The sequence below is a fragment of the Salmo trutta genome, chromosome 29 (genome assembly GCF_901001165.1).
Source record: "Salmo trutta chromosome 29, fSalTru1.1, whole genome shotgun sequence".
Taxonomy (NCBI): domain Eukaryota; kingdom Metazoa; phylum Chordata; class Actinopteri; order Salmoniformes; family Salmonidae; genus Salmo; species Salmo trutta.
Genome location: NC_042985.1, coordinates 35,971,322 through 36,022,155, shown reverse-complemented (window position 1 = coordinate 36,022,155; position 50,834 = coordinate 35,971,322). Strand labels below are relative to the sequence as shown.

General features: G+C 41.9%; 3 protein-coding genes across 4 annotated transcripts; all 3 read left to right on the top strand.

Annotated features, from left to right (window-relative positions):
* Positions 1-5,912: 5,912 nt before the first annotated feature.
* On the top strand, positions 5,913-10,427 carry LOC115167508 (low choriolytic enzyme-like). Its single transcript, XM_029721964.1, has 9 exons — positions 5,913-6,003; positions 6,114-6,153; positions 7,805-7,882; positions 7,971-8,123; positions 8,249-8,366; positions 8,532-8,710; positions 9,085-9,166; positions 9,323-9,447; positions 9,725-10,427. The coding sequence occupies exons 1-9, from the start codon at positions 5,935-5,937 to the stop codon at positions 9,739-9,741; spliced, it is 861 nt and encodes a 286-aa protein (XP_029577824.1). The 5' UTR covers positions 5,913-5,934; the 3' UTR covers positions 9,742-10,427.
* A 14,185-nt stretch (positions 10,428-24,612) lies between these two features.
* LOC115167507 (low choriolytic enzyme-like) lies at positions 24,613-28,663 on the top strand. 2 transcript variants are annotated; one of them, XM_029721963.1, is made up of 9 exons: positions 24,613-24,700; positions 24,811-24,850; positions 26,483-26,560; positions 26,649-26,801; positions 26,927-27,044; positions 27,209-27,387; positions 27,762-27,843; positions 28,000-28,124; positions 28,389-28,663. In XM_029721963.1, coding segments are annotated over exons 1-9 (846 nt in total). In that variant the 5' UTR covers positions 24,613-24,631; the 3' UTR covers positions 28,391-28,663. The 2 variants fall into 2 exon arrangements, with proteins under 2 accessions (XP_029577823.1, XP_029577822.1); XM_029721962.1 differs by lacking the exon at positions 28,389-28,663 and having other exon boundaries at positions 28,000-28,132.
* A 15,815-nt stretch (positions 28,664-44,478) lies between these two features.
* LOC115167505 (low choriolytic enzyme-like) lies at positions 44,479-48,637 on the top strand. The gene is made up of 9 exons (XM_029721959.1): positions 44,479-44,599; positions 44,710-44,749; positions 46,455-46,532; positions 46,621-46,773; positions 46,900-47,017; positions 47,183-47,361; positions 47,736-47,817; positions 47,974-48,098; positions 48,376-48,637. The coding sequence occupies exons 1-9, from the start codon at positions 44,531-44,533 to the stop codon at positions 48,390-48,392; spliced, it is 861 nt and encodes a 286-aa protein (XP_029577819.1). The 5' UTR covers positions 44,479-44,530; the 3' UTR covers positions 48,393-48,637.
* The last annotated feature ends 2,197 nt before the right edge of the window (positions 48,638-50,834 follow it).

The following is a 50,834-nucleotide window of genomic DNA, read 5'->3' as shown; positions in this document are numbered from 1 at the left end:
CCCCCTCCCTAATCCTCCTACTGTGGAGGTGGCTCAGGCCTTAGTCCACCACCTAACCTGTCCAGCCCCGCAGAATACCTCTGGCTGAGGCACGTCGCTGTAGACCTCAGGCAGAAGGACGATTCTGGGAGCTCCGGACGGTAGGGCGACTCTGGGAGCTCCGGACTGTAGGCCGACTCTGGGAGCTCCGGACTGTAGGCCGACTCTGGGAGCTCCGGACTGTAGGCCGACTCTGGGAGCTCCGGACTGTAGGCCGACTCTGGGAGCTCCGGACTGTAGGCCGACTCTGGGAGCTCCGGACTGTAGGCCGACTCTGGGAGCTCCGGACTGTAGGCCGACTCTGGGAGCTCCGGACTGTAGGCCGACTCTGGGAGCTCCGGACTGTAGGCCGACTCTGGGAGCTCCGGACTGTAGGCCGACTCTGGGAGCTCCGGACTGTAGGCCGACTCTGGGAGCGCCGGACTGTAGGGCGACTCTGGGAGCGCCGGACTGTAGGCCGACTCTGGGAGCGCCGGACTGTAGGGCGACTCTGGGAGCGCCGGACTGTAGGGCGACTCTGGGAGCGCCGGACTGTAGGGCGACTCTGGGAGCGCCGGACTGTAGGGCGACTCTGGGAGCGCCGGACTGTAGGCCGTCTCACTCGGTTCCGGACTGTGGGCCGTCTCACTCGGTTCCGGACTGTGGGCCGTCTCACTCGGTTCCGGACTGTGGGCCGGCTCACTCGGTTCCGGACTGTGGGCCGTCTCTAGACGGGGCACTGTCGTCGGACACTCTGGACGGGGCACTGTTTCCAGACACTCTGGACGGGGTACTGTTGCCGGAAGCTCTGGACGAGGCACTATTGCCGGAAGCTCTGGACGGGGTACTGTCGTCGGAAACTCTGGACGGGGACAGCGCACTGAAAGCCTGATGCGCGGGGTTGGTAGTGGAGGTACCAGACTGGGGACACGCACCCCAAGGCTAGTGCGAGGAGCAGGAACAGGACAAGTTGGACTGGACTGACGCACTGGAGGCCTGGTGCGTGGGGCTGGTACTGGAGATGCCAGACTGGATACATGCACCCCAAGGCTAGTGCGGGGAGCAGGAACAGGACGAGTTGGACTGGGCTGACGCACTGGAGGCCTGGTGCGTGGTGCTGGCTTTGGATGTGCGAGACTGGAATCACGCACCTCAGGGCTAGTGCGAGGAGCAGGAACAGGACGAGTTTGACTGAGCTGACGCACTGGAGGCCTGATGCGTGGTGCTGGCTTAGGAGACGCCAGAATGGATACACGCACCTCAGGGCTAGTGCGAGGAGCGGGAACAGGATACACTGGGTCGTGAAGGCGCGCTGGCGGTTTTGAGCGCAGTACTGGCACCAGCCTTACTGGCTGGATGCCCGCTTCCCCCTGGCAAATGCGGGGCGCTGGCACGGCGCACACCGGCCTGTGAATGCTCGGCCTCGACGCCGTGCACATCACCCCATAGCACGGGGCCTGACCAGTAACAAGTTGCCTCCGATAAGCACGGGGAGTTGGTTTGGGGCTTAACCCTGGCCCAGCCAAACTACCCGTGTGCCCCCCAAAAAAATATTATTGGGGCTGCCTCTCATGCATCATACGTTGGGCCCGCTCTTTGTTCCACATTCGCCGTTCCTCCCTCACTGTCTCCACCTGTTTCCATGGCAGGGTCTTGTCCCCTGCCATTACCTCCTCCCATGTTCAAAATGTCCTCCACTCCCTTCTCTCCCTGGCCCAGGATCCTTCCTCTTCCTGGGCCTGCTGCTTGGTCCGTTGGTGGTGGGAAGTTCTGTAACGGCTGTCGTAGGAAGTGGAACAAAATGCAGCGGGTACGTGAATGCTCATATTTACTTTATTACGAACACCACACAAAAACAACAAAATGAAACCACGAATGACAGCCAACAGCTCTGCAGGCTAAACATAGCAGTGCACGAATACAACTTCCCACAAAGGGACAGGTGAAACAGGGCTACCTAAGTATGACTCTCAATCAGCAACAACGATGTACAGCTGTTCCTGATTGAGAGCCATACCAGGCCAACACAAAGAAATACACAACATAGAAAACCATAGAAATACAAAACAAGAACATTACCCAAAAACCCCGGAACACATAAATCAAACACCCCTCTTACATAAATACATATCCAATTAAACCCCGAACCACATAAAACAAATACCCCCTACCACATCCTGACCAAACTACAATAACCAATAACCCCTTATACCGGTCAGGACGTGACAATTAGATTGATGTTTTAGTTCCTTTGTGGAATTATTGTTAGCATCAAATAGGATAGTTGCCATTCCTAATGTGTGTAGATGGGCAGATACATTTCCAACACAAATACAAGCAAGTAATGAAGATAGAAAAATAGCTTAAAGTATGCATTTTTTTATGACTATTACTTCATGTACAGTTCTGTTTAGTTTTTACATTGTATTTTCAACACTTTAGGTTTCACCTTTATTTTACTAATTAAACTAAACTTAACTGTGTCACGCCCTGATCTGTTTCACCTGTCCCTTTGATTGTCTCCACCCCCTCCAGGTGTCGCTTATTTTCCCCGAGAGTGCCTGGAATCGGGGTCTCTTCGATACTTTTCTTCACGGATTATCTGAGGAGGTAAAGGATGAGGTAGCTGCTCGGGAATTGCCGGTGGACCTCGACTCCCTTATCGCCCTAACGAGCCAACAAGACCTGGAAACCACCTTGAGATGCCTGGTCTCAACCAACCCCACTACCTGGAGCCGTCAACTGTTCTGGGTGGAGTATGCCCAGAACACCCTTCCCTTTTCTGCCACGGGACTCTCCCCTTTCGAGTGCTCCATGGGGTATCCGTCTCCACTCTTCCCAGAAAAAGAGCAGGAGGTCAGCGGACCCTCGGCCCAGATGTTTGTCCGCCGCTGTCGACGTACCTGGAGAAGAGACAGGGCGGTTATTCTCAAGACCAACTCCAGGTATCGTCGACAAGCGGACCGTTGCCGGACCCCAGCTCCCCGCCACCGCATTGGGCAGAGGGTATGGCTTTCCACTCGGGACCTGCCCCTGCGGGTAGAATCCTGCAAACTGTCTCCCCATTTCATTGGTCCTTTTCTCATCTCTAGAGTCCTTAGTTCCACTGGTGTCTTGTGTTACCCCATACCCTCCGTATCCATGCTACTTTCAATGTGTCCAGAATTATGCCCGTGTCTCACTGTCCTTTGTCTTCTGTTTACAGGCCCATCCCTCCCCCAGGGTAATCGATGGCCTGCCAGCGTATACGGTGAGACGCCTCCTGAGGGTTCGACCACGGGGCAGGGGTTTCCAGTACCTGGTTGACTGAGAGGGTTATGGCCCGGAGTAGAGGTGCTGGGTTCCTGCTAAAGACATCTTGGACCCGGCACTCATCGCCAATTTCCTCCGCCGTCAGCCAGGTATGCACCCAGGTAGGACACCAAGTGGCATCCCTGGGGGGGGGGGGGGGCACTACTGTCACGCCCTGATCTGTTTCACCTGTCCCTGTGATTTTCTCCACCCCCTCCAGGTATCGCTGATTTTCCCCAGTGTATTTATCCCTGTTTCCTTTCTCTCTGTGCCAGTTCGTCTTGTATGTTTAGTCAACATTTACATTTATGTAATTTAGCAGACACTCTTATCCAGAGCGACTTACAAATTGGTGCATTCACCTTATGATATCAAGTGGAACAACCACTTTACAATAGTACATCTATATCTTTTTTTTTTTGGGGGGGGGGAGGTTAGAAGGATTACTATATCCTATCCCAGGTATTCCTTAAAGAGGTGGGGTTTCAGGTGTCTACGGAAGGTGGTGATTGACTCCGCTGTCCTGGCGTCGTGAGGGAGCTTGTTCCACCATTGGGGTGCCAGAGCAGCGAACAGTTTTGACTGGGCTGAGCGGGAACCGTGCTTCCTCAGAGGTAGGGGGGCCAGCAGGCCAGAGGTGGATGAACGCAGTGCCCTTGTTTGGGTGTAGGGCCTGATCAGAGCCTGAAGATACGGAGGTGCCGTTCCCCTCACAGCTCCGTAGGCAAGCACCATGGTCTTGTATCAGATGCGAGCTTCAACTGGAAGCCAGTGGAGTGTGCGGAGGAGCGGGGTGACGTGAGAGAACTTGGGAAGGTTGAACACCAGACGGGCTGCGGCGTTCTGGATGAGTTGTAGGGGTTTAATGGCACAGGCAGGGAGTCAAGTCAACCAGCGTGTTTCCCCCCGTACTCCGTTTCTATTTTCTTTTGCTAGTCTTTCTGGTTTTGACCACTGCCTGACCATCCTGCCTGCCCTTCGGTATCTATTGGACTCTGAACGGGTTTTGACCTTTCGCCTGTACACAACCATTCTCTTGCCTACCCCTTTTTGGATTAATAAACATTGTAAGACTCCAACCATCTGCATCTGGGTCTCGCCTTGACAAACTGTTTTAATTTAGATTTCATGTGATCTTTAATGCATCTTCTATATTTTATTTGATCTTTGATGTACCTTTGTACAAGATCAAGAGCATCTCGGGACAGTTACTGTCTGTGTTTTGTCTGGAAGAGTTTCTTCATGTGAGTGTGCAAAGACACCAACGTTGTGCAAATAACTGAAGACATTCACTTACATTTTGTAAAAAAAAAATGTTTGTCTCTCACATGGTAGAGGTTTGATATGATGACAACATAATGTGCTATCTTTTTCAGTCTGTGTTAACAAACTCCCATGGTCAGATAACATGCCTTATCAAGCGTAAAACATAACCTCCTAACATTATGCAACAGTTTCCATGAAAACAATACAGGAACAAAGCAAAAAGGTATTTCAACATTGATTTCATAACATAAACCACCTTTTGGGAGTTTGCTTAAGTCTCAACCTGCCAAAGGCCATCTGTCATGTCTGCTTAACGTTCACTGATACTGTCACGGGTGTCGTATGAATTGGACCAAAATGCAGCGGGTACGTGAATGCTCATAATACTTTTATTAGAACATTTACACAAAACAAGAAAACGAACGACAGATAAACAGTATTGCAGGCTAACCCTAGCAGTGCAAAAACAACTTCCCTCAAAAGACAGGTGAAAAAAGGCTACCTAAGTATGACTCCAAATCAGCAACAACGATGTACAGCTGTTCCTGATTGAGAGCCATACCAGGCCAACACAAAGAAATACACAACGTAGAAAAAAACATAGAACAATACCCAAAAACCCCGACAACCCAAAACAAACACACCCCTGCCACACCCTGACCAAACTACAATAACAAACAGCCCCTTTACTGGTCAGGACGTGACAGATACCTACGTAACCTGCAAACTAGACTGCAATAGAGTTTGTATATGTTAATGACCAAGTCCTTAAGTGACTATATAATGAAAACGTATATAGCTGCCAGTAAAACAGGATCAACATATTTAATCACGTACAATGGCCAACTTCACTGCATCAAAACTACATCCCCATCAGCATCCTCAGGAACTCTGGTTCTTCTGTCCAAATATCAGACATGGGGCATATGGAATGTCCACCTGAGAAATCGGGTAGGTTACTATTCTGTCCTCTTACAAGTGAAAATAAAATGACACATCTCATTACTGTGTGACCTGAGTGCACTTATTCCTTTACACATGCACTTTAGTTTTCAATATTTGAGTTCAGTGGCATCTGTACGTTATTGTACAGTTGTATAGTATTTCACTTATTAATTACCAATGACATGTAGGCGTATGCAATATTATCACACTCACTGTACATCACAAAACCACACTCCCCCATGTTTGAGAAATTTTTCTGAAGCAAGACTTTGGTTGACTTGGTTGACATCTGATGCTTTTTTGAAATGTACCAATATTCTGAGGAACGACCGCATCTGTCTGCCTACAGTATAAAAAGTGCACGTCTATCATGTTCACAACAGACTGATCCTGGGCATCCTGCAGTCATTCACCATGGCACCTGTCTTTGTGCTGACCATTTTCATCGCCGTTCTCTGCTCAGTTCAGGGACGATCTACAGGGGTAAGTGTCTATCTGAGACTACTGGGAAAACCCTGTGCATGATGAATTATTTGAGTTTTAAACATTTTAACCTATTTTGTTGCATATTTCCTTCTGCTGTTGGCATACAGAAAGCTTCACTTGAAAGGAGTGAAGAGGACATGGAAATTGGTATGTTCATCCTGTCTTTATAAACATTTAGTTGCTGACATTGTATTATGTATCTAAATATCATGTTCCATAAATTAAACCTGGTTTTATTAATCATTCATTGTTAGAATGTATATGACGTACAGCACCAGTCAAAAGTTTGGACACACCTACTCTTTCAAGGCTTTTTCTTCATTTGCACAATTTTCTATTTTGTAGAATAATAGTGAAGACATCAAAACTATTAAATAACACATGGAATCATGTAGTAACCAAAAAAGTGTTAAACAAATCAAAATATATTTGAGATTCTTGAAAGTAGCCACCCTTTTTCTTGATGACAGCTTTGCATACTCTTGGCATTCTCTCAACCAGCTTCATGAGGTCGTCACATGGAATGCATTTCGAAAAACTGGTGTGCCTTGTTAAATACATTTGTGGAATTTCTTTCTTAATGCGTTAGAGCCAATCAGTTGTGTTGTGACAAGGTAGGGGTGATATACAGAAGATAGCCCTATTTGGTAAAAGACCAATTCCAAATAATGGCAAGAACAGCTGAAATAAGAAAAGAGAAATGACGAAGTTTCTTCAAGTGCAGTCGCAAACACCATCAAGCGCTATGATGAAACGGGCTCTCGTGAAGACCCCCACAGGAAAGGAAAACTCAGAGTTACCTATGCTGCAGTTAATTAGAGTTACCAGCCTGAGAAATTGCAGCCCAAATAAATGCTTCAGAGGTCAAGTAACAGAGGAGACTGCATGAAACAGGCCTTCATGGTTGAATTGCAGCAAAGAAACAACTACTAAGAGACCCCAATAAGAAGAGCCTTGCTTGGACCAAAAAGATGAGCAATGGACAATAGACCGGTGGAAATCTGTCCTTTGGTCTGAGTCCAAATTTGAGAATTTTGGTTCGAACCACCTTGTCTTTGTGAGATGCAGAGATGGTGACCGGATGATGTCCGCATGTGTGGTTCCCACCGTGAAGCATGGAGTAGGAGGTGTGATGGTGTGGGGGTGCTTTGCTGGTGACACTGTCAGTTATTTATTTAGAATTCAAGGCACACTTAACCAGCATGGCTACCACAGCATTCTGCAGCAATACGCCATCCCATCTGGTTTGTGCTTAGTGGGACTCATTTGTTTTTCAACAGGACAATGACCCAACACACCTCCAGGCTGTGTAAGGGCTATTTGACTAAGAAGGAAAGTGATGGAGTGCTGCATCAGATGACCTGGCCTCCACAATCCCCCGACCTCAACCCATTTGAGATGGTTGGGATGAGTTGGACCGCAGAGTGAAGGATAACCAACAAGTGCTTAGCGTTTGTGGGAACTCCTTCAAGACTGTTGCAAAAGCATTCCAGGTGAAGCTGGTTGAGAGAATGCCAAGCGTGTGCAAAGCTGTCAAGACAAAGTGTGGCTACTTTGAAGAATCTCAAGTATAAATTATGTTGAACAATCTTTTTGGTTACTACATGATCCCATATGTGTTATTTAATAGTTTTGATGTCATCACTATTATTTTACAATGTAGAAAAGAGAAAAATAAAAACACTTGAATGAGTGGCTGTGTCTAAACGTTTGACTGGTACAACATATTATGTTATTGTAATATTACTTATTAGGGACACAGTTGCATTTAAGCAAATTTTTTTATTCCATTCCGCAGACAGCACCCGCACCAATAGCATTGAGGAGGAGGATTTTTCTGCTTCAACGCTCATTGAGAAGGCCAACAGAAATCTTGGTAAGGCAGCCTGTATATTCCTACCCTGCATTTAATGACACCGAGAATGAAACACAGATAATAACCTTCACTTGGTGTTGTTTTCTAGGGAAAAGACTTGACGAGCCACTAGTCATGTTTGGGGACATTGCAGTAAATACTGGGTTCATGAACGCTGACCCCTGCACAGCTCACACCTGCAAATGGCCGAAGTCCTCTGATGGGAACGTTTACGTGCCCTATGTGATCTCTAATCAATACTGTAAATATTTTCTTCTCTGAAATTATTTTCTTCTGAGTTTAATGGTTTGGTTTTACTGTACTATATGAGTCTGTGTGTGCGTGTGTGTATTGAGTTTCTGACTTTCTTGTTGCTCCATTGAGCAGCGCCCTGGGAGAGGTCTGTTATTGAAGGTGGGCTGCAAACCTTTGCTGCATCAACCTGCGTCCGATTCTTTCCCCGAACCAATCAGAGGGACTTTGTGGACATCCAGTCTCTGTCAGGGTATGACCGCTGCACATTACGAGACCTGTTATACTTGTCTTCTGCCACTCTTATTTACTTAGTGTTTACATGACAATTTACTTTACTGTTATTGCTACAAAAAAAAAATACTTTATTACTTTTAGAAATAACCTTTATGTCTTCCGTATACACTCTTGTTTGTAGCTGTTACTCGTATGTTGGACGCCAGCAAAATGGCCAGGTGCTGTCTCTGAATAGGAACGGATGTGTCCATCTGTCTGTGGTGCAGCATGAACTGCTGCACGCCTTGGGCTTCAACCACGAGCATTCGCGCAGTGACCGTGACAGCCATGTTCAAATCCTGACTCAGAACATTTTGCCTGGTTAGTGCTTTCTACATCCACAGATGCTGAATTTATAATATATATTTTTAAATAACTTCGTAGGTAAATAATAAATACTATTGTTTACAAGATATGTAAATATTATTCCTTCCCATTTTGAGTAATACATATTAGTAAAACTTTAAGAACTTGAATGTAAACTTTAGTGTACTACTATCTGATTATAATAATACATTAGTATTTCATTATTTGTAAACATATAGAAACACTGACATGGATTTATAAGCTTTTCAATTAATAAGCATTTATAACATTCATAATAATCTGTAAAGCAATTCTTTATAAGCGTGACTTATTCATGAAAGTTATTATACTGTGTAAGAAAATGATTTATCATGCATTTTCCATCATAGGAAAGGAATCCAATTTCAACAAGATCAAAACGATAAACCTGGGGACTCCATATGACTATAATTCTGTCATGCAATACTCAAGGTAAGTTGAGGACATAATGGAAAGGTTTTCTTTACTGCAATAACAGCTGTAATGTTGTATGGCTAAAATAATTGGACCTTTCATAGTCTACTCATGTCATCCTTTAATTGCAATTGATGGTGTGCGAGCTTTCTGCCCAATGTTGTCTGGTTCCAGGTTTGCCTTCTCCAAGAACAATCAGCCCACCATTCTTCCAATCCCTGACAATAATGCAGTTATTGGCCAGGCAACTCAGATGAGCCCTATTGACATTCTGCGGATCAATCGTCTCTACAACTGCAGTAAGTGCCATTTTAAGAAGATCTGTTTATCATAACTGCAAAGAATAAGAGTTGTGATTATTATACCTGCCTGTAAACTTCACGATACTGTTGCTCAATCAATTTGAGATATTTGGGAATATAGTATTTGAATTGAATTGAGTGATATTCTGTATTTATACTGTTATAAATTGGTGTACAGATTATTTTTTAAAGCCTTGAGCACCATCAACTCAAAAGGCAGAAATACAGCATGTCAATTCTAATAATATTTTATTTTTCCCTTCTCTTTTATTAGGAAAGCAGGTGGACTGATTTGAAAAGTGCGACGGTAGAGCGTCTGCTGAGGATTGTAACTGCAGTTATAGCTTGCTTTTCAACTTTGAACATGAATATAAGAAACAAATGATATTTTATGCTGATAAAATGAATTGAGATGCAGATCTGTATCCGTATATCAGATCTGTTATGGCTTATCATAGATAGAACATTGGTATGGCAAAGCAAAGTACTGTGGTCTACTGAAACAGTATCACAATAAACATGTGTAGCAATGTGTATTTGATAGCCCGTTCTACATTTGTTATGGTTTATGTTTATTTTTCTGATTGCAAAGGGTACATTGATGGTGATTATCATATAACGTGCACAGGTGTGCAAGTGGATTAGTGGGTAAAACTAAAACCTTCTGTATATTTTTAGGGCCGTTAACAAGCTATCTCACCAAAGACTACAGTAATATCACATGTCCCAACTCCCACACGCACAGAATATCCTGTATTATACAGCAAATTTAACATTCTGTTACTTTTGCATTTTCGAAGTCTGAAACAACGACATGAGCTTAAAATCGTTGTAGAGTGAGTGTCCAGTAATACTTTACAACATGGTTCCATTTGTAAAAGGTTTATAAAGGGCGTATAATTAGGTTATTAATGATTATTTCATCATTTGTAAATGCATTTTTTGCATTATAAACCATTAATTAAGATGAACCTTTATATATTGTCATACAACTTTATTTCTCACTTTTGGGTGTGATGCATTGGTGTTCTGTTCCATGAACAGAGGAGGATGGTTTTAATGATGTGTCTTGACCCACTTTTGATGCCCTGGTCAAATGTACATTATTCAATCATTCCTAATATATTACCTCTTACCAGATGATATAAACACAGGTAATACCTTTGATTGGTGAAACAGTGGAGGAGGTATCCTCTCACAACGTTGAATGTTATTGTTATCACACCCACCACGCACTGACTGAATATGTTTAACAAAGTGTTGAATCTTCTCTCATGTGTGTCGCGATGATTACCCAATACTGCCTATAAGTACAGTATATCTGAGCTCTGAGTGAACTCTAAAATCATCTATAAATGACTTACTCACATGTACCCAATAAGGTATATCTTGTTTTAAAGTGACATACCTATGAATATTTATAATTGATTCATCAACATTTATAACTGCTAAAAGTATACCTTGTTTTAAAGTGGCAATCCACTGACCAGGAACAAATGAGTTACCAACATTTATAACTGCTGAAAATATATATTTAAAGAAAGTATAAACCAAATGACAATTTATTAAAGAGTTAGGTGGACCAATATTTATACCTTCTAAAAACATACTTTAAAAGCCAGTGGAAACCTTCTTCCAATTTGTGAATGAGTTGCAAATATTTATAACAGCATTTAATCTCCTCAAACAAGCAATACATAGTAAGAACAAAATGTAATTTAATAGAATGACATATTGGGAAAACAATTTTAGCCTATCATTGGTATAGTGAGTAGCCTAGCTAATTCAGATAAACAGGGGGTTTGTTTTACTCCCCTTTTTAACATTACAAGTCAGAATATAAATTGGAAACAGATGAACTATTTAAAAATACAACATTAACATAGATGGTCCTCTTCTGTGTCTTTCTTGTCAAGCATTTTCCCATCCTGGAGTTTGAGACCTTATGGGAATTTAGCAATTTAGCAGACACTCTTGCTACACATAACTGTACTATCATCATTATCATGATTTATTCAATTTATGCTTAGCTAGTTATGTTATCCACTGCTAGCTAATAATAATAATAGCTAGCTAGTGTTTAACATTACTTGCTAACACTAATAGCTAGTTACCACAGATTAAAGGGGTTAGCTAATTATCACAATTTTTGCTAATACACTAGCTACTAATTAAGAGTCTGAGCGAAGAAAGCAGGCGATCATAAACAGTGCCTCTGGAAAGTATTCAGACCCCTTGACTTTTTCCACATTTTGTTATGTTACAGCCTTATTCTAAAATTGATTACATCGTTTTTTTCTCATCAATATACACAAAATACCCCATAATGACATCGCAAAAACAGGTTTTTAGTAATTTGAGCTAATTTATAAAAAAATGAAAACTGAAATAGCACATCTACATAAGTATTCAGACCCTCTGCTGAGTAATTTGTTAAAGCAGATCTTCTCAAGCTTTGTCAGGTTAGATGGGGGAGCATTGCTGCACATCTATTTTCAGGACTCTCCAGAGATGTTCGATTTGGTTTAAGTCCGAGCTTTGGCTTGGCTGCTCAAGGACATTCAGAGACTTGTACCGATGCCACTCCTGCGTTGTCTTGGCTGTGTGCTTAGGGTCGTTGTCAGGTTGGAAGGTGAACCTTCACCCCAGTCGGAAGGCCTGAGCGCTCTGGAGCAGGTTTTTCTCTCTGTACTTTGCTCCGTTCATCTTTGCCTTAGTCCTGACTAGTCTCGCAGTCCTGCAAAATGGTTCTGGAAGGTTCTCCCATCTCCACAGAGGAACTCTGGAGCTCTGTCAGAGTGACCATCAGGTTCTTGGTCACCTCCCTGAGCTAGGCCCTTGTCCCCTGATTTCTCTGTTTGGCCCGGACAGCCAGCTGTAGGAAGAGTCTTGGTGGTTCCAAACTTCTTCCATTTAAAAATGATGGAGGCCACTGTGTTCTTGGATACTTTCAATGCTGCAGAAATGTTTTGGTACCCTTCTGTGCCTCGGCACAATCCTGTCTCGGAGCTCTACGGACAATTCCTTCAACCTCATGGCTTTGTTTTTGCTCTGATATGCACTGTCAACTGTGGGACCTTATATACTGTAGACAGGTGTATGCCTTTCCAAATAATGTCCAATCAATTGAATTTACCACAGGTGGACTCCAATCAAGTTGTAGAAACAACTCAAGGATGATCAATGGAAACAGACTGCACCTGTGCTCAATTTCGAGTCTCATAGCAAATGGTCTGAATACTTATGTAAATAAGGTATTTCTGTTTTTAACCAGTTTTTGCTTTGTCATTATGAGTTATTGTGTGTAGATTTCTAAGATAAAAAAAAAATGCATTTTAGAATAAGGCTGTAACGTAACAAAATGTGGAAAATGTCAAGGGGTCTGAATACCTTCCGCAGACACTGTAAGTATGATTTATTTACTTTGAAGAACTGCTAAAATAGTGATTTTGTCAGACAGCACATGACCTTGCTGGAAACCTTCACAATCTTCTCCAGTCTGTTCTTGTTGCACACGTTCAAATGACTAAACCAGGCCACCATAGAGAAAGACTGAGTATATAAACACAACAGTAAGGAGAGATTGCTACTTTTTTTTAAACTTTTTTACTTTTCTGCACAACATTTGACTCTTTCATTACGCTATGTGTTCAGGTAAATGTAATATCTATGTTGAATGAGAGAACCCACTGACACGTGATTGAGTGTTTGGGTTGACATCAAAGAGTTCACAGCAGCCGATATTACATCAGAAGAATTCACAAGGTGTTATTGTGGTCCCTTGCGGCTCAATTGGTGTAGCTTGCACTTGAAATGCAAAGGTTGAGGGGTTTAATTCCCACGGGGGACGAGTGCGAACTAATAAGTTTGCACTCACTTCTGTAAGTCGCTCTGGATAAGAGCTTCTGCTAAATTACTAAATGTCACACCCTGATATATTTCACCTGTCTTGTGCTTGTCTCCACCCCGTTCCAGGTGTTGCACATTTTCCCCATTATCCACTGTACCTTTATACATGTGTTTTCTGTTTGTCTGTTGCCAATTCGTCTTGTCTCGTCTGGCCTACCAGCGTGTTTTTTCCCGTAATCCTGTTCTCTCCAGTCCCTGTTTTCTAGGTTCTTCTGGTTTTGACCATTCTGCCTGCCCTGACCCTGAGCCTGCCTACTGTTCTGTACCTTACTGACTCTGCTCTGGATTACTGACCTCTGCCTGCCCTTGACCTGTTGTTTGACTGCCCCCTGTTTTGTCAATAAACACCTGCAATTCGAACTGTCTGCATCTGGGTCTTATCCTAAGTAGTGATACTAAAATGTTATTTGAGGGGACTTTTGGAGACTGCCAACATGTGATTTTGATTTAAAAAAATCAATTGTTCAATAAGAAAATTACAAAATAATCCATCAGTACATTTGTACACTTATAACACAACTGTCACACCTCAATGTATAGCTAATATTTCTGAATGTGAATAAATAGAATGAATAAAACCAGAAGAAAAATCTAACATTAAATATGAGGCTTCATTAATTGAATTACTTATATGCATCCTGAAAAGGAAGAATGACACACAGAGAAGGGGACACCTGTTTGGAAATTCTCAAGGTCATACATATTTAGCCATGATATGATGTCATGGTACAAAATGTTTACATGCACAACTCACACGTCATGTTTCACACACGTTTCAAGGATTTCCTACAGATCTCCCACCTGATTTGCAGCAACCTCGACTCAAGCCAAAATGTCCTGACCTGTCAGCATATTTTTGTGCCCGTATTCACTTATTTGGGGGTCCGTTATCTACTTGTATATGCCTGATGAAAGAGTATAAAAAACAAGCCTAGCTACTGCTATTTCACCCATTCCTTGTCAGAGCTCTGAGGTAAGCGCTGTGCTCAGTATTCGTACTGTATGTGTGTGAGCTGCAATGACTAACACTATAGCTGGTTTTAACGGTTTTCCCTTTGTGTTTGCATGTATCCTACAGTCCTTTTATCCTACAGCCAGGGTCTCCTGGCTCTGATGCTGGTGTCCTCTGCCTGGGTTGAGAAACTGACTGAGGTGAGTGACACAGGATACGGAGCAACCATGCCATAAGATCACTGATTTGCTAAACTCAATCGAACAGTGAACGCATATTCAAAGCAACACTGACCTACTGGGACCCCAGTAACATTGGGACCTTAAAAATACTTCAAACAATAAATAGTGATGTGCAGTTTCTTTAGAGATAAATCAGATGAAGCCTGAACTGTGCGATGTAGTAGGGAGTTGTAGTTTCCAACAGGCCAGAATTCTACATATTTTAGCACAGGAAATGTGGTAATTAACTACAATGACCATAATCCATTGCGTGCCCGCTTAAACTTGTTTGGTCTTTGAGGAGCAGACTCGGAGACTGAGAGAAGAAAGAACAATAGATGGAGAGGCTTAGAAAGCAGTTGCTTCCTGAGCCTGAAAATGCCTGATCCATGTGATTGATAGTTGGTATTCCGCAGTCATATGAGTATGCTTATTTACTTTGAAGAACTACTGAAATTGTGATTTTGTCAGAAAGCATAGGCACTAGTTGTGTAGAGATGAGATGACTTGGAATTAAATAATAAAGTCAACTAATGTGAATAAATTATGTTTAATAAGTGATAAATCAAATCAAATCAAATTGTATTGGTCACATACACATATTTAACAGATGTTATTGTGGTTGTAGCAAAATGCTTGTGTTCCTAGCTCCAAGAGTGCATTACTATCTAACAATTCACAACAATACACACAAATAAGATGGCGCCAACAGATGTGGCAGCTCTGCTTCTAGCTCCTAAGCAACTTTGCAGTATTTTGTTTCTTATATTAGTGTATAGGAGATGTTGTATCCACTGTGACTATTAAAACCTACCCAATGCATGTGCAGACCAGCTGGCTGCACACTGCCCTATCCAATCTGGATTTGTGTTCCATTATTAAAGTGAGCAGTGATTCCTTGTCTATGTATATAGAGCAGTAGTCTCTAATGTGCAGGGTTGAGTAGGGTGGGAGCTGGCAAGTGATGGCTATTTAACAGTCTGATGGCCTTGAGATAGAAGCTGTTTTTCAGTCTCTCGGTCCCACCTTTGATGCAGCTGTACTGACCTTGCCTTCTGGACGATATCGGGGTGAACAGGCTGTGGCTCGGGTGGTTGATGTCCTTGATTATCTTTTTGGCCTTCCTGTGACATCGGGGCTGTAGGTGTCCTGGAGGGCAGACAGTGTGCCCCATGTGATGCGTTGGGAGAGCCCTTCCCTCTGGAGAGCCCTTCGGTTGCGGGCGGTGCAGTTGCCATACCAGGCGGTGATACAGCCCGACAGGATGCTCTCAATTGTGCATCTATAAAAGTTTGTGAGGGTCTTCTTCACCACACTGTCTGTGTGGGTGGACCATTTCAGATTGTCAGTAATGTGTACGCAGAGGAACTTGAAGTTTTCCACCTTCTCCACTGCGGTCCCGTCAATGTGGATAGGGGTTTGCTCCCTCTGCTTTTTCCTGAAGTCCACCATCAGCTCCTTCGTTTTTTTTTTTACGTTTGACGTTGTTTTCTCTGCTACAGCACTGGTACAGGTGCATCAATTTCTACACCAACAGGCTCTTGAGCGGCTTCTATCCCCAAGCAATACGACTAATAAATAGATAACAAAATTGCAACACGGGTAGCATCTTTATTGATATTTTATTTAAATATTTGCACTGTCTTTATGCAAACTCACAGGGCTCTACAGTACATACTCACACACACTGTCACTCGAACACATACACAAACACCCACTCCATCACTTGCTCACTCACACATAATATGCACATACAATTTATACTGACTCTACAGACCCGCACACCCATTCACAGGCAAGCTGCTTCTACTCTGTTTATCTTAAATCTTGTTGCCTAGTCCTCTAACCCCCATACATACTGTATCTACCTCCATCACTCCAGTATCCATACACATGTAAATTTGGTATTGGAATTGACTTTTTAAATACTTCCTGTGTATAGTATATTTGCTTACTTACTTTATTGTGTATTTCATATTTCCTTGTGTGTTTTTTTCCAAATAATACAGTGTTATTGACTGCGTTATTGGGTTTTAAGTTTGCAAGAAAATCATTTCCCTGTACTTGTACATGTGACATTAAAACCTATCCAGCAACTTCACACAGCCATTGAAGATGAGTGGGACAATATTCCACAGGCCACAATCAACAGGCCACAATCAACAACAATCAACTCTATGCAAAGGAGATGTGTCGCTCTGCATGAGGCAAATGTTGGTTACACCAGATACTGACTGGTTTTCTGATCCACGCCCCTACTTTTTTTTAAAAGGCTACTTCCTGAAAAGTGAAGCGCCACTTTCATACAGTATAGTGCCTCATATGGTTACCAGCTATGGGGCCCAATGTGGAAGAAAATGTAACTTTGTGATGTCTGAGATTAGTGTGGGAAACACTGGGCTAATGTTATTTGAGGGCCATCTCCGCAGATGAGAATAAAGTACAAAATCAATACAGTTATTTTGAGTTGCCTACTGCAGAATATTGCTTTGTTATTGGACAAATTCAGTATCCCCCCGTTTCACACAGTTTCAAACCGTTTTGTCAATACTGAACACAACTCTGTTCTCAATTGGTGCAGAAGGTGGTAGTGTTGGACCTAACAGATAACAATGTTTGATCATTAGTCTACAGGTGGGATACCCAGTTGGGAGACAGGATTTTCTCTATGGGGATTTTTTCTTAATCTTCAATAGTTATTATTATACTGTGCTCTATTCTAGATGTTCTGCTACTACACTGTAGGCTACATTTAATTTGTAGGCTACAATGACTCCACACATCATATGTCCCATAATCCAATCCGGACAGCAAGCACCGTAAACACTTAATTAACAGAAAAAGTAAAGGAGACTGAATTACTTGGTGTTACCTTAGATTATAGACTGTCACGGTGAAAACATTGATTCAATGGTTGTAAAGATAGAGAGTCTGTCCGTGATAAAGAGATGCTCTATTTTTTGACACCACACAATGCAAGTTCTGCTGGCTCTAGTTTTATCTTATCTTGGTTATTGTCCAGTCATAAGGTCAAGTGCTGCAAAGAAATACCTAGTTAAGCTACAGCCTGCCCAGAACAGAGCAGCACATCTGATTGTAGTCAGAGGGCTAATATTTATACTATTCATGCCAGTCTCTCTTGACTAAGAGTTGAGGAAAGACTGACCGGGTCACTTCTTGTTTTTTTATAAGAAACATGAATGTGTTGGAAATCCCAAATTGTTTGCATAGTCAACTTACACACAGCACTGACACAAAGCACTGACACGTACACCATACATGCCACCAGGGGTCTTTTCACAGCCCCCAGGTCCAGAACAAATGAAAGGAAACGTATAATACTATACAGAGTCATGAGTGCATGGAACTCCCTTCCTTCTTATATAGCGCAGGTGAACCGCAAACTTGTTTTAAAAAATATATATATAAATCAACACCTCACGGCACAACGCCTCTCCCCCATGTGACCTACTTGTGTGTATTTACTGACATGAATGTGTAACTGATAGATGCCCACACACTGCATGTTCATGTGTTTAAATGTATGTAAATTGTAAAGTCTTTTGTCTGTAATGTATTTTTGTTACATGTCGGACCCCAGTAAGACTAGCTGTTGCCATTGGCGTCGGCTAATGGGGATGCTAATTAATCAAATAAAAAATTAATAAGAAGGGCATTCTAATTGTGGCTTTGATGGGCTTGTGGTTATAAATAAAACATTAATAAATGTCTCAGAAACACAAGACAATGGAGAAGACACATGGACTGTTAGTTAGACATCAACAAGCAGGAAGGTAACACGTTTCAATTTGTTTTGCTCAGACACTCGAAACGAACTGATCACAATTAAATGTTTTTTTTTGTGTGTGTTTGGGAATGTAGGTTGGAGTTGGGGCGGGATTTTGTGAAGGGGTCAAATGTACAACTATTTACTTCCAGTGGATGATTGATTGAAAACAATGAATAAAAGCCCTGTGATTTGATTAGTGTAACGGCCGTCGTAGGAAGTGGACCAAAATGCAGCGGGTACGTGAATGCTCATATTTACTTTATTACAAACACCACACAAAAACAACTAAACGAAAACACGATTGACAGCCAACAGTTCTGCAGGCTAAACATAGCAGTGCACGAATACAACTTCCCACAAAGGGACAGGTGGAAACAGGGCTACCTAAGTATGACTCTCAATCAGCAACAATGATGTACAGCTGTTCCTGATTGAGAGCCATACCAGGCCAACACAAAGAAATACACAACATAGAAAACCATAGAAATACAAAACAAGAACATTATTCAAAAACCCTGGAACACAAATCAAACACCCCTCTTACATAAATACATATCCCATTAAACCCCGAACCACATAAAACCAATACCCCCTGCCACGTCCTGACCAAAATACAATAACCAATAACCCCTTATACTGGTCAGGACGTGACAGTACCCCCCCCCCCCTCCCCCAAAGGTGCAGACCCCGGATGCACTTCACACAAAATAAACCCCCCAAACTAAAGGGAGGGAAGGTGGCTGCCGTCACCGACGGTTCCCGTGCTACACCCCCCCTCCCTAATCCTCCTACTGTGGAGGTGGCTCAGGCCTTAGTCCACCACCTAACCTGTCCAGCCCCGCAGAATACCTCTGGCTGAGGCACGTCGCTGTAGACCTCAGGCAGAAGGACGATTCTGGGAGCTCCGGACGGTAGGGCGACTCTGGGAGCTCCGGACTGTAGGCCGACTCTGGGAGCTCCGGACTGTAGGCCGACTCTGGGAGCTCCGGACTGTAGGCCGACTCTGGGAGCTCCGGACTGTAGGCCGACTCTGGGAGCTCCGGACTGTAGGCCGACTCTGGGAGCGCCGGACTGTAGGCCGACTCTGGGAGCGCCGGACTGTAGGCCGACTCTGGGAGCGCCGGACTGTAGGCCGTCTCACTCGGTTCCGGACTGTGGGCCGTCTCACTCGGTTCCGGACTGTGGGCCGTCTCTAGACGGGGCACTGTCGTCGGACACTCTGGACGGGGCACTGTTTCCAGACACTCTGGACGGGGTACTGTTGCCGGAAGCTCTGGACGAGGCACTATTGCCGGAAGCTCTGGACGGGGTACTGTCGTCGGAAACTCTGGACGGGGACAGCGCACTGAAAGCCTGATGCGTGGGGTTGGTAGTGGAGGTACCAGACTGGAGACACGCACCCCAAGGCTAGTGCGAGGAGCAGGAACAGGACAAGTTGGACTGGACTGACGCACTGGAGGCCTGGTGCGTGGGGCTGGTACTGGAGATGCCAGACTGGATACATGCACCCCAAGGCTAGTGCGGGGAGCAGGAACAGGACGAGTTGGACTGGGCTGACGCACTGGAGGCCTGGTGCGTGGTGCTGGCTTTGGATGTGCGAGACTGGAATCACGCACCTCAGGGCTAGTGCGAGGAGCAGGAACAGGACGAGTTTGACTGAGCTGACGCACTGGAGGCCTGATGCGTGGTGCTGGCTTAGGAGACGCCAGAATGGATACACGCACCTCAGGGCTAGTGCGAGGAGCGGGAACAGGAAACACTGGGTCGTGAAGGCGCGCTGGCGGTTTTGAGCGCAGTACTGGCACCAGCCTTACTGGCTGGATGCCCGCTTCCCCCTGGCAAATGCGGGGCGCTGGCACGGCGCACACCGGCCTGTGAATGCTCGGCCTCGACGCCATGCACATCACCCCATAGCACGGGGCCTGACCAGTAACAAGTTGCCTCCGATAAGCACGGGGAGTTGGTTTGGGGCTTAACCCTGGCCCAGCCAAACTACCCATGTGCCCCCCCCAAAAATATTATTGGGGCTGCCTCTCATGCATCATACGTTGGGCCCGCTCTTTGTTCCACATTCGCCGTTCCTCCCTCACTGTCTCCACCTGTTTCCATGGCAGGGTCTTGTCCCCTGCCATTACCTCCTCCCATGTTCAAAATGTCCTCCACTCCCTTCTCTCCCTGGCCCAGGATCCTTCCTCTTCCTGGGCCCGCTGCTTGGTCCGTTGGTGGTGGGAAGTTCTGTAACGGCTGTCGTAGGAAGTGGACCAAAATGCAGCGGGTACGTGAATGCTCATATTTACTTTATTACAAACACCACACAAAAACAACAAAATGAAACCACGAATGACAGCCAACAGTTCTGCAGGCTTAACATAGCAGTGCACAAATACAACTTCCCACAAAGGGACAGGTGAAACAGGGCTACCTAAGTATGACTCTCAATCAGCAACAACGATGTACAGCTGTTCCTGATTGAGAGCCATACCAGGCCAACACAAAGAAATACACAACATAGAAAACCATAGAAATACAAAACAAGAACATTACCCAAAAACCCCGGAACACATAAATCAAACACCCCTCTTACATAAATACATATCCAATTAAACCTCGAACCACATAAAACAAATACCCCCTACCACATCCTGACCAAACTACAATAACCAATAACCCCTTATACCAGTCAGGACGTGACAATTAGATTGATGTTTTAGTTCCTTTGTGGAATTATTTTTAGCATCAAATAGGAGAGTTGCCATTCCTAATGTGTGTAGATGGGCAGATACATTTCCAACACAAATACAAGCAAGTAATTAAGATAGAAAAATAGCTTAAAGTATGCATTTTTTTATGACTATTACTTCATGTACAGTTCTGTTTAGTTTTTACATTGTATTTTCAACACTTTAGGTTTCACCTTTATTTTACTAATTAAACTAAACTTAACTGTGTCACGCCCTGATCTGTTTCACCTGTCCCTTTGATTGTCTCCACCCCCTCCAGGTGTCGCTTATTTTCCCCGAGAGTGCCTGGAATCAGGGTCTCTTCGATACTTTTCTTCACGGATTATCTGAGGAGGTAAAGGATGAGGTAGCTGCTCGGGAATTGCCGGTGGACCTCGACTCCCTTATCGCCCTAACGAGCCAACAAGACCTGGAAACCACCTTGAGATGCCTGGTCTCAACCAACCCCACTACCTGGAGCCGTCAACTGGTCTGGGTGGAGTATGCCCAGAACACCCTTTTCTGCCTCTGGACTCTCCCCTTTCGAGTGCTCCATGGGGTATCCGTCTCCACTCTTCCCAGAAAAAGAGCAGGAGGTCAGCGGACCCTCGGCCCAGATGTTTGTCCGCCGCTGTCGACGTACCTGGAGAAGAGCCAGGGCGGTTATTCTCAAGACCAACTCCAGGTATCGTCGACAAGCGGACCGTTGCCGGACCCCAGCTCCCCGCCACCGCATTGGGCAGAGGGTATGGCTTTCCACTCGGGACCTGCCCCTGCGGTTAGAGTCCTGCAAACTGTCTCCCCATTTCATTGGTCCTTTTCTCATCTCTAGAGTCCTTAGTTCCACTGCTGTCTTGTGTTACCCCATACCCTCCGTATCCACGCTACTTTCAATGTGTCCTTAATTAAGCCCGTGTCTCACTGACCTTTGTCTTCTGTTTCCAGGCCCATCCCTCCCCCAGGGTAATCGATGGCCTGCCAGCGTATACGGTGAGATGCCCCCTGAGGGTTCGACCACGGGGCAGGTGTTTCCAGTACCTGGTTGACTGGGAGGGTTATGGCCCGGATCTGGATTCCTGCTAAAGACATCTTGGACCCGGCACTCATCGCCAATTTCCTCCGCCGTCAGCCAGGTATGCACCCAGGTAGGACACCAAGTGGCATCCCTGGGGGGGGCAATACTGTCACGCCCTGATCTGTTTCACCTGTCCCTGTGATTTTCTCCACCCCCTCCAGGTATCGCTGATTTTCCCAGTGTATTTATCCCCGTTTCCTTTCTCTCTGTGCCAGTTCGTCTTGTATGTTTAGTCAATAATTACATTTACGTAATTTAGCAGACACTCTTATCCAGAGCGACTTACAAATTGGTGCATTCACCTTATGATATCCAGTGGAACAACCACTTTACAATAGTACATCTATATATTTTTTTGGGGGGGTGGGGAGGTTAGAAGGATTACTATATCCTATCCCAGGTATTCCTTAAAGAGGTGGGGTTTCAGGTGTCTACGGAAGGTGGTGATTGACTCCGCTGTCCTGGCGTCGTGAGGGAGCTTGTTCCACCATTGGGGTGCCAGAGCAGCGAACAGTTTTGACTGGGCTGAGCGGGAACTGTGCTTCCGCAGAGGTAGGGGGGCCAGCAGGCCAGAGGTGGATGAACGCAGTGCCCTTGTTTGGGTGTAGGGCCTGATCAGAGCCTGAAGATACGGAGGTGCCGTTCCCCTCACAGCTCCGTAGGCAAGCACCATGGTCTTGTAGCAGATGCGAGCTTCAACTGGAAGCCAGTGGAGTGTGCGGAGGAGCGGGGTGACGTGAGAGAACTTGGGAAGGTTGAACACCAGATGGGCTGCGGCGTTCTGGATGAGTTGTAGGGGTTTAATGGCACAGGCAGGGAGTCAAGTCAACCAGCGTGTTTCCCCCTGTACTCCGTTTCTATTTTCTTTTGCTAGTCTTTCTGGTTTTGACCACTGCCTGACCATCCTGCCTGCCCTTCGGTATCTATTGGACTGTACACAACCATTCTCTTGCCTACCCCTTTTTGGATTAATAAACATTGTAAGACTCCAACCATCTGCATCTGGGTCTCGCCTTGACAAACGGTTTTAATTTAGATTTCATGTGATCTTTAATGCATCTTCTATATTTTATTTGGTCTTTGATGTACCTTTGTACAAGATCAAGAGCATCTCGGGACAGTTACTGTCTGTGTTTTGTCTGGAGTTTCTTCATGTGAGTGTGCAAAGACACCAACATTGTGCAAATAACTGAAGACATTCACTTACATTTTGTAAAAAAAAAATGTTTGTCTCTCACATGGTAGAGGTTTGATATGATGACAACATAATGTGCTATCTTTTTCAGTCTGTGTTAACAAACTCCCATGGTCAGATAACATGCCTTATCAAGCGTAAAACATAACCTCCTAACATTATGCAACAGTTTCCATGAAAACAATACAGGAACAAAGCAAAAAGGTATTTCAACATTGATTTCATAACATAAACCACCTTTTGGGAGTTTGCTTAAGTCTCAACCTGCCACAGGCCATCTGTCATGTCTGCTTAACGTTCACTGATACGGTCACGGGTGTCGTATGAATTGGACCAAAATGCAGCGGGTACGTGAATGCTCATAATACTTTTATTAGAACATTTACACAAAACAAGAAAACGAACGACAGCTAAACAGTATTGCAGGCTAACCCTAGCAGTGCAAAAACAACTTCCCTCAAAAGACAGGTGAAAAAGGGCTACCTAAGTATGACTCCAATTTAGCAACAACGATGTACAGCTGTTCCTGATTGAGAGCCATACCAGGCCAACACAAATAAATACACAACGTAGAAAAAAAACAGAACAATACCCGACAACCCAAAACAAACACACCCCTGCCACGCCCTGACCGAACTACAATAACAAACAGCCCCTTTACTGGTCAGGACGTGACAGATACCTACGTAACCTGCAAACTAGACTGCAATAGAGTTTGTATATGTTAATGACCAAGTCCTTAAGTGACTATATAATGAAAACATATATAGCTGCCAGTAAAACAGGATCAACATATTTAATCACGTACAATGGCCAACTTCACTGCATCAAAACTACATCCCCATCAGCATCCTCAGGAACTCTGGTTCTTCTGTCCAAATATCAGACATGGGGCATATGGAATGTCCACCTGAGAAATCGGGTAGGTTACTATTCTGTCCTCTTACAAGTGAAAATAAAATGACACATCTCATTACTGTGTGACCTGAGTGCACTTATTCCTTTACACATGCACTTTAGTTTTCAATATTTGAGTTCAGTGGCATCTGTACGTTATTGTACAGTTGTATAGTATTTCACTTATTAATTACCAATGACATGTAGGCGTATGCAATATTATCACACTCACTGTACATCACAAAACCACACTCCCCCATGTTTGAGAAATTTTTGAAGCAAGACTTTGGTTGACATCTGATGCTTTTTTGAAATGTACCAATATTCTGAGGAACGACCGCATCTGTCTGCCTACAGTATAAAAACTGCACGTCTATCATGTTCACAACAGACTGATCCTGGGCATCCTGCAGTCATTCACCATGGCACCCGTCTTTGTGCTGACCATTTTCATTGCCGTTCTCTGCTCAGTTCAGGGCCGATCTACAGGGGTAAGTGTCTATCTGAGACTATTGGGAAAACCCTGTGCATGATGAATTATTTGCGTTTTAAACATTTTAACCTATTTTGTTGCATATTTCCTTCTGCTGTTGGCATACAGAAAGCTTCACTTGAAAGGAGTGAAGAGGACATGGAAATTGGTGTGTTCATCCTGTCTTTATAAACATTTAGTTGCTGACATTGTATTATGTATCTAAATATCATGTTCCATAAATTAAACCTGGTTTTATTAATCATTCATTGTTAGAATGTATATGACGTACAGTACCAGTCAAAAGTTTGGACACACCTACTCTTTCAAGGCTTTTTCTTCATTTGCACAATTTTCTACATTGTAGAATAATAGTGAAGACATCAAAACTATGAAATAACACATGGAATCATGTAGTAACCAAAAAGTGTTAAACAAATCAAAATATATTTGAGAATCTTCAAAGTAGCCAACCTTTGTCTTGATGACAGCTTTGCATACTCTTGGCATTCTCTCAACCAGCTTCATGAGGTCGTCACATGGAATGCATTTTGAAAAACTGGTGTGCCTTGTTAAATACATTTGTGGAATTTCTTTCTTAATGCGTTAGAGCCAATCAGTTGTGTTGTGACAAGGTAGGGGTGGTATACAGAAGATAGCCCTATTTGGTAAAAGACCAATTCCAATTAATGGCAAGAACAGCTCAAACAAGAAAAGAGAAATGACGAAGTTTCTTCAAGTGCAGTCGCAAACACCATCAAGCGCTATGATGAAACGGGCTCTCGTGAAGACCCCCACAGGAAAGGAAAACTCAGAGTTACCTATGCTGCAGTTAATTAGAGTTACCAGCCTGAGAAATTGCAGCCCAAATAAATGCTTCAGAGGTCAAGTAACAGAGGAGACTGCATGAAACAGGCCTTCATGGTTGAATTGCAGCAAAGAAACAACTACTAAGAGACCCCAATAAGAAGAGCCTTGCTTGGACCAAAAAGATGAGCAATGGACAATAGACCGGTGGAAATCTGTCCTTTGGTCTGAGTCCAAATTTGAGAATTTTGGTTCGAACCGCTGTGTCTTTGTGAGATGCAGAGAAGGTGAACGGATGATGTCTGCATGTGTGGTTCCCACCGTGAAGCATGGAGTAGGAGGTGTGATGGTGTGGGGGTGCTTTACTGGTGACACTGTCAGTTATTTATTTAGAATTCAAGGCACACTTAACCAGCATGGCTACCACAGCATTCTGCAGCAATACGCCATCCCATCTGGTTTGCGCTTAGTGGGACTCATTTGTTTTTCAACAGGACAATGACCCAACACACCTCCAGGCTGTGTAAGGGCTATTTGACTAAGAAGGAAAGTGATGGAGTGCTGCATCAGATGACCTGGCCTCCACAATCCCCCGACCTCAACCCATTTGAGATGGTTGGGATGAGAGTGAAGGAAAACCAACAAGTGCTTAGCGTTTGTGGGAACTCCTTCAAGACTGTTGCAAAAGCATTCCAGGTGAAGCTGGTTGAGAGAATGCCAAGCGTGTGCAAAGCTGTCAAGACAAAGTGTGGCTACTTCGAAGAATCTCAAGTATAAAATATGTTGAACAATCTTTTTGGTTACTACATGATCCCATATGTGTTATTTAATAGTTTTGATGTCATCACTATTATTTTACAATGTAGAAAAGAGAAAAATAAAAACACTTGAATGAGTGGCTGTGTCTAAACGTTTGACTGGTACAACATATTATCTTATTGTAATATTAGGGACACAGTTGCATTTAAGCAATTTTTTTTATCCCATTCCGCAGACAGCACCCGCACCAATAGCATTGAAGAGGAGGATTTTTTTGCTTCAACGCTCATTGAGAAGGCCAACAGAAATCTTGGTAAGGCAGCCTGTATATTCCTACCCTGCATTTAATGACACCGAGAATGAAACACAGATAATAACCTTCACTTGGTGTTGTTTTCTAGGGAAAAGACTTGACGAGCCACTAGTCATGTTTGGGGATATTGCAGTAAATACTGGGTTCATGAACGCTGACCCCTGCACAGCTCACACCTGCAAATGGCCGAAGTCCTCTAATGGGAACGTTTACGTGCCCTATGTGATCTCTAATCAATACTGTAAATATTTTCTTCTCTGAAATTATTTTCTTCTGAGCTTAATGGTTTGGTTTTACTATACTATATGAGTCTGTGTGTGCGTGTGTGTATTGAGTTTCTGACTTTCTTGTTGCTCCATTGAGCAGCGCCCCGGGAGAGGTCCGTTATTGAAGGTGGGCTGCAAACCTTTGCAGCATCAACCTGCGTCCGATTCTTTCCCCGAACCAATCAGAGGGACTTTGTGGACATCCAGTCTCTGTCAGGGTATGACCGCTGCACATTACGAGACCTGTTATACTTGTCTTCTGCCACTCTTATTTACTTAGTGTTTACATGACAATTTACTTTACTGTTATTGCTACAAAAAACAACACTTTATTACTTTTAGAAATGACCTTTATTTCTTCCGTATACACTCTTGTTTGTAGCTGTTACTCGTATGTTGGACGCCAGAAAAATGGCCAGGTGGTGTCTCTGAATAGGAACGGATGTGTCCATCTGTCTGTGGTGCAGCATGAACTGCTGCACGCCTTGGGCTTCAACCACGAGCATTCGCGCATTGACCGTGACAGCCATGTTCAAATCCTGACTCAGAACATTTTGCCTGGTTAGTGCTTTCTACATCCACAGATGCTGAATTTATAATATATATTTTTAAATAACTTTGTAGGTAAATAATAAATACTATTGTTTACAAGATATGTAAATATTATTCCTGCCCATTTTGAGTAAGACATATTAGTAAAACTTTAATAACTTGAATGTAAACTTTAGTGTACTACTATCTGATTATAATAATACATTAGTATTTCATTATTTGTAAACATGTAGAAACACTGACATGGATTTATAAGCTTTTCAATTAATAAGCATTTATAACATTCATAATAATCTGTAAAGCATTTCTTTATAAGCGTGACTTATTCATGAAAGTTATTATACTGTGTAAGAAAATGATTTATCATGCATTTTCCATCATAGGAATGGAATCCAATTTCGACAAGGTCGACACGATAAACTTGGGGACTCCATATGACTATAATTCTGTCATGCAATACTCAAGGTAAGTTGAGGACATAATGGAAAGGTTTTCTTTACTGCAATAACAGCTATAATGTTGTATGGCTAAAATAATTTGACCTTTCATAGTCTACTCATGTCATCCTTTAATTGCAATTGATGGTGTGCGAGCTTTCTGCCCAATGTTGTCTGGTTCCAGGTTTGCCTTCTCCAAGAACAATCAGCCCACCATTCTTCCAATCCCTGACAATAATGCAGTTATTGGCCAGGCAACTCAGATGAGCCCTATGGACATTCTGCGGATCAATCGTCTCTATAAATGCTGTAAGTGATTTTCTAAGGAGATCTGTTTATCATAACTGTTGTGATTATTATACCTGCCTGTATGCTTCACGATACCGTTGCTCAATCAATTTGAGATATTTGGGAATCTAGTATTTGAATTGAATTGAGTGATATTCTGTATTTATACTGTTATAAATTGGTGTACAGATTATTTTTTAAAGCCTTGAGCACCATCAACTCAAAAGGCAGAAATACAGCATGTCAATTCTAAAAATATTTTATTTTTCCCTTCTCTTTTATTAGGAAAGCAGGTGGACTGATTTGAAAAGTGCGACGGTAGAGCGTCTGCTGAGGATTGTAACTGCAGTTATAGCTTGCTTTTCAACTTTGAACATGAATATAAGAAACAAATGATAATTTATGCTGATAGAATGAATTGAGATGCAGATCTGTATCCGTATATCAGATCTGTTATGGCTTATCATAGATAGAACATTGGTATGGCAAAGCAAAGTACTGTAGTCTACTGAAACATTATCACAATAAACATGTGTAGCAACGTGTATTTGATAGCCCGTTCTACGTTTGTTATGGTTTATGTTTATTTTTCTGATTGCAAAGGGTACATTGATGGTGATTATCCTATAACGTGCACAGGTGTGCAAGTGGATTAGTGGGTAAAACAAAAACCTTCTGTATATTTTTAGGGGAGTTAACAAGGCTATCTCACCTAAGACTACAGTAATAACACATGTCCCAACTCCCACACGCACAGAATATCGTGTATTATACAGCAAATTTAACACTCTGTTACTTTTGCATTTTGGAAGTCTGAAACAACGACATGAGCTTAAAATCGTTGTAGAGTGAGTGTCCAGTAATACTTTACAACATGGTTCCATTTGTAAAAGGTTTATAAAGGGCGTATAATTAGGTTATTAATGATTATTTCAGCATTTGTAAATGCATTTTTTTGCATTATAAACCATTAATTAAGATGAACCTTTATATATTGTCATGCAACTTTATTTCTCACTTTTTGGTGTGATGCATTGGTGTTCTGTTCCATGAACAGAGGAGGATGGTTTTAATGATGTGTCTTGACCCACTTTTGATGCCCTGGTCAAATGTACATTATTCAATCATTCCTAATATATTACCTCTTACCAGATGATATAAACACAGGTAATACCTTTGATTGGTGAAACAGTGGAGGAGGTATCCTCTCACAACGTTGAATATTATTGTTATCACACCCACCACGCACTGACTGAATATGTTTAACAAAGTGTTGAATCTTCTCTCATGTGTGTCGCGATGATTACCCAATACTGCCTATAAGTACAGTATATCTAAGCTCTGAGTGAACTCTAAAATCATCTAGAAATGACTTACTCACATGTACCTAATAAGGTATATCTTATTTTAAAGTGACATACCTATGAATATTTATAACTGATTCATCAACATTTATAACTGCTAAAAGTATACCTTGTTTTAAAGTGGCAATCCACTGACCAGGAACAAATGAGTTACCAACATTTATAACTGCTGAAAATATATATTTAAAGAAAGTATAAACCTACTGACAATTTATTAAAGAGTTAGGTGGACTAATATTTATACCTTCTAAAAACATACTTTAAAAGGCAGTGGAAACCTTCTGCCAACTTGTGAATGAGTTGCAAATATTTATAACAGCATTTAATCTCCTCAAACAAGCAATACATAGTAAGAACAAAATGTAATTTAATAGAATGACACTTTGGGAAAACAATTTTAGCCTATCATTGGTATAGTGAGTAGCCTAGCTAATTCAGATAAACAGGGGGTTTGTTTTACTCCCCTTTTTAACATTACAAGTCAGAATATAAATTGGAAACAGATGAACTATTTAAAAATACAACATTAACATAGATGGTCCTCTTCTGTGTCTTTCTTGTCAAGCATTTTCCCATCCTGGAGTTTGAGACCTCATGGGAATTTAGCAATTTAGCAGACACTCTTGCTACACATAACTGTACTATCATCATTATCATGATTTATTCAATTTATGCTTAGCTAGTTATGTTATCCACTGCTAGCTAATAATAATAATAGCTAGCTAGTGTTTAACATTACTTGCTAACACTAATAGCTAGTTACCACAGATTAAAGGGGTTAGCTAATTATCACAATTTTTGCTAATACACTAGCTACTAATTAAGAGTCTGAGCGAAGAAAGCAGGCGATCATAAACAGTGCCTCTGGAAAGTATTCAGACCCCTTGACTTTTTCCACATTTTGTTATGTTACAGCCTTATTCTAAAATTGATTACATCGTTTTTTTCTCATCAATATACACAAAATACCCCATAATGACATCGCAAAAACAGGTTTTTAGTAATTTGAGCTAATTTATAAAAAAATGAAAACTGAAATAGCACATCTACATAAGTATTCAGACCCTCTGCTGAGTAATTTGTTAAAGCAGATCTTCTCAAGCTTTGTCAGGTTAGATGGGGGAGCATTGCTGCACATCTATTTTCAGGACTCTCCAGAGATGTTCGATTTGGTTTAAGTCCGGGCTTTGGCTTGGCTGCTCAAGGACATTCAGAGACTTGTCCCGATGCCACTCCTGCGTTGTCTTGGCTGTGTGCTTAGGGTCGTTGTCAGGTTGGAAGGTGAACCTTCACCCCAGTCGGAAGGCCTGAGCGCTCTGGAGCAGGTTTTTCTCTCTGTACTTTGCTCCGTTCATCTTTGCCTTAGTCCTGACAAGTCTGCAAAATGGTTCTGGAAGGTTCTCCCATCTCCACAGAGGAACTCTGGAGCTCTGTCAGAGTGACCATCAGGTTCTTGGTCACCTCCCTGAGCTAGGCCCTTGTCCCCTGATTTCTCTGTTTGGCCCGGACAGCCAGCTGTAGGAAGAGTCTTGGTGGTTCCAAACTTCTTCCATTTAAAAATGATGGAGGCCACTGTGTTCTTGGATACTTTCAATGCTGCAGAAATGTTTTGGTACCCTTCTGTGCCTCGGCACAATCCTGTCTCGGAGCTCTACGGACAATTCCTTCAACCTCATGGCTTTGTTTTTGCTCTGATATGCACTGTCAACTGTGGGACCTTATATACTGTAGACAGGTGTATGCCTTTCCAAATAATGTCCAATCAATTGAATTTACCACAGGTGGACTCCAATCAAGTTGTAGAAACAACTCAAGGATGATCAATGGAAACAGACTGCACCTGTGCTCAATTTCGAGTCTCATAGCAAATGGTCTGAATACTTATGTAAATAAGGTATTTCTGTTTTTAACCAGTTTTTGCTTTGTCATTATGAGTTATTGTGTGTAGATTTCTAAGATAAAAAAAAAATGCATTTTAGAATAAGGCTGTAACGTAACAAAATGTGGAAAATGTCAAGGGGTCTGAATACCTTCCGCAGACACTGTAAGTATGATTTATTTACTTTGAAGAACTGCTAAAATAGTGATTTTGTCAGACAGCACATGACCTTGCTGGAAACCTTCACAATCTTCTCCAGTCTGTTCTTGTTGCACACGTTCAAATGACTAAACCAGGCCACCATAGAGAAAGACTGAGTATATAAACACAACAGTAAGGAGAGATTGCTACTTTTTTTTAAACTTTTTTACTTTTCTGCACAACATTTGACTCTTTCATTACGCTATGTGTTCAGGTAAATGTAATATCTATGTTGAATGAGAGAACCCACTGACACGTGATTGAGTGTTTGGGCTGCCATCAAAGAGTTCACAGCAGCCGATATTACATCAGAAGTATTCACAAGCTATTATTGTGGTCCCTTGTGGCTCAATTGGTGAAGCTTGCACTTGAAATGCAAAGGTTGAGGGGTTTAATTCCCACGGGGGACGAGTGCGAACTAATAAGTTTGCACTCACTTCTGTAAGTCGCTCTGGATAAGAGCTTCTGCTAAATTACTAAATGTCACACCCTGATATATTTCACCTGTCTTGTGCTTGTCTCCACCCCGTTCCAGGTGTTGCACATTTTCCCCATTATCCCCTGTACCTTTATACATGTGTTTTCTGTTTGTCTGTTGCCAATTCGTCTTGTCTCGTCTGGCCTACCAGCGTGTTTTTTCCCGTAATCCTGTTCTCTCCAGTCCCTGTTTTCTAGGTTCTTCTGGTTTTGACCATTCTGCCTGCCCTGACCCTGAGCCTGCCTACTGTTCTGTACCTTACTGACTCTGCTCTGGATAACTGACCTCTGCCTGCCCTTGACCTGTTGTTTGACTGCCCCCTGTTTTGTCAATAAACATCTGCAATTCGAACTGTCTGCATCTGGGTCTTATCCTAAGTAGTGATACTAAAATGTTATTTGAGGGGACTTTTGGAGACTGCCAACATGTGATTTTGATTTTAAAAAATCAATTGTTCAATAAGAAAATTACAAAATAATCCATCAGTACATTTGTACACTTATAACACAACTGTCACACCTCAATGTATAGCTAATATTTCTGAATGTGAATAAATAGAATGAATAAAACCAGAAGAAAAATCTAACATTAAATATGAGGCTTCATTAATTGAATTACTTATATGCATCCTGAAAAGGAAGAATGACACACAGAGAAGGGGACACCTGTTTGGAAATCCTCAAGGTCATACATATTTAGCCATGATATGATGTCATGGTACAAAATGTTTACATGCACAACTCACACGTCATGTTTCACACACGTTTCAAGGATTTCCTACAGATCTCCCACCTGATTTGCAGCAACCTCGACTCAAGCCAAAATGTCCTGACCTGTCAGCATATTTTTGTGCCCGTATTCACTTATTTGGGGGTCCGTTATCTACTTGTATATGCCTGATGAAAGAGTATAAAAAACAAGCCTAGCTACTGCTATTTCACCCATTCCTTGTCAGAGCTCTGAGGTAAGCGCTGTGCTCAGTATTCGTACTGTATGTGTGTGAGCTGCAATGACTAACACTATAGCTGGTTTTAACGGTTTTCCCTTTGTGTTTGCATGTATCCTACAGTCCTTTTATCCTACAGCCAGGGTCTCCTGGCTCTGATGATGGTGTCCTCTGCCTGGGTTGAGAAACTGACTGAGGTGCGATGTAGTAGGGAGTTGTAGTTTCCAACAGGCCAGAATTCTACATATTTTAGCACAGGAAATGTGGTAATTAACTACAATGACCATAATCCATTGCGTGCCCGCTTAAACTTGTTTGGTCTTTGAGGAGCAGACTCGGAGACTGAGAGAAGAAAGAACAATAGATCGAGAGGGTTAGAAAGCAGTTGCTTCCTGAGCCTGAAAATGCCTGATCCATGTGATTGATAGTTGGTATTCCGCAGTCATATAAGTATGCTTATTTACTTTGAAGAACTACTCAAATTGTGATTTTGTCAGAAAGCATAGGCACTAGTTGTGTAGAGATGAGATGACTTGTAATTAAATAATAAAGTCAACTAATGTGAATAAATTATGTTTAATAAATGATAAATCAAATCAAATTGTATTGGTCACATACACATATTTAACAGATGTTATTGTGGTTGTAGCAAAATGCTTGTGTTCCTAGCTCCAAGAGTGCATTACTATCTAACAATTCACAACAATACACACAAGTAAGATGGCGCCAACAGATGTGGCAGCTCTGCTTCTAGCTCCTAAGCAACTTTGCAGTATTTTGTTTCTTATATTAGTGTATAGGAGATGTTGTATCCACTGTGACTATTAAAACCTACCCAATGCATGTGCAGACCAGCTGGCTGCACGCTGCCCTATCCAATCTGGATTTGTGTTCCATTATTAAAGTCAGCAGTGATTCCATATCTATGTATATAGAGCAGTAGTCTCTAAGGTGCAGGGTTGAGCAGGGTGGGAGCTGCCAAGTGATGGCAATTTAACGGTCTGATGGCCTTGAGATAGAAGCTGTTTTTCAGTCTCTCGGTCCCACCTTTGATGCAGCTGTACTGACCTTGCCTTCTGGACGATATCGGGGTGAACAGGCTGTGGCTCGGGTGGTTGATGTCCTTGATTATCTTTTTGGCCTTCCTGTGACATCGGGGCTGTAGGTGTCCTGGAGGGCAGACAGTGTGCCCCATGTGATGCGTTGGGAGAGCCCTTCCCTCTGGAGAGCCCTTCGGTTGCGGGCGGTGCAGTTGCCATACCAGGCGGTGATACAGCCCGACAGGATGCTCTCAATTGTGCATCTATAAAAGTTTGTGAGGGTCTTCTTCACCACACTGTCTGTGTGGGTGGACCATTTCAGATTGTCAGTAATGTGTACGCAGAGGAACTTGAAGTTTTCCACCTTCTCCACTGCGGTCCCGTCAATGTGGATAGGGGTTTGCTCCCTCTGCTTTTTCCTGAAGTCCACCATCAGCTCCTTCGTTTTTTTTTACGTTTGACGTTGTTTTCTCTGCTACAGCACGGGTACAGGTGCATCAATTTCTACACCAACAGGCTCTTGAACGGCTTCTATCCCCAAGCAATACGACTAATAAATAGATAACAAAATTGCTACACGGGTAGCATCTTTATTGATATTTTATTTAAATATTTGCACTGTCTTTATGCAAACTCACAGGGCTCTACAGTACATACTCACACACACTGTCACTCTAACACATACACAAACACCCACTCCATCACTTGCTCACTCACACATAATATGCACATACAATTTATACTGACTCTACAGACCCGCACACCCATTCACAGGCAAGCTGCTTCTACTCTGTTTATCTTAAATCTTGTTGCCTAGTCCTCTAACCCCCATACATACTGTATCTACCTCCATCACTCCAGTATCCCTGCACATGTAAATTTGGTATTGGAATTGACTTTTTAAATACTTCCTGTGTATAGTATATTTGCTTACTTACTTTATTGTGTATTTCATATTTCCTTGTGTGTTTTCTCCAAATAATACAGTGTTATTGACTGCGTTATTGGGTTTTAAGTTTGCAAGAAAATCATTTCCCTGTACTTGTACATGTGACATTAAAACCTATCCAGCAACTTCACACAGCCATTGAAGATGAGTGGGACAATATTCCACAGGCCACAATCAACAGGCCACAATCAACAACAATCAACTCTATGCAAAGGAGATGTGTCGCTCTGCATGAGGCAAATGTTGGTTACACCAGATACTGACTGGTTTTCTGATCCACGCCCCTACTTTTTTTTAAAAGGCTACTTCCTGAAAAGTGAAGCGCCACTTTCATACAGTATAGTGCCTCATATGGTTACCAGCTATGGGGCCCAATGTGGAAGAAAATGTAACTTTGTGATGTCTGAGATTAGTGTGGGAAACACTGGGCTAATGTTATTTGAGGGCCATCTCCGCAGATGAGAGTAAAGTAGAAAAGCAATACAGTTATTTTGGGTCGCCTACTGCAGAATATTGCTTTGTTATTGGACAAATTCAGTATCCCCCCGTTTCACACAGTTTCAAACCGTTTTGTCAATACTGAATACAACTCTGTTCTCAATTGGTCCAGTAGGTGGTAGTGTTGGACCTAACAGATGACAATGTTTGATCATTAGTCTACAGGTGGGATCCCCAGTTGGGAGACAGGATTTTCTCTATGGGGATTTTTTCTTAATCCTCAATAGTTATTATTATACTGTGCTCTATTCTAGATGTTCTGCTACTACACTGTAGGCTACATTTAATTTGCAGGCTACAATGACTCCACACATCATATGTCCCATAATCCAATCCGGACAGTAGTCTCAGCAAGCACCTTAAACACTTAATTAACAGACAAAGTAAAGGAGACTGAATTACTTGGTGTTACCTTAGATTGTAGACTGTCACGGTGAAAACATAGATTCAATGGTTGTAAAGATAGGGAGAAGTCTGTCCGTGATAAAGAGATGCTCTATTTTTTTGACACCACACAACGCAAGTTCTGTCGGCTCTAGTTTTATTTTATCTTGATTATTGTCCAGTCATAAGGTCAAGTGCTGCAAAGAAAGACCTAGTTAAGCTACAGCCTGCCCAGAACAGAGCAGCACATCTGATTGTAGTCAGAGGGCTAATATTTATACTATTCATGCCAGTCTCTCTTGACTAAGAGTTGAGCAAAGACTGACCGGTTCACTTCTTGTTTTTTTTATCAGAAACATGAATGTGTTGGAAATTCCAAATTGTTGGCATAGTCAACTTACACACAGCACTGACACACTTACACACAGCACTGACACGTACACCATACATGCCACCAGGGGTCTTTTCACAGCCCCCAGGTCCAGAACAAATTAAAGGAAACATATAGTGTTATACAGAGCCATGAGTGCATGGAACTCCCTTCCTTCTTATATAGCGCAGGTGAACCGCAAACCTGTTTTAAAAAATATATATAAATCAACACCTCACGGCACAACGCCTCCCCCCATGTGACCTACTTGTGTGTATTTACTGACATGAATGTGTAACTGATAGATGCCCACACACTGCATGTTCATGTTTTTAAATGTTTGTAAATTGTAAAGTCTTTTGTCTGTAATGTATTTTTTGTTTTATGTCGGACCCCAGTAAGACAAGCTGTTGCCATTGGCGTCGGCTAATGGGGATGCTAATTAATCAAATAAAAAAATTGATAATAAATTAAACAGAAGGGCATTCAAATTGTGGCTTTGATAGGCTTGTGGTTATAAATAAAACATTAATAAATGGCTCAGAAACACAAGACAATGGATAAGACACATGGATTGTTTTAGACATCAACAAGCAGGAAGGGAACAAGTTTCAATTAATTTTTGCTCAGACACTCGAAAAGAACTGCTCACAATTAAATGTTTTTTTTGTGTGTGTTTTGGGAATGTAGGTTGGAGTTGGGGAGGGATTTTGTGAAGGGGTAAAATGTACAACTATTTACTTCCAGTGGATTTTTGATTGAAAACATCAAATTAGGTTGATGTTTTAGTTCCTTTGTGGAATTATTGTTAGCATCAAATAGGATAGTTGCCATTCCTAATATGTGTAGTTGGGCAGATACATTTCCAACTGTCACGTCCTGACCATAGAAAGCTGTTATTTTCTATGGTAGAGTAGGTCAGGGCGTGACAGGGGGGTTTTCTAGTTTAGATTTTAAATGTTGTTATGTTCTAGTTTTTTATTTCTGTGTTGGGTTTTGTTTGGGATGATCTCCAATTAGAGGCAGCTGGTCATCGTTGTCTCTAATTGGAGATCATACTTAAGTAGGTGTTTGTCCCACCTGGGTTTGTGGGAGATTCTTTTTGAGTTAGTGTGTGTTTCACCTCTGCGTCACGGGTTGTTGTTGTTGTTGTTGTTGTTGTTGTTGTTGTTGTTTAGTTTTTTGTATGTATTGCATAGTTACACAGTTTAATAAAGAAAATGTGGAACGATATACACGCTGCGCTTTGGTCCGCTCCTTCATCATCCTACGACAACCATGACACCAACACAAATACAAGCCAGTAATGATGATAGAAAAATAGCTTAAAGTATGCATTTTTTTTTACTTCATGTACAGTTCTGTTTAGCTTTATTTTACTAATTAAACTAAACTTAACTGTGTCACGCCCTGATCTGTTTCACCTGTCCCTTTCATTGTTTCCACCCCCTCCAGGTGTCGCTTATTTTCCCCAGTGTGTTTATCCCTGTGTTTCCTGTCTCTCTGTGCCAGTTCCGCTTGTATGTTTAGTCAAGTCAACCAGTGTGTTTTTCCCCTGTCCTCCTTTTCTATTTTCTTTTGCTAGTCTTCCTGGTTTTGACCACTGCCTGACTCTGGACTACTTTCCCACCTGCCTGATCATCCTGCCTGCCCTTCGGTACCTATTGGACTCTGAACTGGTTTTGACCTTTTGCCTGTACACAACCATTCTCTTGCCTACCCGTTTTTGGATTAATAAACATTGTAAGACTCCAAACATCTGCCTCCTGTGTCTGCATCTGGGTCTCACCTTGTGCCTTGATAGTACGAACGGGCCATGACAGACCCAGCAGACTTGGACCAGCTCCGCCACGTTGTCTCCATGCAGGGAGCCACCATTTGGAGACATGGGGAGTTGTTACAGGGCCTTTTGGAACGGCTCAGTTCCTTGACAGAACGCCATGGGTTAAAGGCTGTTATGGAGCAAATCAGGGAGTTGACTGAGGCTCCCTGCCACCTCTGAAAAAAAACATCACTCAGGCTCAGAAGGTAGGATATGCATATTATTAGTAGATTTGTATAGAAAACACTCTGAAGTTTCTAAAACTGTTTGAATGATGTCTGTGAGTATAACAGAACTCATATGGAAGGCAAAAACCTGATAAAAATCCAACCAGGAAGTGGGAAACCTGAATTTTGGAGTTTTAAGTGATTGCCTATCCAATATACAGTGTAAATGGGGTCATATTGCACTTCCTAAGGCTTCCACTAGATGTCAACAGTCGTTAGAACGTTATTTTAGACTTCTACTGTGAATGGGGAGAGAATAAGAGCTATTGGAATCGGGTGTCTGGCAGTAGGCAATGGGCTCAGTCACGCATGCGGCAGTGAGCACGAGCTCTGTCTTTCTTTTCTGAAGACAAAGGAATTGTCCGGTTGGAATGTTATTGAAAATGTATGATAAAAACATCCTAAAGATTGATTCTATACATCGTTTGACATGTTTCTACAAACTGTAATAGAACTTTTTTGACTTTTCGTCTGGACTTATTGCACGCGCCTTCTGCATTTGGAATAGTGAACCTAACGCGCGAACAAAATGGAGGTATTTGGACATAAATATGGACTTTATTGAAACAAAACTAAAATTTATTGTGGATTCCTGGGATTCCTGGGAGTGCATTCCGATGAAGATCATCAAAGGTAAGTGAATATTTATAACGCTATTTCTGACTTCTGTTGACTCCACAACATGGTGGGTATCTGTATGGCTTGTTTTGGTGTCTGAGCGCTGTACTCAGATTATGGCATGGTGTGCTTTTGCTGTAAAGCTATTTTGAAATCTGACACAGCGGTTGCATTAACCTCTCTGGTTTATGTGGGACACTATTCAACAGCCAGTGAAATAGCAGGGCGGCAAATTCAAAACAACCCAAATCTCATAATTCAAATTTCTCAAACATACAACTATTATATCCCATTTTAAAGATACACTTCTCGTTAATCCAACCACATTGTCAGATTTCAAAAAGGCTTTACGGCGAAAGCATAACATTAGATTATGTTAGGACAGCACCTATACAAGAAAAACCACACAGCCATTTTCCAAGCAAGGAGAGGCGTCACAAAAACCAGAAATACAGCTAAAATGAATCACTAACCTTTGATCTTCATCAGATGGCACTCATAGGACTTCATGTTACACAATACATGTATGTTTTGCTCAATAAAGTTCATATTTATATCCAAAAAAAACATTTTACATTGGCGTGTAATGTTCAGAAATGTTTTGCCTCCCATAACATCCAGTGAATGAGCATATCAATTTACAGAAATACTCATCAGAAATGTTGATAAAATATTAAACTGTTATTCAAAGAATTATGGATACACTTCTCCTTAATGCAACCACTGTGTCAGATTTCAAAAAAACTTTACAGCAAAAGCACACATTGCAATAATCTGAGTACAGCGTTCATACACGAAACCAAACCCGCCATTTTGTAGAGTCAACAAAACTCAAATAATATTATAAATATTCACTTACCTTTGATCCTTATCAGAATGCACTCTCAGGAATCCCAGGTCCACAATAAATGTTTGTTTTGTTCGATAAAGTCCATAATTTATGTCCAAATACCTCCTTTTTGTTCGCGCGTTCAGTCCACTACTCCAAATGCAGGAAGCGCGCGCAAAATATCACGACGAAAATCAAAAAATTCTATATATGTTCGTAGAAATATGTCAAACGATGTATAGCATCAATCTTTAGGATGTTTTTAAACATAAATCTTCAGTAATATTCCAACCGGACAATTCCAATATCTTCAGAAAAGAAAAGGAACACAGCTAACTCTCACGTAAGCGCGTGCCTCTGAGCTCATGTCATTTTCTCACTCATCTGACTCCAGGACCTCTTATTCTCTCCATATTCACAGTAGAAGCATGAAACAACGTTCTAAAGACTTGACATCTAGTGGAAGCCTTAGGAAGTGCAAAATGAACCCTAAGTCACTGTATACTGTATAGGCAATCACTTGAAAAACTACAAACCTCAGATTTCCACACTTCCTGGTTGGATTTTTCTCAGGTTTCTGCCTGCCCTATGAGTTCTGTTATACTCACAGACATCATTCAAACAGTTTTAGAAACGTCAGAGTGTCTTCTATCCCAATCTACTAATAATATGCATATCCTAGCTTCTGGGCCTGAGTTGCAGGCAGTTTAATTTGGGCACGCCTTTCATCCGGACGTCAAAATACTGCCCCCTACCCTAGAGATGTTTTATGAAGTGTATCTTTAATTCTATGTATCTTATATCAACGTTTATGATGATTATTTCTGTAAATTGATGTGGCTCTCTGCAAAATCACTGGATGTTTTGGAGGCAAAACATTACTGAACATAACGCTCCAATGTAAATTGAGATTTTTGGATATAAATATGAACTTTATCGAACAAAACATACATGTATTGCGTAACATGAAGTCCTATGAGTGCCATCTGATGAAGATCATCAAAGGTTAGTGATTAATTTTATCTCTATTTCTGCTTTTTGTGACTCCTCTCTTTGGCTGGAAAATGGCTGTATGTTTTGTGACTAAGTGCTGACCTAACATAATCGTTTGGTGTGCTTTCGCTGTAAAGCCTTTTTGAAATCGGACACTGTGGTTGGAAAAACAAGAAGGTTATCTTTAAAATGGTGTATAATACATGTATGTTTGAGGAACTTTAATTGAGATTTCAGCTTGAATTTGGCGCCCTGCACTTTCACTGGCTGTTGTCAAATCAATCTCGTTAACGGGATTTGAGCCTCAAGAAGTTATGGAGCAAATCAGGGAGTTGACTGAGGCTCCCTGCCACCTTTGAAAAAACCCCATAACCCAATAATTTTCTTCCCTATCTGTGGTGAGTTTGTACAGCCTATCCAGGCTCCCCGAGAACCCCACTTACCACCTTCGGAGCGATATTCGGGGAATGCTGGTTGTCTTTGTCAGTGCTCGCTATTTTTTTAGCTACAGCCATCTGTTTCCTTTAGACCGATCAAAGATCGTGAATATTATTACGCTAATGTCGGGAAGGGCACTCTCCTGGGCTAAGGCAATTTGGGAGCAACAATCTGCCATTTGTGGTCATCTGGAGGTATTCATGGCAGAGGTGAGAAAGGTATGAGTCTCCGGTATCCGGGAGAAAGGCGGCCAGTAAACTGCTTGACTTACATCAAAACTCCCGTAGTGTGGCAGACTACGAGGTTGATTTTTCGCATGTTGGCTGCCGAGAGTGCCTGGAATCGGGGTCTCTTCAATACTTTTCTTCACGGATTATCTGAGGAGGTAAAGGATGAGCTAGCTGCTCAGGAATTGCAGGTGTACCTCGACTCCCTTATCGCCCTAACGAGCCAACAAGACCTGGAAACCACCTTGAGATGCTGGGGTCTCAACCAACCCCACTACCTGTAGCCGTCAACTGGTCTGGGTGGAGTATGCCCAGAACACCCTTCACTTTTCTGCCACGGGACTCTCCCCTTTGCAGTGCTCCATGTGGTATCCGTCTCCACTCTTCCCAGAAAAAGGGCAGGAGGTCAGCGGACCCTCGGCCAAGATGTTTGTCCGCCGCTGTCGACGTACCTGGAGAAGAGCCAGGGTGGTTATTCTCAAGACCAACTCCAGGTATCGTCGACAAGCGGACCGTTGCCGGACCCCAGCTCCCCGCCACCGCATTGGGCAGAGGGTATGGCTTTCCACTCGGGACCTGCCCCTGCGGTTAGAGTCCTGCAAACTGTCTCCCCATTTCATTGGTCCTTTTCTCATCTCTAGAGGCCTTAGTTCCACTGCTGTCTTGTGTTACCCCATACCCTCCGTATCCACGCTACTTTCCATGTGTCCAGAATTATGCCCGTGTCTCACTGACCTTTGTCTTCTGTTTCCAGGCCCATCCCTCCCCCAGGGTAATCGATGGCCTGCCAGCGTATACGGTGAGACGCCTCCTGAGGGTTCGACCATGGGGCAGGGGTTTCCAGTACCTGGTTGACTGGGAGGGTTATGGCCCGGAGGAGAGATGCTCTGGATTCCTGCTAAAGACATCTTGGACCCGGCACTCATTGCCAATTTCCTCCGCCGTCAGCCAGGTATGCGCCCAGGTAGGACACCAAGTGGCGTCCCTGAGGGGGTACTACTGTCACGCCCTGATCTGTTTCACCTGTCCCTGTGATTGTCTCCACCCCCTCCAGGTGTCGCTGATTTTCCCCAGTGTATTTATCCCTGTGTTTCCTGTCTCTCTGTGCCAGTTCCTCTTGTATGTTTAGTCAAATCAACCAGTGTGTTTTTCCCCGTACTCCTTTTCTATTTTCTTTTGCTAGTCTTCCTGGTTTTGACCACTGCCTGACCATCCTGCCTGCCCTTCGGTATCTATTGAACTCTGAACGGGTTTTGACCTTGTCTGTATACAACCATTCTCTTGCCTACCCCTTTTTGGATTAATAAACATTGTAAGACTCCAACCATCTGCATCTGGGTCTCGCCTTGACAAGCTGTTTTAATTTAGATTTCATGTGATCTTTAATGCGTCTTCTATATTTTATTTGATCTTTGATGTACAAGATCAAGAGCTTTTCGGGACAGTTGCTGTCTGTGTTTTGTCTGGGAGTTTCTTCATGTGGATGTGCAATAAGTGAAGACATTCACTTACATTTTGAAAAAACAAGAGGTCTATCTCTCACATGGTAGAGGTTTGATATGATGACAACCGAATGTGCAATTCTGTTAACAAACTCTCATTTTTATTTATTTTTTATTTTATTTCACCTTTATTTAACCAGGTAGGCTAGTTGAGAACAAGTTCTCATTTTCAACTGCGACCTGGCCAAGATAAAGCGTAGCAATTTGACACATACAACAACACAGAGTTACACATGGAATAAACAAACATACAGTCAATAATACAGCAGAACAAAAGAAAACAAAAGTCTATATACAGTGAGTGCAAATGAGATAAGTTAAGGCAATAAATAGGCCATGGTGGCGAAGTAATTTCAATAAAGCAATTAAACACTGGAATGATAGATGTGCAGAAGATGAATGTGCAAAGTAGAGATACTGGGGTGCAAAGGAGCAAGATAAATAAATAAATACAGTATGGGGATGAGGTAGATAGATAGATGGGCTGTTTACAGATGGGCTATGTACAGGTGCAGTGATCTGTGAGCTGCTCTGACAGCTGGTGCTTAAAGCTAGTGAGCGAGATATGAGTCTCCAGCTTCAGAGATTTTTGCAGTTTGTTCCAGTCATTGGCAGCAGAGAACTGGAAGGAAAGACGACCAAAGGAGGAATTGGCTTTGGGGGTGACCAGTGAGATATACCTGCTGGAGCGCGTGCTACGAGTGGGTGCTGCTATGGTGACCAGTGAGCAGAGATAAGGCGGGGCTTTACCTAGCAGAGACTTGTAGATAACCTGTAGCCAGTGGGTTTGGCGACGAGTATGAGGCGAGGGCCAACCAACGAGAGCGTGGTCAGATAACATGCCTTTTCAGGCGTAAAACAACCTCTTAACATTATGCAACAGTTACCATGAAAACAATACAGGAACAAAGCAAAAAAGTATTTCAACATTGATTTCATAACAAACCACCTTTTGGGAGTTTGCTTAAGTCTCAACCTGCCAAAGGCCATCTGTCATGTCTGCTTAACGTTCACTGATACCTACGTAACCTGCAAACTAGACTGCAATAGAGTTTGTATATGTTAATGACCAAGTCCTTAAGTGACTATATAATGAATACGTATATAGCTGCCAGTAAAACAGGATCAACATATTTAATCACGTACAATGGCCAACTTCACTGCATCAAAACTACATCCCCATCAGCATCCTCAGGAACTCTGGTTCTTCTGTCCAAATATCAGACATGGGGCATATGGAATGTCCACCTGAGAAATCAGGTAGGTTACTATTCTGTCCTCTTACAAGTGAAAATAAAATGACATCTCATTACTGTGTGACCTGAGTGCACTTATTCCTTTATGCATGCACTTTAGTTTTCAATATTTGAGTTCAGTGGCATCTGTACGTTATTGTACAGTTGTATAGTATTTAACTTATTAATTACCAATGACATGTAGGCGTATGCAATATTAGTACACTCACTGTACATCACAAAACCACACTCCCCCATGTTTGAGAATTTTTTGAAGCAAGACTTTGGTTGACAACTGCTGCTTTTTTTTTTTTTTAAATTGACCAATATTCTGAGGAACAACCGCATCTGTCTGCCTACAGTATAAAAACTGCACGTCTATCATGTTCACAACAGACTGATCCTGGGCATCCTGCAGTCATTCACCATGGCACCTGTCTTTGTGCTGACCATTTTCATCGCCGTTCTCTGCTCAGTTCAGGGCCGATCTACAGGGGTAAGTGTCTATCTGAGACTATTGGGAAAACCCTGTGCATGATGAATTATTTGAGTTTTAAACATTTTAACCTATTTTGTTGCATATATCCTTCTGCTGTTGGCATACAGAAAGCTTCATTTGAAAGGAGTGAAGAGGACATGGAAATTAGTATGTTCATCCTGTCTTTATAAACATTTCGTTGCTGACATTGTATTATGTATCTAAATATCGTATTCCATAAATTTAACCTGTTTTTATTAATCATTAATTGTTAGAATGTATATGACGTACAATACCAGTCAAAGGTTTGGACACACCTACTCTTTCAAGGCTTTTTCTTCATTTGCACAATTTTCTACATTGTAGAATAATAGTGAAGACATCAAAACTATGAAAAAACACATGGAACCATGTAGTAACCAAAAAAGTGTTAAACAAATCAAAATATATTTGAGATTCTTCAAAGTAGCCACCCTTTGTCTTGATGACAGCTTTATGTACTCTTGGCATTCTCTCAACCAGCTTCATGAGGTCGTCACATGGAATGCATATCGAAAAACTGGTGTGCCTTGTTAAATACATTTGTGGAATTTCTTTCTTAATGCGTTAGAGCCGATCAGTTGTGTTGTGACAAGGTAGGGGTGGTATACAGAAGATAGCCCTATTTGGTAAAAGACCAATTCCAAATAATGGCAAGAACAGCTCAAATAAGAAAAGAGAAATGACAGTCCATCATTACTTTAAAACATGAAGGTCAGTGAAAATGGAAAATTTCAAGAACTTTGAAAGTTTCTTCAAGTGCAGTCGCAAACACCATCAAGCGCTATGATGAAACGGGCTCTCGTGAAGACCCCCACAGGAAAGGAAAACTCAGAGTTACCTATGCTGCAGTTAATTAGAGTTACCAGCCTGAGAAATTGCAGCCCAAATAAATGCTTCAGAGGTCAAGTAACAGAGGAGACTGCGTGAATCAGGCCTTCATGGTTGAATTGCAGCAAATAAACCACTACTAAAGGACACCAATAAGAAGAGACTTGCTTGGACCAAAAAGATGAGCAATGGACATTAGACCGGTGGAAATCTGTCCTTTGGTCTGAGTCCAAATTTGAGAATTTTGTTCCAACCGCCATGTCTTTGTGAGATGCAGAGAAGGTGAACGGATGATGTCCGCATGTGTGGTTCCCACCGTGAAGCATGGAGTAGGAGGTGTGATGGTGTGGGGGTGCTTTGCTGGTGACACTGTCAGTTATTTATTTAGAATTCAAGGCAGACTTAACCAGCGTGGCTACCACAGCATTCCGCAGCAATACGCCATCCCATCTGGAGTGCGCTTAGTGGGACTAATTTGTTTTTCAACAGGACAATGACCCAACACACCTCCAGGCTGTGTAAGGGCTATTTGACTAAGAAGGAAAGTGATGGAGTGCTGCATCAGATGACCTGGCCTCCACAATCCCCCGGCCTCAACCCATTTGAGATGGCTTGGGATGAGTTGGACCGCAGAGTGAAGGAAAACCAACAAGTGCTTAGCGTTTGTGGGAACTCCTTCAAGACTGTTGCAAAAGCATTCCAGGTGAAGCTGGTTGAGAGAATGCCAAGAGTGTGCAATGCTGTCAAGACAAAGAGTGGCTACTTTGAAGAATCTCAAGTGTAAAATATGTTGAACAATCTTTTTGGTTACTACATGATCCCATATGTGTTATTAATAGTTTTGATGTCATAAATTATTTTAAAATGTAGAAAAGAGTAAAAATAAAAACACTTGATTGAGTAGCTGTGTCTAAATGTTTGACTGGTACAATATATCTTATTGTAATATTAGTTATTAGGGACACAGTTGCATTTAAGCTATTTTTTTTATCCCATTCCGCAGACAGCACCCGCACCAATAGCATTGAGGAGGATGATTTTTCTGCTTCAACGCTCATTGAGAAGGCCAACAGAAATCTTGGTAAGGCAGCCTGTATATTCCTACCCTGCATTTAATGACACCGAGAATGAAACACAGATAATAACCTTCACTTGGTGTTGTTTTCTAGGGAAAAGACTTGACGAGCCACTAGTCATGTTTGGGGACATTGCAGTAAATACTGGGTTCATGAACGCTGACCCCTGCACAGCTCACACCTGCAAATGGCCGAAGTCCTCTGATGGGAACGTTTATGTGCCCTATGTGATCTCTAATCAATACTGTAAATATTTTTCTTCTCTGAAATAATTTTCTTCTGAGCCTAATGGTTTGGTTTTACTATACTATATGAGTCGGTGTGTGCGTGTGTGTATTGAGTTTCTGACTTTCTTGTTGCTCCATTGAGCAGCTCCCCGGGAGAGGTCCGTTATTAAATGTGGGCTGCAAACATTTGCTGCATCAACCTGCGTCCGATTCTTTCCCCGAACCAATCAGAGGGACTTTGTGGACATCCAGTCTCTGTCAGGGTATGACTGCTGCACATTACGAGACCTGTTATACTTGTCTTCTGCCACTCTTATTTACTTAGTGTTTACATGACAATTTACTTTACTGTTATTGCTACAAAAAAACAATACTTTATTACTTTTAGAAATGACCTTTATGTCTTCCGTATACACTCTTGTTTGTAGCTGTTTCTCGTATGTTGGACGCCAGAAAAATGGCCAGGTGCTGTCTCTGAATAGGAACGGATGTGTCCATCTGTCTGTGGTGCAGCATGAACTGCTGCACGCCTTGGGCTTCAACCACGAGCATTCGCGCAGTGACCGTGACAGCCATGTTCAAATCCTGACTCAGAACATTTTGCCTGGTTAGTGCTTTCTACATCCACAGATGCTGAATTTATAATATATATTTTTAAATAACTTCGTAGGTAAATAATAAATACTATTGTTTACAAGATATGTAAATATTATTCCTGCCCATTTTGAGTAAGACATATTAGTAAAACTTTAATAACTTGAATGTAAACTTTAGTGTACTACTATCTGATTATAATAATACATTAGTATTTCATTATTTGTAAACATGTAGAAACACTGACATGGATTTATAAGCTTTTCAATTAATAAGCATTTACAACATTCACAATAATCTGTAAAGCATTTCTTTATAAGCGTGACTTATTCATGAAAGTTATTATACTGTGTAAGAAAATGATTTATCATGCATTTTCCATCATAGGAAAGGAATCCAACTTCAACAAGATCAACACGATAAACCTGGGGACTCCATATGACTATAATTCTGTCATGCAATACTCAAGGTAAGTTGAGGACATAATGGAAAGGTTTTCTTTACTGCAATAACAGCTGTAATGTTGTATGGCTAAAATAATTTGACCTTTCATAGTCTACTCATGTCATCCTTTAATTGCAATTGATGGCGTGCGAGCTTTCTGCCCAATGTTGTCTGGTTCCAGGTTTGCCTTCTCCAAGAACAATCAGCCCACCATTCTTCCAATCCCTGACAATAATGCAGTTATTGGCCAGGCAACTCAGATGAGCCCTATTGACATTCTGCGGATCAATCGTCTCTACAACTGCAGTAAGTGCCATTTTAAGAAGATCTGTTTATCATAACTACAAAGAATAAGAGTTGTGATTATTATACCTGCCTGTAAACTTCACGATACCGTTGCTCAATCAATTTGAGATATTTGGGAATATAGTATTTGAATTGAATTGAGTGACATTCTGTATTTATACTGTTATAAATTGGTGTACAGATTATTTTTTAAAGCCTTGAGCACCATCAACTCAAAAGGCAGAAATACAGCATGTCAATTCTAATAATATTTTATTTTTCCCTTCTCTTTTATTAGGAAAGCAGGTGGACTGATTTGAAAAGTGCGAGGGTAGAGCGTCTGCTGAGGATTGTAACTGCAGTTATAGTTTGCTTTTCAACTTTGAACATGAATATAAGAAACAAATGATATTTTATGCTGATAGAATGAATTGAGATGCAGATCTGTATCCGTATATCAGATCTGTTATGGCTTATCATAGATAGAACATTGGTATGGCAAAGCAAAGTACTGTGGTCTACTGAAACAGTATCACAATAAACATGTGTATCAATGTGTATTTGATAGCCCGTTCTACGTTTGTTATGGTTTATGTTTATTTTTCTGATTGCAAAGGGTACATTGATGGTGATTATCATATAACGTGCACAGGTGTGCAAGTGGATTAGTGGGTAAAACTAAAACCTTCTGTATATTTTTAGGGCCGTTAACAAGCTATCTCACCAAAGACTACAGTAATATCACATGTCCCAACTCCCACACTCACAGAATATCCTGTGTTATACAGCAAATTTAACATTCTGTTACTTTTGCATTTTGGAAGTCTGAAACAACGACATGAGCTTAAAATCGTTGTAGAGTGAGTGTCCAGTAATACTTTACAACATGGTTCCATTTGTAAAAGGTTTATAAAGGGCGTATAATTAGGTTATTAATGATTATTTCATCATTTGTAAATGCATTTTTTGCATTATAAACCATTAATTAAGATGAACCTTTATATAAAGCCATACAACTTTATTTCTCACTTTTTGGTGTTCTGTTCCATGAACAGAGGAGGATGGTTTTAATGATGTGTCTTGACCCACTTTTGATGCCCTGGTCAAATGTACATTATTCAATCATTCCTAATATATTACCTCTTCCCAGATGATATAAACACAGGTAATACCTTTGATTGGTGAAACAGTGGAGGAGGTATCCTCTCACAACGTTGAATGTTATTGTTATCACACCCACCACGCACTGACTGAATATGTTTAACAAAGTGTTGAATCTTCTCTCATGTGTGTCGCGATGATTACCCAATACTGCCTATAAGTACAGTATATCTAAGCTCTGAGTGAACTCTAAAATCATCTAGAAATGACTTACTCACATGTACCCAATAAGGTATATCTTATTTTAAAGTGACATACCTATGAATATTTATAACTGATTCATCAACATTTATAACTGCTAAAAGTATACCTTGTTTTAAAGTGGCACTGACCAGGAACAAATGAGTTACCAACATTTATAACTGCTGAAAATATATATTTAAAGAAAGTATAAACCTACTGACAATTTATTAGAGTTAGGTGGACCAATATTTATACCTTCTAAAAACATACTTTAAAAGGCAGTGGAAACCTTCTGCCAACTTGTGAATGAGTTGCAAATATTTATAACAGCATTTAATCTCCTCAAACAAGCAATACATAGTAAGAACAAAATGTAATTTAATAGAATGACATATTGGGAAAACAATTTTAGCCTATCATTGGTTTAGTGAGTAGCCTAGCTAATTCAGATAAACAGGGGGTTTGTTTTACTCCCCTTATTAACATTACAAGTCAGAATATAAATTGGAAACAGATTAACTATTTAAAAATACAACATTAACATAGGGTCTCATGGTCCTCTTCTGTGTCTTTCTTGTCAAGCATTTTCCCATCCTGGAGTCTGAGATCTTATGGGAATTTAGCAATTTAGCATAGACACTCTTGCTACACATAACTCTACTATCATCATTATCATGATTTATACAATTTATGCTTAGCTAGTTATGTTATCCACTGCTAGCTAATAATAATAATAGCTAGCTAGTGTTTAACATTACTTGCTAACACTAATAGCTAGTTACCACAGATTAAAGGGGTTAGCTAATTATCACAATTTTGCTAATACACTAGCTACTAATTAAGAGTCTGAGCGAAGAAAGCAGGCGATCATAAACAGTGCCTCTGGAAAGTATTCAGACCCCTTGACTTTTTCCACATTTTGTTATGTTACAGCCTTATTCTAAAATTGATTACATTGTTTTTTTCTCATCAATATACACAAAATACCCCATAATGACATCTCAAAAACAGGTTTTTAGTAACTTGAGCTAATTTATAAAAAAATGTAAAACTGAAATAGCACATCTACATAAGTATTCAGACCCTCTACTGAGTAATTTGTTAAAGCAGATCTTCTAAAGCTTTGTCAGGTTAGATGGGGGAGCATTGCTGCACATCTATTTTCAGGACTCTCCAGAGATGTTTGATTTGGTTTAAGTCCGGGCTTTGGCTTTTCCGCTCAAGGACATTCAGAGACTTGTCCCGATGCCACTCCTGCGTTGTCTTCGCTGTGTGCTTAGGGTTGTTGTCAGGTTGGAAGGTGAACCTTCACCCCAGTCGGAAGTCCTGAGCGCTCTGGAGCAGGTTTTTCTCTCTGTACTTTTCTCTGTTCATCTTTGCCTTAGTCCTGACTAGTCTCCCAGTCCCTGCCAC

Excerpts from the sequence above, each read along its gene's own strand:
- LOC115167505 (XM_029721959.1), top strand. The coding sequence starts at position 44,531 with ATGGCACCTGTCTTTGTGCTGACCATTTTCATCGCCGTTCTCTGCTCA. Across the intron at positions 46,533-46,620 it reads GAAGGCCAACAGAAATCTTG|GGAAAAGACTTGACGAGCCA; the intron begins GTAAGGCAGCCT and ends GTTGTTTTCTAG. Across the intron at positions 47,362-47,735 it reads GACTCAGAACATTTTGCCTG|GAAAGGAATCCAACTTCAAC; the intron begins GTTAGTGCTTTC and ends TTTCCATCATAG.
- LOC115167507 (XM_029721962.1), top strand. The coding sequence starts at position 24,632 with ATGGCACCCGTCTTTGTGCTGACCATTTTCATTGCCGTTCTCTGCTCA. Across the intron at positions 24,851-26,482 it reads TGAAGAGGACATGGAAATTG|ACAGCACCCGCACCAATAGC; the intron begins GTGTGTTCATCC and ends CCCATTCCGCAG. Across the intron at positions 27,844-27,999 it reads TCTGTCATGCAATACTCAAG|GTTTGCCTTCTCCAAGAACA; the intron begins GTAAGTTGAGGA and ends GTCTGGTTCCAG.
- LOC115167508 (XM_029721964.1), top strand. The coding sequence starts at position 5,935 with ATGGCACCTGTCTTTGTGCTGACCATTTTCATCGCCGTTCTCTGCTCA. Across the intron at positions 6,154-7,804 it reads TGAAGAGGACATGGAAATTG|ACAGCACCCGCACCAATAGC; the intron begins GTATGTTCATCC and ends TCCATTCCGCAG. Across the intron at positions 8,367-8,531 it reads GACATCCAGTCTCTGTCAGG|CTGTTACTCGTATGTTGGAC; the intron begins GTATGACCGCTG and ends TCTTGTTTGTAG.